This window comes from Dunckerocampus dactyliophorus, chromosome 14 (genome assembly GCF_027744805.1).
Source record: "Dunckerocampus dactyliophorus isolate RoL2022-P2 chromosome 14, RoL_Ddac_1.1, whole genome shotgun sequence".
NCBI lineage: Eukaryota > Metazoa > Chordata > Actinopteri > Syngnathiformes > Syngnathidae > Dunckerocampus > Dunckerocampus dactyliophorus.
This window is the reverse complement of record NC_072832.1, coordinates 1225870-1287112: the sequence shown is the minus strand read 5'-3', so window position 1 is coordinate 1287112 and position 61243 is coordinate 1225870. Positions and strand designations below refer to the sequence as shown.

The window sequence follows — 61243 nt, the reverse complement described above, 5'->3', positions numbered from 1 at the left end:
ACACTCTTGGCTGCTCAAAGGTCTGCAGCCAAGGAAGGCTCGGCGTGTGTGTGTGTGTGTGTGTGTGTGTGTGTGTGTGCGTGAGTGTGCAATGAAACGCAAGCTGAGGTGTCAAAGAGACAGACGGCAACAAGCACAAGCGTCCGTGTCCGTCATCCAAAGCGTTTAGTCTTTGTTTTCACCCCTCTGTTGACGCGCCCCATATGTCGGTCACGTGACCGTCGGGGGCCGAGCGAATTGTGTACTTGTCGTCTGTGACACCCCGCCAGGATGTTGTGCGTCCATTCCGCTGACGAATAGGCTGTCACGCTTAGTTACACCTCTGGTTGTCCAGCAGTCTCACATACTGTACCCAGCGTACAGTCACCCAGCAAGATTCCATTACAAGTCTCTCATGAGCTCCATCAAATATTCCTTCAATAATTCAGCAACATTATTAGCGACCAGTGGATGTTTGCTTGCCAAGAGCCTTAAATTATTTTCAAGGGTTTTTATTTAAAAGCGTTACATTATTGATTGGGGTACACAAGTGAAAGCAGGGATGGGCGCTTATTAGATGTGAGCTTTATGTTTTATTCAAGCAAAAAGAAAGAGCGTGGCAAACCTACTTGAAGCCCGTTTTGTTAGTTAGCACACAAGCAAGACAAAGCTGGCGTTCTCGTGTTATCAGCTTCGCTAATTGTTGCAAGCCATTGATTAAAGCTTCATTCCACGGCATGCAGGTCAGGCTGCATGGCTGATGAAGTTTCTGATTGCACCCTACATGGATGCACCCCCATGCTGACGTCAATCTTCTTCTTCTTCTTTTCCTCTAGATGAGCCCTTGGAGCCCTTCGTCAAATGTGTGCAGACTAAAGTGCTGCAAACAAGGGGAGCCTCTTCATAAGGTGATAAAAGTCTTAGGGCCACTTTGAAAAATACAATCTGAGATTTTGAGAATAAATTTACAAGAATAAAGTTTAAAGTCAACTTTTTTCTCATACATTTTTTAGAAAAAAGTCATGTTACGAGAATAAAGTCGTAAATTTGCAAGAAAAAAAGTCTTAATATTATGAGAATAAAGTGTTAAATTCACCAGAATGAAGTCCTAAATTTAGGAGAAAAAACCCTCGTAATTTCCGAGGATAAAGTGGTAATACTACGTGTCATACGTGTCAGAGGGAAAACAGAGCACAGCTCTTCAAGAAGGAAGGAAACTTTCCTCTTGCTTCAGGCAAGCTTTTATTTATAACGTGGCAGCAAAACACAGCAGTTGAGCACAAACAGCTTAGCATGACTAGCTAGCCCTTCTCACTCACACCTTTCTTACCCCGCCTCCTCCACATGCCCAAGGCCAACGGTCACGTAAGTCCACCCTGTTCACGTCTCAGGCAATGCCTGTAACACAGCTTTTTTGGTTCTCATGAATTTACGACTTTATTCTTGTAAATGCGTGACATTTTTACGAGTATTTAGTCGTAAATGTAATCATTATCATTATCATTATCATTTATTGTCAGCACCTTGTTGAGTCTCCACATGGGCAAAGCGGTGCAACATCAACAGCTTGTGTGTTATGAGCTGGTTAAGGTACTTTTCACGCACCCTGGACATTTCATTTGGCACACCTGCGCCCGTTACCAAGAGCTGCCTTCACAGCGAAAACAATCAGGGCTGTGAAAGTTCACGCTTCAACAGAAGTGTCCTTTAAAGGCACTGTTTCTGATTCTGTTTGAGCCTCGGCCCACACTGTAGTTTGAGGAAACACAGCTGTGGATGTGGATGTACCGTGTGTACACGGTATCGAATCGTATCAAACGTTCTTTTTAAAAAAAAATATCGTTTTTGAATCGTCTCTTAACCCGTGTATCGAGATGCGTATCCAATCATTTACCACAAAGAGATTTACATCCCTCCATATTATAGATAACAACTTCTATTTGCAGTTATGAGTTAACCATGGTCAAAGTGTGATTAATTGTGATTAAATGTTTTAATCGATTGACAGCCCTAAATATAAAATGTCATTATTGTTCCGGGCACGCCCAGCCGGGAGAAGGCCCCGGGGAACGCCTTGGGGTCCTCCCGGTGGAACTGGAAGAGGTGGCCGGGAACAATTGTCTTAGGCTGCGTTCACAGGCTGCATGCTTTGTGGTTCAACAGAAAGGACAAAAAGATACTTGGTGCACACTTGGTGTGGTTTGCGCTAGTATTTTTGTCATGGAGCCAAAGGCTGCGGAGTAAATAGGCCTGTCATGAGAACACTTTTTGCTGCAATACAATGAAGACTCTTGCATTGTTTTCAACATTTTCTTCAGTAAAAATAGCTGAATTTTCAGATTTCCTGATCAAACACCAGGAGGAAACCTAAGGCGAGGCCACTGTTGAGTGTGGCTTTTCGGCTCAGTGCACACCGAGTTGGACCATGGCACCTGTTTGTCAGCAAGAATAAAGAATAATGTCGTAAATTTACGAGAACAGAGTAGTACATTTACGAGAATAAAGTAGTAAATTGACATGAAAAAAGTTGTAATATTACGAGAATAAAGTCGTAACTTTAGGAGAACAAAGTGGTAACATTACGTGTGAGAGAGAAAATAGAGCATAGCTCTTCAGGAAGGAAGCTTTCCTCTTGCTTCAGGTAAGCTTTTATTTAGAACGTGGCAGCAAAACACCACAGTTGAGCACAAACACATTAACCCCGCCCCCTCCACTTGCTCAAGGCAACGGCCACATGCTGTAAGTCCCCCCCTGCCCGAAATCTCAGATTATATTTATTCTCCTGAATTTACCACTTTATTCTTGTAATATTACGACTTTTTTTCTTGTACATTTATGACTTTAATCTTGTAAATTTACGACTTTATTCTCGAAATCTCTGATTTTTTTTCAATGTGGGCCTAATACTCCAGCGTAGAATACAAATGGTTTTCGTTTTATTAAAAAAAATGAAATAAATGGGTCTAAAAAATATATGACAACATTTTGAATGTGTTATCCTTTTAATGAGCAACCTGTATTAACAAAGGAGTCAGTGCCTCACCAGCCATGAACCTCACTGCATGACTGCATAGAGTGTTTATGTCATTTTTGCTGTCGTTTTAACACTGGCCCGTGTCTGAGGTCCATCTAACGTTCAAATTTGAGCTCAAGTGAACGGAACCACACCAAGGTTCACTTGCAAGCAGGACGAGCCCGATCTCTCAAGTGCACGCTAGGGTCCGGATGGTCGCCTCCGCACGTGACCAAATGAGCTGTACTGGCACAACAAAGGCACCCGGGTTCCTTTTAAGCGAACCAAACACGACAAGTGTTGAATGCACCCGCGAACAGACGATATATTTACATTTTAAACTGCTGGGTCTCAATTTGGCTAAAAAGAAAATGAGATTTTCTGTTTGTTCACAAGCGAGGAAGAGACAGCAAGCGTAAGGACCTAAACACGGTGAATTATGAGGCTGTGGAATAAATAGATTATGGAAACGCTGCAGGAAACAAATGACGTGAGGGAAAGAGCGCAGGCAGCGGCAAAATAAAAAGAGAGAAATTCTGCTGATCCTCAACAAATCTGTAAAGAATAATGAGACGGGCGCTCCACAGGGGTGCTATAAGGACAGGAGGATAGATGTGCACGATGCAGTCACTCAGCGTGATGAGCAGGGGCCCCCACCTCTACGGGCCTGGCTCGGTGGAGGGGCCTTTCCCTCTCCACTGAAGGATAATCAACCTAAACGACAGAAGTGGAGGATCTAAAGCGGCGCTCCCGAGCCCCGGTCATGCTCCGCGGCTCCGCGGCACAAAAGAAGCCAGAGGAAAGTTGACTACTGAGGGAAAGTATTTAATGATGTAGAAATAGCAGCAAAAATGCACAACATCGGTGCGCCGGTAGGCCCGCATTTCAAACAAGAATGTTAGAAAAACACATGACTTAAATACACAGCAGCACCTGCTTTGTGACGGCGTGCGAGTTCAGTATCTTTTTTTCTTTTGTTTTGTGTCTTTTCTTGCTTTTTACCAAAGCTGGTGGCTACAATTCTGCTGTATGATTGTTAGCGAGATGCCGCACCGCTGTAAATAGCCCTTCTACTCGTGGAAAGATGGTACAAAAACAAGAAAGGCATGGTGGTAGAAGACCACAATGAAAACCACGTGGCATCTTTCATGTACCGTTCTTCTTGGTAACGTTAAAACCCCTCCCCCCACTGAAAATGTACTATCAAATTGGTGACCCTTTGTAACGCAAACGACTGCACGCTTAGAAACGTGAATCATTTGCAATTACGGTGGAACCTCGGTTAGCATCATTCATTCGTTCCAGAGGATGAACCGAAACGGACGTGAATCCAGTTTTCCCATAAGAAATCATGTAAACCCAATCCATCCCTTCCAGAAAGCCACAAATATTAACACAAAACATGTTTTTGTAGTTTTACGTGCAAAAAACATTTGGAAATGCGTATAAAAACATTTTGTTTGGTTTTCTCTTAACATTGCGACTTTATGCTCATAAAATTACAGCCGTTTTTTTTGTCCCATTTCTGCTGTTATTTCCACTTTCTTCTGGAAAATGTTCTTCTTGTAATTCTGACTTTATTCCTGTAATAACTTGATTTTATTCTCGTAACATTGTAACTTTTTTTGCAACCTAAATTTCCAAAAATGACAGTGTTTTTTTACTTAGTGTTTTTCCTTTCATATTTCAACTGTATGCTTCTAAAATTATGCTATTTTTCTCCCTCATAATGACATTATTATATTAAATTACAACTTTTTCTTCTTAACTTCTTGTAAAATGACTGCTGATTTTTAACTGTTTTGTGCTACGGGCCAATAAAAAAACCTGCACTTTGGACACCCCTGGTCTAAATTATGTCTTAGTCTGTAATTATGTCTACTCTATTGGGTAATACAGGTGTAAAGATGACTATGGGGTGTCTAGAGGGCTCTAATAATGTTAAAAAACGTATTTAGAAGGCCGTAAACAGGTTTTAACTACAAAATATTCTATTTACAAATAAGTAATCCTACTTCACTTATCACGGTTGGGTCTGGAACCAATTAACTTAGTCCTAGAAAGTTGCGCGTGTAACACTTAGATGTCAACTTCCGTCAGTCGATTTACACGGCAACCTTCATGTACGATCCCAAGTTCTGGATTGTAGGAACAATTTCACCCGTCGGGTGGCTGCTCCTCGAAAATCGCGTCTGCTTTCCTGCCACCGACAGAAAAACTACTTCAGTACAATTAGTGCAGTCTTCTGGTCTTTTGTACTCACCGTCGCCTCCCGAGGAGGAAAGTGGTACTACAGCAACATCTTCAATTGTGAATAAAGTTTTCATTCTTATAGTAGTTGTTAATAATTAATCGTTTTAATGATTTTATTATTGTACTTCTTTTCTTGTTTTATTGTTTAAAATACAATTTTCACATATTTTATTTGATTCTATCCACTGTTTTTCAGGTTAGCTTAGACCTCAATATACTTCTGGGTTTAAAATAAATAAATTACTCAAATTAATTAGTAATTTATTTAAATTGTCTATTTATTAAATAAAATAATTAAATGTATTGTATTCTTTACGCAATGATATGAAATACACTACTTTTTCAAATGTACCAGATTAGGCGATTTTGCGAAGTATTGGAGTGGTATCGGCGATGATACCAGCCTGAATTTTACTCGGTATCGGATCGGAAACTAAATCAGTGGTATGGCACATCACGAGCATCGGCGTCCTAACCAGAAACAATCCTCACAACAGCAACAAACTTTTCTGCAGAACCAAGCACATACTTGAGATTTCAACATGTTTATGTCATCCAGAAAATAACCTTTGAAAAAATGGAGGGGGCTCTCTCATCCCTGTTTCCACCGTAAAATGTCATTATGTTTGCTATAAATATGCAGATCACAATATAAAATATTAGCAGTGGCTATATTTACAGGCTGTATTTTCTGCAGGCTGTTTTTATGGCAGGCTAGTCGCACAAGTTGGCTGTAAAAACTTGCAATGACTACTTTTACAACCCTATCATGCACTCCATCGGTCAGTCTGAGTCCCTACAGCCCCTTTCTCAAGCTTCAGGTACAAAAGGTCTGCAGAAAATACATCACAGTGCGGTAGATATGGCCACTGAGCAAAACACACATTCTCAACTCGGTGTACTTTCCATTATGGGGAGAAGAAAACATTTCGGCTAAGGCGATGGTGGCTTGTTGCACAGGGAAATGAATGAAAAAGAAGTTACAGAAGGATGTAAGAGAAAGGGCGGGGGGTGAGGGGGGTTGTCAAGGCTGGCAGGCGGCGAGCGCTCCGCTGAGCAGGAAGTTGACGGATAAAAGAGGCAGACGACAGCGCAAACATCGTTACGAGAAGAACACTTGCTGCTGCTGTTGCTGCCATGTTTACTGTAGTCCCTTTTAAATAGTCACAATTGTGCTTTGTGCCGGAGGTGGTGTCCATTCACACGTTACACCTTCGCAAATGAAAGGCCTTCCGGGGGGGCGCCTCCTCTTGTTGCCAAGCAGTATGCTCTAAAGGGGGGGGGAAAGAGCAAGAGGGAACAGCATTAGGAGTTTATATTGAAGACGTATGGTGCATCTCATGAAGCGCAGTGGAAACTAGAAGGCTGCGCTTGTCTGTAAGCCGCAGAGGTCCACGTTGTGACGTGGGATATTTACAGAGAAAGACACACTACAAACCTTGCAATGCTACCTACGCTCGGTGTTCCCAGCGTCACTGAGACCTGAAACGTTTTTTTTCCCATTGGAGTTCAACAGCCGCCGCTGTCCAAGCAGAATCTACACTTGCTCAAACTTACTTAAGATTTGTCAGATCAAAACATGATGGTTGCATGAGCTTTACAACGTGGTATTAGCATCCACTTCACTACTTCCTGAATCTGCACTTGAAGCATCATGGGATCTGTAGTTCTTTTAGCCATAAATTAGCCACTTTATTGTTTAAGCCGCAGTGTGTGAAAAAAAATAGAGGATTGTAGTCCGGAATTTATGGTAAATGCTTAAAAAACATTAAACTGTCAAAAGGAACTGATCATCCATCATTTTTTGGATGGGAAATTTGATTCTAAATCTAACTCTAATTGGATTATGTTCGATCTTCGAGGTTCCACTGTGTGTGCATTAAATAAACGAGTCATCATGCCAAAAGATGTCCTCTAAAGCTCACCTAGATTTGCAGGTGTCAGTTCATCCTCTCCAGCTAAAACTCCAGAAAAAGGTTTGGCAGAGTTAAAAATATATACGTATTTATTTTTCCCGCTATCTCCCTGCTGGTTTAACAGTCTCAGCTCAGAACCCCAACAATGTCGGTTCTCCACCAGCCATCCATCCTCTCGGCTTGATTCCTCCCCCGGAATATTCTTTCATCCATTTTGAGACGAGCAAGGGTATTACTGTGCCCCAATAAAAGGCCCCCTTTTTCCCCCAAAGCATTCATATTCTGTTCAAAGGAACCAGAGTTTCCAGCGGGCGTGCTTCTTAGAGTCTGACTTGGATTTGCGCTTGGGTGTGGATGTGAACACTTCGTTGGAGTAAGGCAGGAAGGGACACTGTGGGCTGTCCATGGGGCAAAGTCTCTTCATGAGGGGCTGCAGCTTGTCCTCCTGCAGCTTGAAGTCCAGCTCCACACTGCAACAAGAGAACACCACGTAAAGAAATTGTATCCACATTGTGCCGGATGAGTAAATAGTTGCATCCAGACGGGAATGATGTAAACACAAGGCACACCCACGTGTGGCGCTGCAAACAGACACACAGACGGAACCATGTGACACACCAAACTGGGGACCTTGGAATTGTCCTCACTTTTCCCCCTTACACGGAACCCCTGTCCAATAGCACTCATTATACATACATTGAAAAAAGTCTAATTAATCCGTATAATTAATCCAAATCGGAAGATCATTCAGTCCTGGATGATCGGTATCAGAATCGGCAGCATAAAACCCTGATCGGAGCATCCCTAGCTGAAACCATAAAATACTTTGCCGTTTTGACCTGAAGACACGTCTATGTGGACGGCCCCATAGACAAACAACTACTTACACTCACATTCACACCTGCGGACTATTTCGACCCTCCAATTAGCATTCATGCTTTTGGGATGCCAGAGGAAGCCGGAGTACCCGGAGAAAAGCCGAGCAAGCAGGTGGAGAACAAGCTAACGCCACACAAAGATGTTCCAGCGGAGATTTCAACACAAATTTTCCGACTGTGAGGCAGACCCTGCCCTAGGAAAAAACTTCCAAAGCTCATTTGCGTGGTCACTTGTTGCTAGGCAGATTTTGTGGGATATAATAATTTTGCATCAAAGACAATTGTCTTGCGAGGGTCTACCGTGCCTTTCGGTAGGCTCCAACTCTCCCATCAACATGAGGACAAATGACAGAAATGACAATTGTCACCTGACACACAACATGCTATTTTCCTTTGGACACTGTCTCACACACCAAAGAAAGGACAGGGAAAGCCGGCACAATCACAGCAACAAAGCAATAGAATCATTCCAAAAGCAGTCAAGTTAACTGAAATGAATCTCTACTCTATTTGAAATTTTCAAAAAAACACTACGGGCAAACCACAACCCCAGTTTTTGTCAAAATGTTCTCACAAAAAAATGTTCCTCGGTTTTTGTACACCGTCTTGGTTTTTGCACAATATCGCACTTACCCAACGGTGAACAGTCTGGATTGAGCAGACTGGTTCGCTAAAGAAGAAGAACACGACATCGCCACGACATGGGAAGTTGAGCTACATCCAGACTCCTCCGGGCACGATTACAGTCAAACCTCGGTTTTTGAATGGCCCGGTTAATGTGCGATTCCGTTTTGGATTGAGTTTTCAGATTCGGAAAAATGCTTCAGTTTTCAGTTTACAATATTGCGCGTTACAAATTGACCCGTTCTCCCTGATTCCGTAAAACCAAGTGCCCAAACAAAGCACTTTGTTGACATCATTTTTATGGAGTAAATTGTCATGTTGCCGTCTGCCACCTGTCCTGCCTCGACCTCTCGTCTTTTTCTGGTGGCCATTCTTGGTGTTCCGGGGGCAGAGCCACATCCCAATCCTTCATTAGCCTTGCATGCATCACTGTGGAGCCTTTCCAACCCTTCCTGGTTGTTCTGCCTGTAGTTAATCCCAGCATCGTCCTGACTTCTCCAACCCCTGTTTTGGTGGTGAGTAGTTTTTTGTTCACGATTTAAATTTCTGTGTGTGTTACGTGGCCCTGCCCTCCTTTTTGATGTACTTTTTGAAAAGTTTTTGCTTTCACATGAAAGTTGTGACTGCCAGCAATAGGAAGCAAATAAAAAAGATCTACTGAGTTTGATCCCGCCAGGCTGTACGGGAAGTCCACCTCAACGATACGTTCCATCCAGTTGTCATTTAGAATGACTTTGCATTTTTAGAAAGTCATAAACAGCTTTTCTATGCTCTAACTACGATAATATTCCGTTTATTAATGTTGAATCCTGCTTTGCAGAAATTCACTCATCGAGGTTGGGTCTGGAGCCAATTAACCGCGATAAACGAGGGGCGACTAAACGTATACAGTATTTTCAGTCAGACTGTTGAAACGTCCAAGATTGACGGCACTGGCGAAGACGATGTCTTGAAAGCCTGAAGGAACAATACAATACGCTCAGGTGTGTGTCAGGTGTGCTAATAACATACTAGCTACTTGCTGTGTTGTATTTTTGGTTTGGTTTTGCGTTATTTCCGATGGGAAAAATTGCCCTGGTTTTCTTGGTATTGATTTTTGATGCCGAAAACCCAGGTTCCACTGTACACCAGAGTGAAAAGTAATATTTTTCCATCACAGCACCATCTCCTGGACGGGATGTGGCAGTGCCCTAGTAGTCCCTAATGTGAAATGGCCGCAGTAATAGATTATCCAATTGACAGTAAGGCGGTTAACGTTCTGTTTTGCAGTCTTAATAGGATGTCACTCAGGATGTGAATCCCTTCCAACATGCCCAGACTTTATGAGTTGTCTTTTGTGTGGGTGTCACATGCATCACTTTGGTTTTTTTTGGCTTGTTCTTTTATGTTAATAAGTCACTGATGCAGATGGAGTCTGGGAGGGAAGCAGTGACACACACACACACACACACACACACACACACACAAAAACCCAGCAGCACAAATCTCTTGTGACAACACAATCCACAAAATTCCTGCAGTCAAGGCTCCCTCTCATCATTTGGCATGCATGCAGTCAAAGGGCTTCCCCCTGCTTAGATTATATTTCTATTTTAAAAAGAGCTCCCGTGTGTGGGTCGCTCCCGACATCAGACCTCCACATCCGGCGGTGTAATCCCAGGCTGGTCGTCATGTGATTTCTTTTCTTTTTTTTGTAGCGGCTCCGGACTTGAACTCTCTGGCCGATTAAATCTCCCTGGCCGAGAGAAGTGTGTGGCTTAATTCCATCCAAATGAAAGCAGGCAGAGGCCAAGCAGACCGTGATTAACTGCCTGTACACCAGCATGGAATAAATCCACCATTACAGCCCGTTTTCGTTTGCCGTATTGCTATCGATTGGCTGTGTTCTATTAATGTATTTATTCCACGGGTGCGCATTACGTTCGGAGGCTGTCATAGCAGGGGATACCAACTAATGACTCAGCTGCAGTTTGCCTGCTAGCATGACGGCCCTCAGCAAAAAACATTCCCGCTTTCCAGTTCATCCGTTGTCTTGAAAGCGTCTGATGACGACATTGAAAAGACTTCATTCAAAGTCAAGAGGATTGAATAAGAGAAGCGGCATCTGATGCATCAAGGTCAAGCTTGTCGGCAGGCAGATGTATGCTCAGGCTTTACACTGGGCCCGATAACTGCTAAGTGCTGTGATGGGCAGCGCAATTAGCTCGCTGACGGATATACGCGACACTCACAGTGGCATAATGAATTCTGGGAACTGTCCTCAGCTCGGTGATAAGTGTCAGTTAGGAGCAGAACTCTATTAGAATGCTTATGGAGTGGAGTGTCTGTGCGGCTGGCTCAGTATGCTTACCGTGTACTCGCGCTCAAGATAAGGGCGGTTAACTTGATTAGATTGGCGTTTAGTTACAAGTGTTGGAGTTTGTTGGGGTGCCAGGCAGACTGCTTAGTATAAAATACCTCTTGTGGCCACCATCTGTTGGCTAATGCGAAAGAAAATGGGGGAAAAATTGAAAATAGTTGGAATAAATGGAACATGCAACTCGTTCCAAATTACAACCAAAAAATATAAGAACACCACCACTGGCTAGCATATGCTACCAATAGTGGTTTAAAAGAACAGATTGTACCCAAAAAGTCTATATTTTTCAAAATTACCAATTAAACTGTAGGTTGTACATTTTCCTTTGACCCAAATAAAATAACGGCTGTCACTCACGGCTTCAGGTTGTGCAGGGGCGTCAAACGGCAGCTGGCTATGTGGAGATGTTGCAGAGGGTATCCCTCGTGATTGAACGCCCTCGTCTGTGTGGTAATGCCTGCCTGACAAAAGACTTCTTCCAGAAAAATAAGCTCACTCTTTTGGGCCATCCTGCGTGTTCCCCTCATCTAAATCCAATTGAGAACATTTGGGAATGGATGGGAAGGGAAGTTTACACAAATGGACATCGGTTCCAGACAGTGGATGCCCGCCGTGAAGCCGTCTTCACCACCCGGAGCAACCTTCCCACCAGCCTCCTGGGAACACTGGCATCAAGCACGCCCAAAGCCATTTTTCACCTCATTAACAAGAATGGCGCAGCTACTCATTACTGAGTCCCTTTTTAAAAACCTTTTATTTCTATTTTAGGGAGTTTGGGTTTTTTTTGAGTTATGTTCTTAAACTTGTGGTCAGCTGGAGCCTATTTCACTTGAATGCTTCTGTCTCACTCCCATTTCTTCTTTTCGCATTTGGGAGCTCTACTTAGAACCTTAAGATCCAACACTGCAAAATGTACATTCTTGCTTCCATGATGGTATTTCTGTTACTTTTTGTCGCTACACGCCTCAGGGTATTTTACCTTTAGCGGTGCCGCTGTGCGTATGCAAAAACATAGCCTAGTGCCTCAAATGCAAGCTAACATACGAAGGAAGGTTGATTTGAGACCTTTACTTGAGGTTCTTTGTGGTGGGACTCCATGCCATCAAAAGCAACAAGGATGAAGAAATTCCATCTAAATTGGACGTACCTTCCACAAACAGGACACAAATCTTGGTGAGAGTCTTTTGCTTTGTTTGTCTTTGTATGCAGTTGTGTCTTTTGCGAGTAAAAAGGCTGCAAATAAGCATCGGAGCGCCACCAAATATCCCCAGCAATTATTATGCAATTAATTACTTGGCTGATCACGGTACTTACTGGATGCTGTGGACAAATGCCCAGGCAGGCGGCTGGAGACAACAGTGTTTACTGCAGGTGGTTTGGGGGGGTGGCAGGTGTTTGAGCAAACAATGGTGCTGACTGCTGTACTGTATATCTGAGATCACCTCACACAGCAGCGGGAGATGGAGAAGCTTTTCCAGGACTCGGAAAGGGAGATTAATCACCTGTTTAGCTATGCGGCGAAGTGTTTGTTTGTACTGCAATTGTTTTTCCTGGGAGTGTCTTTTCTTTTTCGCCGCTCCTCGTATTCCGTTTGTTCAACAGCGTTCATCATGAAGTCATATCTCCACCTTTTGATTTCCCCTTTGGTCATTTCACACTTGAAACCCCTCCACTTGACAGGATGAGTGGCTCAGCCCCAACAGCGTCGTGGTAACGAGTAGATGAAATCACCAGAGAGTGGTGGCTATTTCTCCACTTGACAGGTAGAAGTGAAAAAGAAACTTCCCACAGGTTATGTAAATGCTATGCAGAAACGCTCCTTTTGTCATGTAAATGGGAGCCGTTGGCATCTATTACATGGCTCTCTGCTTCACAAACACACAGGAAAAAGCCAATCTCATTAATGAGAACAAACCAGGATGCACAAATCTCGACAATTGTTCACCAGAAGCGCCGTCTCAGCGTGGAACACCGAGGCTAATGAGCTCCTTGCGTCTCATCATATTGCACCCTGGCTGTATTTCTTTAAACGTCACTGTTTTTCAAAGTTATTGTCTTCCCCCGTTTGGAAATTCTACACGGTGCTCTTTGATGCAAATGATTCTTTTTCGGTGTGTGTGTGTTCAACAAAGCACGCAAGGATACGATACCTGGACTGATGTAATCAAGCATGTTGCTGTGGACTCAGCGGCAGGCCACTCGTTTGTGGTACCTGCATGCTCTGCTCCCTCCTTTATCGCGGCTCATTGGTTCCAAACCCGACCACAAGAAGTGAAGTTTTGCAAAGTAGGATTCCTTATTGATAAAAAATAATACATTTACACCCATATTACCAAATACTAGGGGTGCTCCCATCGATCGGCCACCAATCAGTATTGGCCGATTTCCGTGGAAAAAGCACGTCATCGGCATATTTCGGTACTTGCTTTTTAACGCCAATCACCTTCGCCGATCAGCTCCGTCCCCATTGCAGCGTCCGGCCTATAGCGACCGTCCCCCCGCCCACTTTCCCTTCACGAAGCCAAAGCAAGCATGGCTGCCATGTGGGACTTCCTGTCACTGTGAGAGTGATAGAAGTTTTGCACCCTGCAAAAAATGCCATAAAAAATATCTTTCCGGGGTGGCGCCTTAAAAAGCTTTAGTTTGGTGCGGCATTTGGGGAGCGGGCACTTGGGTGGGGGTGGTGAGCTTTCGCGGCTGACGATGTGATCATCGGTCGGGCCGAAACGCGAGACACGCGGTGGTGTGTGCGTGGCAGTCGGAGGTCTGAGGCGGATTCGTCGGACTGGATGGCCGGTTGTTGTTGGCGCTGGAGGACACCGGGTTTACCGACTGCTTGGGGTCCTGCTGGAGCGCCATCAAGCTGCTCGTGCATCCAAAGTCCCCTTAAAGAAGGCGCCTGATCCTCTAAGTCTCACCAGTCATTTTAAACATTTACGTCAAATATGTTTTTGTCTAAATTTTATGGTTCCCCTTTCGTATCGAACAGCCCAGGGGGCACCAACGTGAGTGCCCCACGACCACATGAGGCATCTGCAAGCCTGCTTTTCATTCAGGTTTTCAGTTAATAACGTGTGAAGACCAGAAAGGAATGCATTGTGAAATAGAACATGAGTGGTGGATACCAGCCTTTTGTTCCTGTTCTGGTAAAACCAGCATGTTTGCTTTGTTTGGCTCGAAAAAAGCTATGAAAAATGTTGCAAAAACGAGCAGCTCTTGGCCATTTTCACTTTGTACAAGGAGCTCTCACAACTATGTGATCGGTATCGGTATCGGTCAATTTCACTCATGGATGATCGGTATCGGCAGCATAAAACCCTGATGGGAGCACCCCTAGCCAATCCATTATATATAATCAGAGAAAATAAGCCATTTAATATAAAAATAAGACTCATACTCGTGTGTGATTCAGTAAATGCGTGGACAGGAAATGATGTCGAGGTTGATCTTTAGCTGGAGGACTGCCACAACAGCAGCTCGTGTTATTACTATGGTTATGATGATTATTATTAGTTATTATGTTATTATTGGGCCTTTTGTGAGATCATACGTGAATAAAAATGAAAAACGTAATGTACTCGAACGCCACATGTGAACAGACACTGTGCAGGTCGCAGCTAAGTGCAGCAGAAAGGTGACAGCAGGAAGTAGTTGATTGTTGTGTGCGTGTTAGACGAACAAAGTAAGTAAGTTTGATGATGACGACGTGCATTGAAAGTGTTTCATCTTGCAGACTTTTCAAGATGACTGATATTGTGTGCTAAAAGAGAGCTGGTCTTACGTGGTTTCAAGACACAATCGGGTGGTGCATGTCGTACCTGGGCCCGCAGTGGGGGCTCAAGCGGCCCAATCCACCTTACACCACAATTATACAAACCATCAGTAATACCCAAAAAGGCAACGTGACAATGCTTGCATTACAGAACTGGGGATGAAAACATGAGAAAAACCCAGTCAACACTTGATCCTCAAATACATCGTCTCTAAGGAACTCCTAACCTCTACACTACAACATCATCTGGAGCAGTTCAACATCGATATTTATCTGATAACATGCAAAACTTCATACATTACATCACACTCGCCACTCCTCTGGTTTCCCAGGCTGACTTGTATGGAAAATTCACTCACTTATTTTGCTCATATAACGCACACGGAACGATGAACAACACCATGCGTGTCTCCTTTCTTCATGTCGGAATTAAGCACCGCCCTGTGATCATGTGAGGACGCGTTCAAGGGCATTGGTAACTGAGTGTTATGCCTAGGCTTTCAGACATTAACCAATCAGAGGCCGGAAAACGCTGACGCGATCGTACGCCTGCTAGTTGGCCATGTGAGGTGAGTCTCAAATCAGATGGAAAACACTGCTAAGCTCCTGATTCTGCAGGCCCCGGGCAGATTGCGTTTACATGGCAACACATCGAGGCTGAAATCTGATTGGACAAAAAAATATCCATCATCCGCACGGACACGCACACGTACATGTACGCACATACACACGTACACGTACACACATACACGTACACACGTACACGTACACACATACACGTACACACGTACACGTACACACGTACACGTACACACGTACACGTACACACATACACGTACACACGTACACGTACACACGTACACGTACGCACGTACATGTACACACATACACGTACGCATGTACACTTACACACATACACGTACGCACGTACACGTACACACGTACAAGTACACACATACACGTACACACATACACATACACACGTACACGTACGCACGTACACGTACACACATACACGTACACACGTACACACGTACACGTACGCACGTACATGTACACGTACACACATACACGTACACACATACACGTACATGTACACGTACACACATACACGTACACACATACACGTACGCACGTACACGTACACACGTACACGTACACACGTACACGTACGCACATACACGTACACACATACACGTACACACATACACGTACACACATACACATACACAAGTACACGTACGCACGTACATGTACACTTACACACATACACGTACGCACGTACACGTACACACATACACGTACACACGTACACGTACGCACGTACACGTACACACGTACACGTACGCACGTACATGTACACGTACACACATATACGTACACACATACACGTACATGTACACTTACACACATACACGTACGCACGTACACGTACACACATACACGTACACACACGTACACGTACACACGTACATGTACACGTACACACATACACGTACGCACGTACACGTACACACATACACGTACACACGTACACGTACATATATACACGTACACACATACACGTACACACGTACACGTACACACGTACACGTACACATATACACGTACACACATACACGTACACACGTACACGTACACACGTACACGTACACACGTACACGTACGCACGTACATGTACACGTACACACATACACGTACATGTACACGTACACACATACACGTACACACATACACGTACGCACGTACACGTACACACGTACACGTACGCACATACACGTACACACATACACGTACACACATACACGTACACACATACACATACACAAGTACACGTACGCACGTACATGTACACTTACACACATACACGTACGCACGTACACGTACACACATACACGTACACACGTACACGTACGCACGTACACGTACACACGTACACGTACGCACGTACATGTACACGTACACACATATACGTACACACATACACGTACATGTACACTTACACACATACACGTACGCACGTACACGTACACACATACACGTACACACACGTACACGTACGCACGTACATGTACACGTACACACATACACGTACGCACGTACACGTACACACATACACGTACACACATACACGTACGCACGTACATGTACACGTACACACATACACGTACGCACGTACACGTACACACATACACGTACACACGTACACGTACACATATACACGTACACACATACACGTACACACGTACACGTACACACGTACACGTACGCACGTACATGTACACGTACACACATACACGTACGCACGTACACGTACACACGTACACGTACACACATACACGTACACACATACACGTACACACGTACACGTACGCACGTACACGTACACACGTACACGTACGCACGTACATGTACACGTACACACATATACGTACACACATACACGTACATGTACACTTACACACATACACGTACGCACGTACACGTACACACATACACGTACACACACGTACACGTACACACGTACATGTACACGTACACACATACACGTACGCACGTACACGTACACACATACACGTACACACATACACGTACGCACGTACACGTACACACATACACGTACACACGTACACGTACATATATACACGTACACACATACACGTACACACGTACACGTACACACGTACACGTACACATATACACGTACACACATACACGTACACACGTACACGTACACACGTACACGTACACACGTACACGTACACATATACACGTACACACATACACGTACATGTACACGTACACACATACACGTACACACATACACGTACGCACGTACACGTACACACGTACACGTACGCACATACACGTACACACATACACGTACACACATACACGTACGCACGTACATGTACACTTACACACATACACGTACGCACGTACATGTACACTTACACACATACACGTACGCACATACACGTACACACATACACATACACAAGTACACGTACGCACGTACATGTACACTTACACACATACACGTACGCACGTACACGTACACACATACACGTACACACGTACACGTAGGCACGTACACGTACACACGTACACGTACGCACGTACATGTACACGTACACACATATACGTACACACATACACGTACATGTACACTTACACACATACACGTACGCACGTACACGTACACACATACACGTACACACACATACACGTACGCACGTACATGTACACGTACACACATACACGTACGCACGTACACGTACACACATACACGTACACACATACACGTACGCACGTACATGTACACGTACACACATACACGTACGCACGTACACGTACACACATACACGTACACACGTACACGTACACATATACACGTACACACATACACGTACACACGTACACGTACACACGTACACGTACGCACGTACATGTACACGTACACACATACACGTACGCACGTACACGTACACACGTACACGTACACACATACACGTACACACATACACGTACACACGTACACGTACGCACGTACATGTACACGTACACGCATACACGTACGCACGTACACGTACACACGTACACGTACACACATACACGTACACACATACACGTGCACACGTACACGTACACACATACACGTGCACACGTACACGTACACACATACACGTGCACACGTACACGTACACACATACACGTGCACACGTACACGTACTGAGCAGCGCAACCAAGACGCACGTGACAAAGGAAGATAACAGACTCTTGGGAATAAATGAATACAATTTCATGGAACAAATACTGGAATTGAAATTGTAAATGTGGCGTCAGCGTCACCCTGACGACGCACCACCCTAATCATCATCATCATCAATTCCACACAAGCAACAGAGGCAAACAATTCATTCCTGATGACCGCGTGCACTTCCACGTGACTGGAAACCACCATCGCCATACCAAACATCGTTCAACTCATCTATCTGGCGGGGTCTATCAGAAGTGTCCAAATGCCCCCCATCCCTGCACAATAATTAGAGAAAATCCCTTCATAACCTTGAGATATCCAACAACTAATCTCTTCTGCAAGAATTAGGAACCTTGGCTGGATGCAGTCTCAACAACTCTCCAGCTTCCAATAAAACTCTTTCTTGGGTTATGCAGCAGAAAGCACTTTCTCCTCTCCCCACTGTATTGACAGAGGCAGCACACAAATACCACAACTGTCTCAATATCAGTCGAGGGAAGGTGAAAAATGTCGATGAAATGACCTTTTCTTTCATTTATTTCCTGGCTCTTGCTCCAAATTACAGCACAGCATCATTTTCCTGATTCATCATCCACGTGTTGTCCCCTCTTTTATTTTGCCATCTACAGCATGCGCCCTATTTTGGATTTTTTTGCAGTGATTTATGACCGTCTGATGCATGCAGGAAGGAAGGAGGGGCGGGGGTTGTCAGGCAGGCGAGAGCTCAAGTCTGGATAAGACCCAGTGACTCAGATTGAGCACCTTAGCTCAGCAGCTGCTGGGATCCTGATTGTATCGGACATACGCTCTAGAAGTTGTAGTGCTCTGAAATTACCGGGATACGTCTCAGGGGATTCTAATCTTTGTTATGGCAGCAACATGCGGTTCTTGTCCAACTTTCAGCAATAATTGATTTTTTTTTTTCTTTTTCGCAGGCGCGACCTGCTGTTGTGGAAGTGTGTCAGTCACACGGTGTTCTCTTCGCCAGCTGCGGCCCAACCAGTGGCTTAACTCACCGTTAATGAGCTTTTAAAACACTCGGATGCAGGAAACACGTTGAAGAAAAGATGAAAGAGTAACCCTGGGGTGATGGTATGGTTTATTTGGAATATATTTAGCAAAGTTACATTCAGGAACATCATGTTTGAAAAGGAGCAGGAAGTTTATTTAATCCATGGCTCAACAAATATTGATAATCTGTTCACAGAAACAAAGAATAAACAATGTGTAATAATAAATGGGTAGCTTATTCAACTAGAAAAGCACTTGGGGAGTGCAGACCTCCGCCAAGCGCCATAGTTCGCCCCATATTGTGATTTACACCATACACTTTAGTCCTACATTTATTTTATCTACATATTTAGATTGCTAAAGTTAGCATGCCTGCAGTGCTAACATGCTAACGTTAGCATGCTAACACCTAGCATGATAGTGCTAGTGTTTATATGCGTCTACCCGTGAAAATTGCTAATAATGCCAGTATGCTAACATTAGCATGCTAACACCAGCTTGATAGCGTAATGTACCAGAAAGGCTAAATGTCCTGAACGAGTTGAGAATTTTGACTTTGGAAGGGTCAGTTAGAACTCTTTAGATCAAAGGCATTTTGCATTCCAAAAAATGGGAATGTCAAGAAAAGTGGCAATTCTTGGTATGTGGGAAAATGGCATGGAATGTCCTTGTTAGTTAGTTGAATGCTTTGATGTCGGAACGGAATGGGTTGAGAAATGTGCAAGTAGCTCGAACTCTTCAGATCAAAGGCATTTTGCTTTCTGGAAAAAAAAGTGCTAATAACATGAATGTCCTGACTTTGTTGAGTGAGTTGATGTTGGAATGCGGTGAATCGCTTGAGAAATGTGGAAGTAGTACATAGTTTTATGAAAAAGTGTGAATTTTTGGAACATTTTTAATTTTTTTTCCAATATAAATATAGACAGCCGGAATGCCCTGAACGTGCTGAGCAGTTTGATGTTGGAATGGCTTCAATCGGTTGGGAAATGTGGAAGTAGCAGTTCTTTCAGATCCCATTGCCGACAATTCCTGAAAATTTCATCCAGAATTTATCAAGTTATTTTGAAGACAGTCCTTGTGGTCGATTTCCGCTGGTCTTGTCAACAGTCAAGTCTTCCGAGGTCAAAGTCACATTCAATGGTTGAAGGGAATTTACATGACTTCTGATGGAAAAAAGGGACTTGGTTAGAATACGTTTCGCTGTGAGTCAAACCTTCTGGAACGGATGAACGGTGCTGACCAAGGTTCCACGGCAGTGAATAAATCAATAAAAAGAAACTAGATGAAGCGATTGTGTGTGAATGCTGAAGCTGAACTGAAATGTAGAATCCATGTTGAGATCCATTCACTGGCTGAGAATCGAACCAGCAGCCATCAGGCTGGGAGACGATCGCTCAGCGGCCGAGGCCATACCTCCGTGACCTCCGTGCTCAGAATAAGCAGAATGTTACCCTTAACATTAACTGTAAAATGAATTTCCACCAATCGAGGGCGACATTGAAATTGTCCGTTCATTTTCAGTGGGAAAAATGTCACAGGAAATATTGAATTATGGGAAATATGGAAAGTATTAGAAAAGTCCGGATGGGTAGCCTACATGTCCTGAATGAGCTGAACATTTTGATGGTGTCCGAGACATGTGGGAGTAAAACAGCGGAATATGAAATGTTGGATTGTAAAAATGGAGAATGGTTGCTGAAATGTTGAAACATCTTCAGGAATTACACGAGGATCGAACCAGCAACCGTCATGTTGGGATCTACCGTGCCAGCCATGCCACCTGTTGAATAAGTGGAATGTTACAGTCATGGAAAATGTAAAATGATTTTTCACCAATAGGGGGCCCCATTTCATTTGTCCGTTTGTTTTTAGCAGACTGGAAACAACAGGAGAATGATTGCTGAAGAGTAAAAATATGTTGAACGATTACACGAGGATCGAACCACAACCATCATGTTGGGAGACGACCAATCGACCACGTGAGCCGTGCCAACCTGCAGAGTAAGTAATGCCAAATGTACAGTGACCTTTTCACCTGTAGGGGGCACCATTTCATTTGTACATTCGTTTAAAAACAAAAATTTGAAATGTTGAAAAGCAAAAATGCAGGCTGAATGTTGCAATGTGTAAGGAGGTTGAAGGATGACAGCGAGCTCAAGGATCGAACCAACAACCATCGGGTTGGGGCACCCAAAGCCCAAACAAACGAGTGTCTATTGATCGCTGTGCTTCAGTTTGGGTCCATCACCATCACTTAGCCTTGAAGGGTTTGTGCTGAAGGATACTAGAACGTGTTGAGAAGAATTCAAATCGCCTCATCGTGTTTTGGCAGAGGTGGCGAGCACTGCGGCAGATGGCATCGGCGTGCCAGCTTTGTTCGCCAGCTGAAATCGGCAACTATTTAATGACACGAGCCGCATATGAAAAGATCATCTCCCACTTTACTAGCATTTGGCTAATGCCGCGCCGCTTCATTGCGTTTTTATCGCCGTGCGGCATCTTGCGGTTTAGTGGAAGTCGCCGCCATTTGTTCACTTGGTCAATTAAGTCGCTTTGGAGTTTGCACTCTTCGCTTCTCCTCATTAGAAATCTTACCCAGCGCTCTAGTAACACAGGAATGCAGGCTGCAGCGGCACAGTCGAAAGCTGGACCTCATATCACCCAAATGGCTTATATGGACTTTTATTGATGGTTTATAAAGAGTCTTCCCAAGCCAAATTAATTAGGGCCTACAGAAGTCACGCTTGCACAAACAGCAGCAATGGCACAGATTGGAAGGCTAACAAATTAGCATTCTGGGGGTTTGTCAGGTTTGTGCATTTGTTTATTGTTTGAAGCATAACCGTACACAACAAACACATTGAACCTGCGGCATCGATCACGCCAGACCAGCGCTCCTCCACTGGCGGCCCGCGGGCCAAATCCAGCCCCCCAAAACATGACCCAAATCATGTAAATTACGTCGATGGCGAGTTACCGGTTGATCGCGAAGGTAGTTTGGGTGGATCGCATAAACGTCACTTTGTAGATTTCATATGATGTCAGTCAGCTGACATTAAGCTCCCCTCCTGATTGGCTCTTGCTCCCCCACGGCCATGGTGAACAGACGTCTCAAACTACACACAGAGATGCAACTTCCATCTTCTGATTATGGATAAACTAACTGAGTGGTAGGATGCCTATATCTATCTATATCTATCTACTGTATATCTATCTCCATCTATCTATATCTATATCCATCTATATCTATCTATATCTATATCTATCTACTGTATATCTATCTACATCTATCTATATCTATCTATATCTATCTACTGTATATCTATCTCCATCTATCTATATCTATATCCATCTATATCTATCTATATCTATATCCATCTATATCTATCTATATCTATCTATATCTATCTATATCTATCTACTGTATATCTATCTCCATCTATCTATATCTATATCCATCTATATCTATCTATATCTATATCCATCTATATCTATCTATATCTATCTATATCTATCTATATCTATCTATATATATCTACTGTATATCTATCTACATCTATCTATATCTATATCCATCTATATCTATATCTATATCTATCTACTGTATATCTATCTACATCTATCTATATCTATATCCATCTATATCTATATCTATCTACTGTATATCTATCTATATCTATATCCATCTATATCTATCTATATGTATATCTATCTATATCTATCTATATCTATCTATATCTATATCCATCTACAGTATATCTATCTATATCTATATCCATCTATATCTATCTATATCTATCTATATCTATATCTATCTATAGCTATATCTATCTATATCTATCTATATCTATATCCATCTATATCCATCTACAGTATATCTATCTATCTCTATATCCATCTATATCTATCTATATCTATCTATATCTATATCTATCTATATCTATATCCATCTATATCTATCTATATCTATCTATATCTATATCTATCTATATCTATCTATATCTATATCCATCTATATCTATCTATATCTATCTATATCTATATCTATCTATATCTATCTATATCTATATCCATCTATATCTATCTATATCTATCTATATCTATATCTATCTATATCTATCTATATCTATCTACTGTATATCTATCTACATCTATCTATATCTATATCCATCTATATCTATATCTATATCTATCTACTGTATATCTATCTATATCTATATCCATCTATATCTATCTATATCTATATCTATCTATATCTATCTACTGTATATCTATCTACATCTATCTATATCTATATCCATCTATATCTATATCTATATCTATCTACTGTATATCTATCTATATCTATATCCATCTATATCTATCTATATCTATATCCATCTATATCTATATCTATCTGTATCTATCTATATCTATATCTATATCTATCTACTGTATATCTATCTATATCTATATCTATCTACATCTATCTATATCTATATCCATCTATATCTATCTATATCTATATCCATCTATATCTATATCTATATCTATCTACTGTATATCTATCTATATCTATATCTATCTATATCTATCTATATCTATATCTATCTACTGTATATCTATCTATATCTATATCCATCTATATCTATCTATATCTATATCTATCTATATCTAGAACATAAGTTCACGTTCACCTGTAGCAGCTATTTGTGTAGAAAAAGAGTGAATAGTTATAGGGCTTTGCGTGGCGTCAGGAACTCTACTATAGAAACGCGTGTTTTTCTACTCTTCCCTTTCTTAAACTAGTATTTCATGATGAAATGCAAAATGTGGCCGTTGCTGAAAGCTTTTTAAGATGTGGCCTTGACTTGGGCTGCATTGCCTTTTGCATCATCCTTTTCACTTCTTGTACATGGGTGATGTTTGCTAGCAAATGCTAAGTGACGTGATACATGAAGTGTGTGTCTAAGGAACGCTACGTAGCTGTTTGAAGTGACATATTACTTACTTATGTACACAAGTATTGAGGAATGATGTGTCATTACCTTTATTGCATATTGACTTGGTCATTCTAAAAGCAGCTCGCAGGCTGAAAAAGTGTGAGCCCCCCCTGATGTCTAAGTAAAGAAGTGCTCCTCCATGCAGTACTTCCTCTGGTCTGCAGGGGGCAACAGTGAGGCGGACGCATGACAATGAAGGAGCGGTAGAAGAAGATGGCTTGCATTTATACATATGGCACTATCAACGGTAAAAATAAAACAAAAGAGATAAAGAAAGAAACAGACACAGAAAATTGGACTTTGAACAGCAAGCGGACTTGAATATTTGCATTTACCACGGTGGGGAAGCGGATGTGTTTACAGTAATTTCTCGCCACTTTGTGCTTTGAATTTTGCGCCTTTACTCTGCCGCAGCGTTCCAAAAATATATGAATAAATCATGCTGTTTTGTGGTTGAATACAGCCTAATAGTCCAAAAATATGCATATTTTACATATTTTTTGGGGCTAAATGAAGCTTTTTCAAGCATAAAAGTGCTAACTGCAGCAAAATCCAAATATAAGACATTCAAAAGATGCATTCAAAGACATGATGATATGTGGCATTCTACACTGGTCACTGGGGGTCAGCAATGTTACTGTAATGCTTGGTGAGACACAACAGCCAAGACTTGATCACCGAAATATAACCCGCGGAGGCACTTTCAGATGAAACATCACAACCTTGACGCAGTCCATCCCCCCCATGTCCCCTGATTATTGGCGGGTGGGGCTGGTCTGAATTTTTACATTTGCAAAGCTGTGGACTTAAAGAAAAACGTGAATCTTGTCCATCATCCACAATCCTTAGCGAGACATGAACACACGTTCTTTTCTTTTCTGTGCGTTGTAAATACTGAAAACCTGCTAGCAGGACGCAGCTAATAATGAGGTGATGGGATTCACCTATTCTGCCGACAAAGCCCTCTAAAAACCAAGCATGTATTGTGGATTTATATACATGCTGTGACCATGTAATCACAGACACATGATAACATGATAATGTGTAAGACGCCACGGACGCCTCCGGCAAACCTTTTGCACATTTCGAATGCCGCGGCGCTGGCGTTTCAGGTGGCTGATAAGGTTTTTTGTCTGCTCGATGTTTTTTTTCCCCTCATCTTGGAGCATTTTGGCACAACTATAACAGACGATGTCTTCCTCGGAAAGTGAAATGTTTGTTCACAAGTGAGCTCAGGGGAAGTTGCGACAGGCCGTTAACGTCACAGGCAGGAGAAAAAAGAAGTGCTTGATTTGCTCACCAGAACAGTCTCACCTCATTGGAGCGTTTTTTAAAATTATGTTATGGGATTTATCAGTATGATGTCATCATTTCCTTGCTTCTGTTTGAATTTGTGATTGTATTTATGACTATACTAGCTGTTAGGCTCAAATGTGAATATACAAAATAAGAATAACAGGTCTTAAGTCTTTAACGTTCTGAAAATATTTCCCCCAGAACAGTTGAATATTCCTTCTGTCGACTGACTATATTGGATCCAAAAGGCTTTTTCAGGCGCTGGCTGTTCCATTTTAGCACAAATGTAGAAGATGTGGCACCTCTTCAGCCTCTCTTTCCTTATCTTGCTGCAGAAAATTACATTTTAAAGATGGAGAGCCTCTTGTTTCATAGCACAATGCATCATACTGATGGTTGTTTCTAATATTTTGGGGACCTCACTCTGCTACGAGAGGGGAAAATATGACAAAGATCTCTCATCACAAGGTGGTACCACTGCAAACTGCAACCCCAATAATCAAGTAGCGTCATTAATAGCACTCTGACAGCGTTAATTGAACATACTATTTGTCAGTGCGGGCATTAGCACATGATAAACATCCCCCACAATGAGATATGAAGTGCTAAATATTCATCTCTGTAGTTGTAATGTAATCTTTTTTTTTTCTCCTTCCTCTTTTGTGTTCCAAAAAACCCTCAATCTAGGTCAGCGAGAAACACTTGCATTCAGTGGGGAGAGAGGAAATATCTTATTAAAATGTACGAGATGAAGAGGAGAATCTTGCGACAACCTCTTTCTATGTTAAAACATGCTAACAGGTGGGTATGCAATCATGTAGCACAAGGCCGGACGTGTGATTTCCCGAGCTACTAACCTCTTTCGTTGCTTTTGCTTGAAAGCATTTCTCCAAACATGCGTGACGTACAAACACAACATAAAAGCAACGTATTCTCCCAACAATCGATGCTCATATAGCTTCCCAAAAGAAGTCACAGCAACGCTGACTCCAATTTCTTTGGTATTTTGCAAAGACAAACAGCACATGTTTGCACATGAGAACTGATGAACTGATCACTCACGTATTACAGACTAGTCACACTCACGTTCACATTCACACCTCTGCACAATTCAGTCTCCGGTGAGCCTAAGAAGCATGTTTTTGGACTGTGGGGGGGCACTGGAGTACCAGGAATAGACACACACAAGCACAAGGAGAATTCCGAACTCCACACAGAAAGGTCGGAAACTCGGGATGCTCCGATCAGGGCTTTATGCTGCCGATACCGATCATCCATGAGTGAAATCGGCCGATACAGATACCGATCAGATAGATTAAGTGTAAATGTTTAAATGTGCTGTTGTCTAAATCGGGTCACCGACGTTTTTTCTCGAGAGAGCTACTTCTACAAAATGAAAATGGCCAAGACTACTCATTTTTGCAACATTTATTTTCACAGCCGATTTCAAGGCAAACAGAGCCAACATGCTTGTTGTATCCACCACTCACAGTGCATCTCTTTCTAGTCTTCTCACAATATTAACAGAAAACCTGAATGAAAAGCAGGCTTGCAGACGCCTCATGTGGTCACGTTGGTGACCCCTGGGCTATATGACATGAAAGGGGAACCATCAAGTTTTGACAAAAACATATTTGACTTACTTTTTCAAAATCACTGGTGAAACTTAAAGGACGCCTTCTTTAAAGGGATGGTTCGGATTTTTTGACATGAAGTTGTATGACATCCCCATCAGCAGTGTTGTACACCAACAAGCCCCCCCACTTATCCTCACTAAGGTCGCGGGTATGCTGACTTCACCAGTCACATAAAGACAGACAAGCATGCACGCTCACATTCACACCTATGGACAATGTAGAGTCTCCAATGAAGCTAACATGCATGTTTTTGGAATGTGGGAGGAAAATGCAATACCTGGAGAAAACCCACGCAATGGGGTTTCGAACCCAGATCTTGACTGTGTGGCTCCGAACTATCCCTTTAAGGAGAATTTGGATACGAGAGCACACAGCACACGGACCCGGATTCCTCCACCGCCGACGATGGACAACCAGTCCGACGAAACCAGACACTTTTTGGGCCGTCCGCCTTAAACCTCCGACTGCCACATACGCACGGCTACATTATCCGCCGCCGGACTGATGATCACCCTGCCAAATGCCCGCCCCTCAAATTCCGCACCAAACTAAAGGTTTTTAACGTCCACCCCGGCGAGGCATTTTTCGTGCAGGGTGCCAAACTTCATGACTCTCACAACGACAGGTAATTCCACACGGCAGACATGTTTGCTCTGGCTTCGTGAAGAGAAAGCGGGGGAGAGACGGTCTCCATTGGCTGGATGCTGCAAAGGGGGCGGAGCTGATCGGCGTTATAAAGCAAGTATCGGAGTGCTTTGACATTTGTAAAAGCAAGGAACAAACACTTGTCAAGGACTGTCCATGTGACAGGAGTGCACTGATGTTTTTAAAGGGGACCCTTTATGCTTTTCCTCTTTTCTGACCAATACATTTTCTTACAATGTTGTATTCTCGTGTTAAGCGACGCCAACGTGCGTTTGGAAGTGAGACCTGAAAGCAGTTTTGGACAGCTTTTAACACCGAGTTCCAATGATGTCAATGCAACCCAGACTTCTATATATGGGCATGCCCAGCACCCCCGCTCCGCTTCACTCTGTTAGCACACCGACAACGGCTCCCAGGAAATGTTTGTTTTGTGAACATGGGCAATACCAAGCTGGACCAGCCGCCAAGCCCTGTTGCTGAAGCCCGACGTCTTTCCAACGTTACTTGGCCGTGTTGAAGAGTCAGAAGAGCAAGCTGTGAGTAGCAACTTATCAGTGTCCTAACTGGGGTTATTTTGTGTAAGTCATTGGACAAAAGGGGTTCAGGAGACCTTGGGAGTGTGACCTGGATGGGGGTGGGGGGTGGAGTAAATTACACTGACCGTTTGGCCGGGAGCCAGGAAACACTGCAGGAAGAGGTTCAGAGTCTGGAAGATCTAGAAAGCTTTCTGTGCAGGTTATCATGTGCAGCTGCTCTAGAGTGGCAGTCAGAAGGCTTAGCAAATAACACGAAAAATAATTGAATTCATTGGACGAGATGACCAGTCTTTCTCAGTGGTGGAAGACACCGGGCTCACAGAGGGCTCTCTCACTTTCTGGAGCTCCACCAATGTACTCTCACGTCCAAAGTCTCCTTGCAGAAGGCCTCTCATCATCTGTAAGCCTCACCAGTGATACAAGTTCTCCTCAAAAAGTAAGTCAAATATGTTTTTGTCTAAATGAAGGTGATTTTATGGTTCTTTTTTTCATATCTTATCAAAGGTCTTGGACAGGGCTATATTGAATAGAATGGAGAAGTTTATGATGACATCTGACAGTTTGGCTTCAAATCCAAGCTTGGCACAGGTATGTGCATTTTTGCCTTAAAGGACATTATGGATCTGTACGACAGGCGCAATACTACCATTTTTGTGTGCTTTATTGACACCTCAAAAGCTTTTGACCATATTTTACAATAGAGGCGTCCCAAAATATTTAGTACGAATTTTTGGTCTGCTCAGCACTCTCAGTCTGTTAAATGGGGAATCTCTGTATCATCTCCCGTTTATGTTGGCAACAGCGTGCGACAAGGCAGCATTTTGTCTCCCTGTCTTCTTAACATGCATATAGACGATCTATCTCAGCTGCTGAATGAATGCAGGACTGCCTGGCTTATATTACCATAAACCACCTGATGTATGCTGACCATCTAGCCATTTTCTGTCCATGCAGTGTTGGTCCACAGCAGGTGTCAAGGGTTTGTTCACAGTATGGCCTGGAATTTGATATTACTGTAAATACAATTCAAAAAAGAGCAACATCATGATTGTCAGGAGTAAAGAGGACATGAAACTAACTTTGCCTGGCTTCTCTCTGGTGGACAACATCCTCAAAGTCTAGGATGAGGTGAAATACTTGAGCCATTACATATCTGCTGACCTGACAGATGATAGAGACATTCATAGACAATGTTGTATGCAATATGCACAAGCTAACATTCTTGTTCGTAAGTTCTCTCTGTGCTCAGTATCTGTTAAACAGCACTTTTTCAAGCATATTGTACTCCTATGTATACTGCCCACCTGTGGCAGCGTTGTGGAAAAAGCAGCACACATAAACTTCAGGTGGCATACAACGATGGCATGAGGATGCTGCTTAAGCTTGCCGCTGGACTAGTGCCAGTCAAATGTTTGTTCAGGCTGCTGTACCAGCCTGTGCTGCTGTGTTATGGAACCTCATGTCCAGATGTATGTGCAGGCTAACATGCTCTGTAACCAACCTTGTACAAAGCTCGGTCAGGTTCTTTTCTAGTTGGTGGAAACACTGGCGCCTTAACCTACACAGCAAGCAAGGGATCGCCTTCCTTTACTGTGTCTTGTTGGTGATGCGTTTGTTGTATGTTCTATGGACCATGTATGTGTCAGAAATAACGATGATGGTGATGCTATCATATACAGCCAGTAGCGGGGGTGCAGCCAGGAGTTCCATAAAAGTCCCATAATAAAATCACGTTGTCCCCCCATTAATTAATTACTAATTGTATCAGTAATTACTTTTTTTTGGGGCCCCCTGGCAGTCAAGGGATCTTGGAATTGTCCTGACTTTTCCCTTTTATATGGGACCCCTGGTCAATAGCACTCATCATGAATACATTAAAAAATGCATAATTCATGTGATCGGTATCGGAATCAGCAGCATAAAACCCTGATCGGAGCATCCCAAATTAAAAGCACAAAATAATACAAACCCACCATCCACCATAAGAGCCTGAACTTTGTTTTTCAGACAGGAGATTATAACGTGGCTGTTTGACGTGTGTCGTAACAGGCAGGGTGCTTGCATGACATTACTTGAGGTTGTGCACCGAACGAATGTGCACATTAGCACCCAATAACGCCATCACACCTCACCTTGATGCATTCCCACATAGTATCAGCATTTGGGACCAAATACGAGGTGAAAGAAAAGCAGGAAAAATACAGTCGCGTAGTCTACCTGTGCAGCGTGGGACAATGTTAGCACAGGCACATGACTATGGTGCATTCAAGGCCGTTGGATGAAGTGGGATGGGTCGCCACTTGCAACGAAAAAACAAATATGCAAAAACTATGGGATTTCTAACTGTATATTATTTTTGGAATAAAATAATGGCCGCTGTGGTTGGGACCCCTGCTCTACGTGGCAGGAGTGCACTGATGTTTTTAAGGAAAAAAAAAAAACCCACTAGTAAAAGATTCTCCATGTGACAGAAATGCTTTGCTATTTTTAAAAAGCACATACTATGAAGCGAAAGTGGAAAAAAAAACGTCTGTGAAAACACGAGTCAAAGATCTTCTTTCTGACAGGAGCACTCTGGTGGTTTTAGAAACCTGTTGCAAACCTGAAAGTTGCGCCCAACTTTGAGTTTGACGTCATTCACGGAGCGGATTTGGCCCGCCAGTTGAACAGCATCCACAGGAAGCAGCGTTAAAGCACAACAGAAAGCTCTCCAGCCGCATGCCTTGCACACTGAACTGACTCAGGAGCAAATGCAGCATTAAATGCAGAATTAATGACGCACACCTGCAGCGTAGCAACCCACCTGTAAATGATGCATGCGCTGTTTCGACAAGTGTCGCAATTCGCCGTGTCTTGTCCTGTTCGGTAGGTGAGCCTGTATGATAAAAAAAAAGAGAGCAAGAGAGAGAGAAAGATGAAGGAAAGATGTGAGCATTAACAACCGTGGGCTATCGGCTAGCAGCCACATTTGTTTGGGTTGTTTTGGTACCACGAGTTGTTTATTCCCATCTGTCTGCAGTCTGCTCACATTCCCTTAATCAAGTGTCTCCTTGATCAGATTACCTGTTCTGTGGCACTGTCGGAGTAGCGAAATGCAGCATGCATCACGTGTAATGAGGAGTAAATATATCCTTACATTTTGTGCATTACTGTGCATCCATGTTGAGCTCTGATGCAATTCAATGCACCTGGTTTGAGAGTGCCCCCGGGGAGCATGACAGTCTCCAAGACAGTTAGTTGTATGGTGCAGCGTCGGCGTACCTAAAGAATCCGTGATCGCCTGCTTTATGAACTTGTCCCTTTCCTCCCGCCCACTTACAGTGTCGCAGCTTTGCAGGAGCAGGTTGCGTCGTGATGGTGACGACGGGAGGGGTCGCGTCTCAGCCCCACGTGTAATTGGCTGCAGTCACAGTAGCCCCTCACTCTGACGGATGATATGTGGAGGGGCCGGACCCCGGCGCTTCACCGCAGCGACCAAGCAAGAGGTGACCTCAACGGAGGAGCGGGAGCAGGCCGAGCGCGGCTGCTGATGGGAGCTCAAGGTCGGAGGGTTCATCCACCCTGCCCTGCTCTCATGGAGACAGTGCCTTGTTATCTGCTGGGTGGAACTGCTGGGGATTCGCTCGGATGACCAAAGCTCATGAACCTATATTTATAATTGCCACGTGTAAATATCACAGTTCTATTTCAGGGTGGAATATGCACCACTGGTGTTAAACCAGACAGTGACGGAGAGAACGCGACAGAGAGAGATAGAGGTGGGGGGGGCAGAAGCTTCTCCTCTCAAAGTCATTTCTCTAAGCTGACTGCTGGCATAAATCCAACACTGTGTTGTTTGCCCACGTCAGCCGTCCAGGGAGATGTCCTGCCCTCTCGTCTGCTTCACTGTCCACACCCCCCCCGCTGCCCCGCCGGCCTGAATGCTGCACACTATTTAACCTGCATGCCTGCAGAGGTAACGTGGGGGAGATCACAGTAGCTGATGCTGATACATCACTTGCATGTAAATAATCAGCCATCCATTTTCTGTTCCGCTTGTCCTTACTAGGGTCACGGGTGAGCTGGAGAGGGGCGGGGTACACTGTGGACTGGTCACCAGGCATTGTTATCTATTTACCGATTATCGTGACAGGCCCAGATAAAGAACAACTTCCTTTAAGCAAATTGAGGTACCTTTGACCATCTCTTGTGCGACTCACAACATTGCATTTTTATATTTCATCCTTTTTTCCATCACTTGTGTCCGGCCACAGCGCGGGGTCGTGCATGACAACTTCTGCTGGTGTTTGTTGACAAGTTAGTCACTTGGTTGCTGTTGGATGCTTGGCTGATGCTTGGCTGATCTGGCCCTGCCTCATCCAGACTCTACCTCCAGCGGACACAGATGAGTTGTGTTTGAGACCTCCAGTCTCCAATTAGGCTAACATTCATGTTTTATAAATATATGAAACGAGGGGGAGCTCTTTAAAACCTACTGTGAAGTCCAAAAAGTCAAAAACAAACTGGTCTACCGCTAATTTGTTTGCATTTTAAAACAATCTTTCCCATAGGAAATGTAATTGGAAGAAACTGACATGTTTTTTTTTTGGAACTAAAAGCTTGCATTTGGAAGTAAACCACTTTGGAGCTGTGCCAAAAATATTTCTCATTTTGTTCCATCCACCAGGTGTAACTCTGCAGGACTGCCATATGGAAAAGAGTACATTTATGAATGTAATATAGAACTTCACTATTTGTATTAAGAGGCATCAGTCATGGCTTCATGAAAATAGAACTAGCTATGCGTCTGCATACATTTGGGAAAGAGAATAATTAGTTTAGATTCACTTTCTGGCCTTTCATAAACATAAAGCAGCGTGGCACAGTGAGCCTCACCTCAGACGACGTCTTACAGCTGAGGAGTCCAATTCTGCCCCGTTTTTCTTTCTCCTGGAGCATATTTTTTTGACATTTTCTGCTCACCCCAGACTGTGTTTACTCTCTCACCGTAAGAACTGAAGTTAGCTGAGCAGGTTTGAAAAATATGTTTATCTTTATATTTTTCTCAAGCTGCTGCGCCTCCCTTGAAGTCTTCTGGCACCTCCCAGGGGAGGCCCGCCTGCCTTCATACTTTGAAACCTCCTGGCACTATGCACACGGCCGCCCCTCCCTACACGCAGAACATGCGCAAGGGGGCGCATGTGCTAAGGATGGAGGAGTAATCTGGCATTGCATTCGTGGTGTAATGGTACAGCTACTGCCTTTTAAGGCAGATGGAGCGGCCTCCATCCCAGCCCCCAACAGGGTTTTTTTTCTCTATTAATTTGTTACTTTGCACAAAAAATACTTTATTAAACTTTAACTATTAACTTTATATCACTCCAAAACATGCGTCCAAATCCAAATTCACAAAAGTCCAAATAACTTTTAGTCGGTCCTAAAGATGTGGTGAACACAGCTGCCCGCAGGGGCCCCCCAATGTGATCTTTTTCATGGAGCCCAGACTTCCCTACAGTCATTTTGTAATGAGGTGGTTGATTGGGGGTGAGAGTGAGCCCCAATTTGGCCAGGGGCGGCCCTGACTGTGCATTTCATGTTTATGACACCACACAATTCATTCAACCATTTTTGAGATCTTATGAGCTGAGGGTTCAAACCTTCCTGACTCCTAGTGGGACCACGCAGCGCCCTTTCACAATGCATGGAAGGTAGAAGAAGAAGTGCCTTTTCTTAATCCTTGGTGACAACAGAAAGGTTGGAAAGTTCACGATGGAAAGTGAGGCTCTCTGCCCTCTCTTTAATAACCCTGATGGAGGAGCACAGCAAAGGAAGCTGCAGCGTGTGGAGATGAAAGGCACGGCGTTATGAGGCTGCACTAATTGGGCCTTTAACAACCAAGAGAACCAAAAGAGAGCCGTGAGAGCGGGCCCGGCTTGTGCACTGAATATGGAATAGGCTTAAATACAATTTACCTTGTGTTGCTATAGGTTTTACAGATGGACCGTAATGATTCTTGCAATTGCTCCTGTAGTAACACCCTCATGGAATATATAGCTTGAGTACTTTATGAGGCTTGCTAACATTTAAAAAGGTACATCTTTTAATGAAACAAGGTGATAATGTTGCAGAGAGGATGATTGCACATACATTTGCTCTTACATTACAGTTAGAGTGACAGTGGTTACACGTACTGGAGAGGATAGCGGATACACCCCATTAGACCTTGAAGGCTTTTCTTGATGGAAAGGATGTTTTTACTCAACATCTTCTACTTGTTGATCTGAATGGCCCCTAATGGATGGAAGACATCATCCAGTCATCCAATTACCTGCTAAAGTGCATTCCCCAACTACTTGTATTCATCTGTCATGCCAGTTTAGGATAGCGCACTCCTCCCTTAAAGGGGAACTGAGGCCTTTCCATCCAAGTTTAATTCATGTTCATTGACTGGTGCAAATTGCCAAAATCAAACAGAATTATACATCGAACAGGAGATGCAACAAAGCACAGCACATTGGCTTCCATAATCGGACCGGAACACTGGAAGTATTTGTGCACTACCTGCCTTCTAAAGTAGTACCAGCTAGGGATGTCCCGATCCGAACTTCATGATCGAGATCGGCTGCTGATCTGCTGTATTTTGAAGATCGGCTCAAATAGGCGAGATCGGGCCAATCCGGTTGCCGTATAATGTTTGTAACTCTGGGTCACACACCAACATGGCAGGTGCGTTAAGGCGCCACAAAGCTGGTTGCCACTCGAATCCTGCCACCCGGAAGAAGAAGAAAACACAACACCACCATGCAGACATGTCCGAGGTGAAGTTACTTTCACGTTGGACATTGGGCTCTGTAGCTTTAGTTCCCCTGCACTGTGCCCGGACTGCTGTGTCATGGTGCGGGGAGCTCGCACGGGAAGTGCCGCTGTAACCGCTGGTTTTTTATACTAGGTACCGCCAATAAGTCCTACCCTAAAAGCATTTTGCATGCCCATTTTTTCCAATTTTATCTTTTATTGGATGGACTTTTATTGGATTAGGGACCTAACTCACAGACATTTGCTACAGAAGCCAAACAATATTGTTGGTCATGTTGTGCAATACAAAAGTAAATTCAGCAATACTTTGCTTGCATTATTTTTAATGCTTTGAAGATCTATTTTAATAACCATATTCAATTCCACAAATTCAACATGCTAATTCAACAAAAGCGTATTATTATTCTTTAAAAAATAGAAAGGATCGGTACCAGATCGGATCGGCAAGACTATAAAGAAAAAAATCGGATTGGATTGGAAGCCAAAAAATGTGGATTGGGACATCCCTAGTATCAGCAGGGCCGCCCCTCCCTACAGGCAAAACACAAGCTATGAGTAGGGCCCTACAGGCCAATTGGGGTGCCATTTTGTGCAAGGGGCGCATTCTTAAATGAGCAAAAGATGTCCATCACCGCTGTGAGGCATAGCGAACCAGGTCAGCCGAGAAAAGAAACGAGTAATCTGACATCCCTGGTGGTGTAATGGTACAGCTGCTGCCTTTTAATGCAGGAGGCTCCATCTCAGTCCTGGGGCCCCATCTGTAAAAATGTATGTGGAATTCTGACTGAAAGTCTGCGTACGCCAGAAACCCCAAAATATCCGTACGGACAAAAATATTCAGAGTCATAAAAAGTGGCGTACGCACACATTCACATAATTTGTGGTTCTTACGCAACTCCGCCTCAAGTCACGCTTTTTCCACACCTCCACTTCACCACAGGAGGTCAATGCAAAGTGACTCATGAATGTGGCGTCCATACTGTATTTAAAGGGCCCTGATTGCATTGTTTTCATGACCGCTGTCATTCAGCATCACGGCTGGCGGGAAGACGACGAGGACGAAGAAGCGGACTTTCACAGAAATGGAGGTGGATATACTGGAAAAAATATCACATTTGGAAGACACAGCAGTGGCATAACAAATGAAACCAAGACTGAGTGACAGCATGTCCGCCGTAATTGGTGTGAATGGAGCAGGGCGAACCGAGGCAAACTAAAATAAAAAACATTTAAAAAAGTGGTTCCGCACGCGGGCCTGACACTGTCCACACAAATAAAGGTGGTGGTTAGACAAACCAATGTTGCTATTGAAGACATACATGACATTTGCAGCAAAGAACTGTCTTATTTGTTGGACAAAATTGTCCAAAGAAAAGCAAGAAATGAAGCACTGAGGACATATTAGCTGCGTCTTGGAAACTTAAACCCAATACACAGTAATTATTTAATTGACAATATTCATCAAACACCTCATATTCTCATGATTCTAAAATAAAATGATAAAATATTCAAGCACTGCGTTGTGTTTTCCATGTATCTTTTAGTCCAGATACTACCTGGTGCGTAATAAGACAAATGACAGCCGTCGGTGTCATGTCAAATAACAGCACTTTCCACAAATGTTTGTAAGTCAGTAACAGCGTGATGTATTCATGCAGTGATGGCTAAATCCTTATGGGCTTCCGTTGCATGTTTACTTCTAACAAATGACTTCACTTCACCACTTAACATGTGCGTCGCCTTGTTGCCATATGTGAGCTACAGCGGTGCCGTCCCGGTGCTCACATTCTCACGCCAGGTTGTGGTTTTACAGATCGCATACTTTGCGTGGAGAACGGCATATGCAACGTTTGGGCCCTGTTTTGTACGCAAGCTTTATAGATGAGACCCCTGGACTATTTTTAACACAGCGGCAACATCGCCTATGTAAATGGTGCACGGCGGGATGCAAGGACGATTACGGCTCTGATGCGACGCTATAAATGAGGTTAAAGTTTGTGTTTGAAAGCCACTCACCCCTCTCTCTGTGCTTCACCTTTCTCGAGCTCCTGAATAACTCCAAGTAGGACCTTGATGGTCTCCTGGCTGGAGTTGATGAGAGTCTCCATCGCCTGCAGCTGTGCTTTGATATCCTTGTCTTCAGATAAAGGAATTATATGCTGGCCGGTCCCCACCCCTGGTGTTCCGGTCTTCCCCGCAGGTAAGCCCTCGCCCATCCCAAGCGTTTGCTGGAGTTTGGATGACGCCGACGCGTGCCTCGTCCGACAGTGTCCTTGCGACTGCGCCGAACATTTGCCACTGTGGGGAAGTGTCTGGGACTGCTGCTCGCTCAAATGCGGTGGTCCCTTCTTTCTTTTACAAGCCTTGGAGGGGCTTCCGAAAGACTCCACTTGTGTCAAAGAATTCCATGCGACAGGGCCCCTGCCCTTCGCAAACTCCGAGTTAGCCAGCAGACTCTTGGAGGAAGCACCAGTGTCCATATCGTCTCGGGGTAATCCTTTATGTTTGGTCCTTGTTCCGCAATCCCGGTGCTCCGGTTCACTTTTGGAAGCGGGGTTGTTCAGACGTGACTCATGTGAGAAATGGGAGTCTGAACAGGAGGGTCCATCCACACAGTTGGAATCACAAATCAAATCCTCTGCATCGCTGCTGTCATCTGTGTGGTGAAGCAAAACCTTAGTCTGCCCCACAATCTTACCCTTGCACTTAGAGGACACCCCGATGGGTTGTCCGTCTTCCCCGACCGCTTTTATATCACTCAAAAAGCCATTGTTTTGTCCTCTGTAGTCTTCCACCAAAGCGGCGTGCTTAAACGTGTGTCCCTTTTTCCTCTCAAAGGGAAAAGTCTTGTATCGTTTAGTCAGGTCTGGTGACGTCTGCACACCAGTGCTCCTGGTCACATTTGGAATGGAGCGTCTGGCAGGCATGGTCATGTACTGCCGGTGTGTCACTTTACAGGAAATGGATCTGGAGTGTTTCCCTCTGTGCTCCTTCTGCGCGTCGCAGATATCCTTAAAACGCACCTGCAGGGCCTTGTTTTTCTTCTTCACCTGCTGCCCGGAGTGTGCATCGAGGTTGTGTGCAAGGTCCGTGTCGGAATCTGATTCATCGGTGTCTGACACGACGATGCTTTTGGCGTCGTCTTTACTCACCATAGTTCCTAAAAAGGAAGACAAACAATCAAATGAGTATGTTTCTGCATTACAATGGAAGAAAAAGACAATTTGTTCTGTGGGTACAAGTGTAGCTGAATCCAGCACTTTGCTCAAAGTTTGTGTACGCGACACACACAAAGGCCTCAAAATCAGGTCTAAGTACGCCATAGTCTTGCGCTTTTCTACCTTCAAGGTCCTCAAAGCGCATTGACACTGTTAGCACATGTACCCACAGGAGCAACTGGGGGCTCAGTAAGTAGCAGTCCAGGGATAGAGCATCAACAATGAAGAAGCTAAAAACACTCTGATAAAAAAACACGCAATGAAAGAAATGCATGTAAAAGTAGTTCACAGCAATTAGTGATGAATGCCAAAAAATAAGAACATTCACATAACATGACCTCAACAGCTCACATCTGTGGCTAAAAAGAAGAAAACGCTATAATATGTTACTCTCTCAATGAATGCTTGAGGAAGGTGGAATTAAGGAGGTTTGAAGAAAAAGTTTATCTTGGAGATGTGAGGCGGAGGGTTTCAGGGTTTTAACGACTACACTGGCTTCTAATAACACCTGAATACGGGCTGCGGAATACAAGACTTAGCCTTCTGCTTACTCATACCTGCGGTTTCCTGCATTGTTTCTCTTCCAGTGCAGTATTACTTCACCTGCTAAGGTGGGAGGGACTATCTGGAATTGTTGGTTGGCCTTGGTGGAGGTCTGAGCTCTTGAGGGGATCTCATTGTTCACATTTATGTGGTCTCTTTGCTTCCAAGCAGTTTAATTGCTCCCCAGCTTAGATCTGCTTCAGATGTTTTTTTCTTTCTTTCATATAAATGCGGCAGTGTTGCAATGATAAACCACACTGTGTTTCCATTCAGTGGCTCTTTAGGCCTCAATTCAAAGAGGCGGTGGTGTCTTCGCTCTTCTCTTTGGAGCTGCCCATACCTCACGTTAACATGATGTTCATCTGCTGAGTAACACTCCAACTCATGACGGTTTGACTTCATGTCATTTATGTCTTATTAACTGCAGCACGTCTACTGTCTTCTCTGCTGTGCTACACTTGCTTATGCTACACTTGCATGGTCACCTCTTATATACAACATTTCATTAGACCAGGGGTGTCAAAAGTGTGGGGCAAGAAAACTTTAAAAAAAACAGCAAAAAATGAAGAATCTGCAGTAATTTTACATGAATAAAGTCAAAATATGAAGAGAAAAATGTTGCAATATGACGAGTAAAAGTTGTAATTTAACGAGAATAAGGAGATAATATTATGAGGAAAAATAACGTCTTTTTAGGAGCATAAAGTTGAAATATTAAACAATGAACATGTTGTATATTTTTCTGAAGTCAAAGTGAGAAACAAAAAAATACAATTGAAATTTTTAGTGAGTTAGGTTGCAGAAAAATGTTGCGAGAGTAAAGTCAAACTTTTATGGGAATAAATTAATAATATTATGGGACGAAAATGTACAAGGAGGAAGTTGAAATAGAAACCAAAAACAGCAGAAATGGAAGAAACAGTTGTACTTTTAACAGAATAAAGTCAATACATTGAGAAAAAAGTTGTATTCTAACGAAAAAAAGAGGTTAGAATAAACACGTACCATTATGAGGGAAAATATCATTTTAGTAGCATAAAGTTGAAAGATGTTATTTTTTTTATTTTAATATTATGAGAAAAAAATAGGTTAGGTAAAAACGTATTATAATATAGGAATATTATGGGAATAAGGTCAATATTATGAGAAGAAAATTTACAGAAAGTTCTAATATTTGGAAAACTACAAAAAAACAAAAGCAAAAGTGAGTGGAAAAAGAGCAAAGCCTGAAGTTTATGATAATAATACGCTTTCTCCCCCATGTCACAAAGCGGAGATGCATTGTTGTATTTGAAATACAGCATAAATACGTAACTTCTCAAAGTGGCCCTTGCATCCTTTCATTTTCAGGATGCAAAAGGTTTGGACACCCCTGCAGGTCACCAAATGGTATGTTCCTAAGACATGTTTGGGCTTACATGACAATCTCAGTGTCTTAGCAAAGTCATGCAATATTTTTACTTCGGGGGAAAGACCATACTGCAGCTGAGGCCTCACATCTATGCTTGTGCACCAGGGCCCACCTGCGCACTGTGGAGTTCCCCAGGGTGACATTGCTGTCATCATGTAGACATCCAGTCTCAGCAATATTGAGCAAAGTGATCGACTGAGATGCCAAATATAAACTCTTGCACTGGGCTATCACCAATCCGTGTAGTCTGACATTAAACTTGAACTGGCCGCAGGCCACTTTCTGAACTTTTTTAATAAGGCGTGCGTCACTTCAGCGCAAAACTTGAAAGCAAATGCACATACACTAGTTTGTACAAATATGCAGAATTTCTTCACGTCATCTTTCAGAATCAAGTCACGTCTTTGCGTTGTGTTATTGTGCTGAATGTTCTGATTGCACAAATAATCTCAAATTGAAACAAAGCATTGTGTGTTTAGCTAAGGTTGTCATACGCGCACGGTGAAAGGATGAATTCAAAGGGAGTGAATGTCCGAGCGGATCACATTTAGTAGGACGGCGTCAAACAAAAAAGCAGCTTGCTCATCATTTACATGTAAGACAAGACGCCAAGCCATGATTACACCAGGATGGATTTCATTTATGGCCATGCAAATGCAAGTCATTCGCAAGAAGCTTCTCAGACAGCAATCAAGTTGAATCATTGGGAGACGATGTAAATCTGCCAACAGTGACTACAGTGTATTCTCCGCGGCTATTTTTCACATACAATTGTTAGAAACATAGCAGAACCAGTGATAGGTGCTAAAGTTTGGAATTGTAAGGCCTTCATGGATGATTAGAAGATCAATCACACACTGAAAGAAGTGTTACAAAACAACAGAGGAAAACATTTCCACATTCGGCGCACGCAGCTGACACCGTCGTCTACGACGTCCTGATTCCTTAGGCAGGTTCTGCAACGCAAGGACAAAGACATCCACTGACATCCAACTACCACAGCATCACCACAGCACAGTGAGACACCACAACATGACCCAGCGGCCATACACAACAGTGTGCGGGCAAGGACGCCCCCCAGAGGGATCCCAGAAAGAGCACTGTATAAGTTGACTATGAGGCCCAGTATCTTCTGAAGACAAGCGTGTGGTTTTAGTACGTATTTAATCTGGCTCTGAAACTATCCAGCTAATGCGTAAGCACATCACACAATTTAAGTACATTTTCAACATGTTAATGTAAATATCATGAACCAATAAAATAAGTCGCAATTGTCATCGTTTAATCGCTTGTTGTGTAAACACGTCTTGGCACTACACGTTGCAGTGTAAAACGTATAGTAAATAACAAAATACTCTAAGATAGCATTCTTTAGTGAAACCATTGTACTCACGTGAAAAGGGATGTACATTTAGAAGATCTTCAGCAGCTTACCAGAAAAATCTTTCATCGCTGTCCTCGTCCTCCTCCTGGGAACTCAAACAACTAAAGTTGTCCTCTTGAGCATCAGAACCGAGCAGCCCCAAAAATTCCCTCGCCACACATGGCGCTAGTCTCTCTCCCTCTTTCACTGTTGCTCCCAGCGCCACCGCGAGTCTAAATCAGCCGAAACCCGCCAATGACAGTGGACCTCCCGACACCGCTCCACGCTGCCACGCTCCACCGGCAGACCTGAGCAAAAGCCGCTAGATCGGTCGCCTTCAACCCGAAAGCCGCATCACATGCACCTCTCCACGCCTCCTGACTGCTCCAAACCACACAGGGTGCCACGAGACCAGACTGTGGTCAGGGTGCGAAGCACGAGAAAAAAGTGCCTGCTAATACACCAGAAATGACCGTAGTCCCATTTTTTATAAGCTTTTTTTGCTGATATTGGATCAGGACACCCCTAAAGGATACCACCAGTTTTTAGGACATCCCAAAGAAAATGCTTTACATTCTTGTACTGTGTCATTGCCCTGACAAAAGTGATCAAAAGACGACTATTGATGATGTTCCTTTTGGTTTATACGTGCAAAAGCGTGTATTTGTGTATCCCTCCTGAATAAGAGCACTTGAGCGTGAGTGCAGATTCCTTGGGACCGATGCCACGTGTTTCACCTTGCAGACTGTCCGCTGCCACCTAACCTCGATTCAAACTGTTAATGCATTTAGAGAGAACGATGTTTCATCTTGTGTGAAACCCAGCGCGGCCTGAAGTCACCGCAATGAATTGAGGCCCCGATGAGGATAAAACCGCAGCGTCGCTCATCCTCATTATGCACCAACAATATAGTCTGCTCTATCTCATGAATTTACACTTTGAAAACGGGAGCAGCTGAATGTTGTCGTGGGGTGGGTGGGGGGTTTGGTATTGGTTCAAAAGCACTGCCTGACATGCAAGTTGATTTCAGTATAAGTTGCCTGTCGGAACCAATCTCATGGATAGAACATTCTGCTTTGAGCTCGATACCACATGGGATCCTACTATTTCACTGGCAAAAAAAAAAAATGCCAATCTCACAGCACTTAAGGGGTAATCACTTTGGCACAACGTCCCCTCCGAGCACACAAAGTGTCTCATGTAGTCATAAAAATCATGTGAAGCAGCCAAGCGGTGATCGCACAAAAGGAATTGGAAAAAGATCTCCTCCCTAAAGACTTAATGAAGGATACATCCTGATAGCTGGACAAGAATCTCCTTGTCGGCCTTCCAAACCTTGCTCCTCCTTCCTCCTCAGAGCAAGCTGTATCTCTGCTAATGACCCGTGGTCCTTCCCTGATTTGGCCTGGACTATGCAAAGGATTATGAGTAATGCATTGACTCTAAAATTGCAAAAGTAATCCTCTGAAATCTCCTTATGTGCGCTGGCAGACCACGTTGTCTGTTGCAATTGCCCTCCGCTTCTTTGTGCCAAAATACTGAATGTAGCAGGGTTAAAAATATACACCTTCAGCTATAGTGCACTGGGTGATTCATCGTGACCTCTATGTTGCGTAAACTCTTCAAAAGGAAAAAAAGGGATGCCAATTGGATAGAGGAGGGGGGGTTACAGCTGTTTTCCAAACTATGGGAGGTTCAGAACTTTGCTGACTCATGATTTCAGCACTGTCCCGAGCATAGAAAGAAAGAAAGAAGCAGCTTAGCTTGTGTGGCCGTATATCCTTGTCATCCTATGTGGATGTTTACATAGGATGACCCCGTCTCGCCTTTCTTATTCATGTTTAAGTCATGCTATTACAGTGAAATGTCGTCACTAGGGCTACCCTACGCCACACAAGGTTGTGTCCTACCCTCTCCCCTACCCCCCACTCCAGTTCCCGTGCAGTGTAGTCATTTTGCATGCAGCGAGTGTTTTCTTGCATACATTTCAGAGTGTGACATTGCACCAACGATGCCTTCACAAGTGCACTGTAAAGGACAAGCTGTAAGCGTCCATAAGGTGCTGTTGCAGCTTCCCACCATGTAGTCTAAGATTTCTGTGCTCTCACACACACGGACACACACTTATTCCAGGTGGTGTGCAGAGTTAGTGGCGTCTATTCAGTATGCATGCAGGCTACGCTTGTGAAAGTTTGCTCCATCACATTGTTTTGGAAGATTTATCACCAAGCAGTGCCAGAGACAATATCCTTGGAAAGAAGTAGAGGTCAGAGAGGGTGAGTAAGAAATTAAACCCACTATGGAATTAAATGCACTCTCCTAATATTGTGGACGTCTTTTAAAATGTTGACGTTCTTCACACCCACGCTGTGCATCACCCTGATGAATCCGCCGAGCAACACGGGGCTGGGCTACGAGCACACCAGCCAACCTGATGATGGAGTGTGATGCGTATCTGGATTTATGTAACAAGTGCAAAAGAAAATGCTGAGCCAGTCAAGTGCGTTTGGCACCTTGAAGCCCCGACACCCCCTCCCCCTTTCCTGTGTTTGCCATCATTTCAGGTAAGGATGTGACGTGCTCGGAAAAGAGAGGGGAGAGAAGGCAAATAAAAGCGCAGCTTTGTATGTACTGATGCGGTACCCTTGAGGTTCCCAGATCACGCCTAATCAGGCATAATAACTCCCAAACCACCCCGCTCGTGTCGGCCTTGAGGACCACATAACTCACTCCGTATAAATGTGTCACAAAGCACTTAAATGCGGAGGTCCTCCCTCACAAATGGCAGTCCGTACTGGTCAATTAATAGCTGCCGCTAATGAACACTCATCAGTATTCCTGGCCTCCCACAGGTACAGCATACTTGATGATCAGTGTTATTACATGGAATTAAATGGTGCATGTGTGCTTTGGAATACATTGTCATTAGAGGGCTGAGAAAGCTTGCACTGGATGCAGAAATGCCCCCTCCCTCATGTATGAGTCCACAAACACACAAGCAGAGACAGCATTTTATGATCATTCATGCATCCACATAAGTTCTTCTTGAAGCGTACAACTCAAGGAGGATTCGCAACTACCTACCTTGAGACGCAGATCACAGGTGAAAAGGACAAGGGAGCGCCGATCCCCTGTGTTCCAGGTGTCCATCCGTGCGTTCGAGGTCGTGTCCAGCTCTCACAGGCTGCGGGAGGACCGAGAGACAGGCAGCCGGTGCAGTCACAGCTGGAATAGTTGTGGCAAATCCGGCAAAAGATTTTAGATGATGGGATCGCGCAAAGCAGACAGACATTGCCTCTTGATAGCTTTTATGCTCTTCCCTTCATACAGCGCTCTCTCCAGCAACACTGACACTCACTCAACTCACCGGGAATAGGTACTCACAGCGGAGATCTCCATCTCGCGGTGCTGCTGCTGCTGCTGCTGCTGCAATCCATGTGCATTCATGATTGAGTGGAAGTGTGTATGTGCAAAGGAGGACGGCAGGGAGAGGGTGGGCTGGTGGGTGTGTGCATGTGGCACGGGGGGAGGCAGAATGAGGAGGAGGAGTGCAGGGAGAGAGGCGGGCAGCACAAAAGCTGGTGGGGAGAGTCCAGTCGGCGGTCCGCATCACTGGTGAAGACCCCCTTAACTTGTCCTCCACAGGCCAGCTGTTTTGACACTGAGCTGTTATGTAATCCAAAAGGGCTTCAGAAGACAGCAGTGAGAAGAGGAGAGGGGATAAAGAGAAGGGGAGGGGGCGCAAAATCATAATGCATTGTGCTTTTAATTGGATGGCTCCCGCTCACCCACTTCCAACCCGCCACCGCCGCCCGTCTATGCATCTGACACATTGTTTATGAGAGGTATTGAAAAGGGTGCTGAATCGAGCTCTGGCGCCGCACAAAGTGGTGGCGGGGAGGGGGGGGCCGGGGCCGAAAAGAGGAAAAGGGATCCAGCACAGCAGCAGTCTTAATGAGACTCGGCGACGAGTGGGGGAATTAAATCATGTAATGTGAGAAAGTAATAGAGACAGCGAGTCCGGGAGAAAGAGAAAGGCACTGGTGCTCTGGTAACTGGGCAGTGTTGATTTAGCAGGCACCTTTATGTCTGTTAGGAGCCTGCAAATGCATTCCTTTGCTCTGTGACATCAAGGTGGATACAATCCTGTCAATAGACGCAGCGAGTAAACACATCTGCATCAATTATAAATAGATAACAGGGGTCACCCTAGCATTTTTTGAAGCTGTGGTGGTGGGCTGCATGGGAGGGCGGACTGCCACCGCTGTGTCATGCCGCTGCTGTGTCAGAATTTTTTGGAATGACAAATAGCAATTTTTATGGCATTTACTTATTTATTTATTTACTTATTTATTTATGTTTTTCAACAACCAGCAGGACATGAACCGAAAACATTGCAGTACTGTTAATTTAATGGCAAAGCTGCTGAGAGCACTTAAAGTGAAAGACTAAAATGTTGAGCCTCCTTTTGTTACCTGACCTATTTAGGCAAATTGTACTACGTGACTAGTAAAAGTAGTAAAACTACAAGATTTTCTAATATTTCACACAAACCTAAACTGAATTTGATGCCTGCTTCAGAGTAATATGAATGCTTGGGAAATGAACTGTTCAATGATATATATATATATATATATATATATATATATATATATATATATATATATAATATAAACAGTATCAATTCAGAGTCCAGTGTTATGATGACAACTACTTTGACAAAAACAAAGTAGAGGTGATCTCTTTGTGTTGTACATGACTACCAACATTTCAATTGCACTTTATTTACAAAGCACATCTGCACTCAGCGTGCTCCTTTGCCATTAAATACAGGTGTCATGTTTGAATAGAACACAAATAAAATACCAAGAGGTGAAGCAAATGTTCTACAGTGAGCTACTCAACATCAGCTGGTGAGCTACTGCTAGCCTACGAGCTACCTGTGATAGCATCGCTGTCTAAACCTGTACACACTACGTGTTTCAGGTGCACAACTTTGACACACAACTAGTGTTTTGAGGCCAAGCCATAAGTATTATAATGATAACAAGAGAGCAAGATTGTTAAGTAACACCTTAAAAAAGTAAGTTGTGATGATGATCGATGATTCGTGTATCCCATGAACGTAATAGCCACTTGTAGCTCAAAAGCGAGTGAGCTAGATGCTGCCAGCCAGGCATGTAAACAAACTGTGACTCCACACCTGTCACCTACACCCATCTTGCATAAATGCAAGATGGCTCAATGCACCTGATAGGACTCGGTTACTTTAAGCCTTAAAGCAACCTTAATAGCAACGCTTTGCACTCACACAGTGCTCCTATCATGTCCCTTACAAAGAAAATATCAGGCTGCCAGAAGAGAAAAGACAGAGAGGAGAGGAAATGAAAGCTAAAAGTGGACAGTCAAATGCTTACCAAGTTTACAGTGGAACCTCGGTTAGCGTCCGCCCCGGTTAGCCTGTTTTGCAGTGAAAGTTGTTTTGCGTACATTTTCTGAGTAGCATACAATAAATGCTTTCTGCATGTAAAGCTATAATTGTAAAACTATAAAAATGTGTTTTGTGCTAACATTGTTGGCTTTCTGAAAGGGATTCATTAGATTTACATGATTTCTTATGGGACAAATTGATTTGGTTAACGTCTGTTTTGGTTAGAGTCGACCCTTCTGGAACGAATTAATGACGCTAACCAAGGTTCCAATTGTATTTTCAAAGAAAGGTAAGTTCAGTCCAGATGTTAGAGCACATTATGACTGATGAAAAACCATGATTTGAAATGATACCTCCTAAGTTTCATGAAAACTGGGCATGAGGGGGTATGTTCAGGAGGCTTATGTGTTAGGGGCTCCTCAGAGAATATATTACAGCTGAAAATTGTATTTCCTAGTGCATATTTTGTGGAGTTGTCTAATCACCCCAAACTCTGTTTACTTGCTTATTGTAGGAACTAAAAACTAATATAATACTACTAATTTGGCCTTTGACATAACAGACGTTGGCTTGGCAGGCTTGAAAAATGTGTTTTTCTTTCTATTTCCTCATGCTGCTTCGCATCCCCTGAAGTCTTGTGGTGCCCACCAACGGAGCCTTGCCTCACATTTCGAAAACGCTTCTTTTATTTCTTTCTAATTTGACGTACTTGGGTGCTAACGTCAAGTTATGTTTCTGCAAATGGTGTTTTTATTTAACATTGCCGCGTTCCCCATGCATGCTACCATCGCCCCCAACTGACGCTGCTAACACTTCAGTAACTCAGCTACAGAAAAGGGAGCCTCCTGAGATGGGTGATGGTGCTGGGTTAGCTATGTGTTTTATACAGAAGCCAATGTAGTGGGAGACTGCTGGATCCTGCAGTCTGATCATTCGTTGCATGATGATATGAATACAAAACACGTGCTGGACATCGACATAAAAACGTCAGAAACACTTCCATCCAGGTGGCGTCCTGTCTCTGATACAGCCTGAGGTATGATGCAACTTGTCATATCATAAACGACTTGCATCTCGATTTGGACTTTGACATCGGTGACTCGGGAATTGATTCTGATGACTTGAAAATACTGTACACAAGTATTGAGGAATGATGTGTCATTATCTTTATTGCCATATTGAATTGAAATATGAATCATTGGTGAATGATATCAACTACTTTGATTACCTGTAAACATTGAAGCTGAATGTGAAATACTAATCATTCTTATTTAGCATAGTAGTTTAAAGGTTTACCAGTTACATTTGTATACTGTATGTATGTTATATGTTTTATAGTAAGAGATAGATCATGTCAACTTAGAACTTGCATGCTGAAAAAGCGCGTGCACCCCCGATATCCATGTACAATGTCCATAAATACTCAAATACTTCATAAAGACAGTGAATATATATTTTCTATATTTATAGTAGGAAGTTTTAAAAGTAGCTCGCCAGCTGAAAAAGTGTGAGCATCCCTGATGTAGAGTCTCGAAAATGTCAAGCCTATGACTTCAGACTTGACTCGACCTGCCTTGTCTTGACTTGGACTCACGCGTCCTTACTTTAGACCTGACTGGAGCCTTTCAAAACACTGACTTTCTCCCACCCCTGGTTATAGTTCCAATACTACCTCAGAGCTTGGTTGCAGTGATCCAACACCAACTAAACACTAACTAAATCATGTTTTCCCTAATGAGCGTGGCAGCAGAAGTGACAACTGGACACCTCATTGACCGTTTTGCTAAATCCCATTTCTTCCACCATTATTATTGACTCGCCACAGGCTAGAGTAGGAGCAACCTCATATATGCAAAAGGACCCCCCAAGCCCAGTACCGGCTGATGACTGTCAGTTTAACCATTCATTATGCGTGGAGAGCTGGAGCCTCGAGGCCCTTGCAAATTGCAGACTTCACGCTCCGGTGAAACAGAGGAATGTGCATTTGAATGAAGACGTTGCATAAAAGATCGAAGGAGAGTTGCGGAAGTTCCGACTCAAACGCTATTCTATTTCGGAGCTCATTCTCCACGCTGTTCTCTGGGGAACGCCTTGGTCTCAAAGGTGAATCGTTCTCTCACATTTGCAAAACATCCCAAGGTGGAGTTGGAATGTTTCTATTAGCATATGAAATAGAAAAGCAGTGAACATACATTTTTATCTCAACTGTTTGTCTGTGTTTTCCTACTGTATGCTGCAAGCTCAAGGGGATGAGGACAAGGATGATCAGTGAAAATCGCAAACTTCAATAAACAAAGGCTGCTTCCTCTTCCAACTTGTAGCTTGTATCTGACACCGTGGATTAGATACATGGCGCTTGTAGACAGGCTTAGAAAGGATCATTACAGAGTACGTATGGGGAGCTTGTTACTGGTATTTCCCAGCTGACCTGGGAACGCCTCGGGATCTGCCGGGAGGAGCTGGATGAAGTAACCGGGGAGAGGGAAGTCTGGACTTCCCTGCTTAGGTTGCTGCCCCCGCGATCCGACCTCGGATAAGCGTAAGAAGATGGATGGATGGATGGATTTCAGAGCGCCCTACAGTGCTGCTAACATTCGCATCTCCTAAAACTGCGTCCTGTTGACTTTGTCATTTTTCCATGACATTATATTCAATTATAAAAGTCTTGCTGCAGGTTAAATCATAGCCTTAAAGCCATAAAATGTGTCCTATTAGGGTCTTTTGGCCAAACGGCTGTGCCAGGTTTACCCCAATGACTAGTCATTAAAATCAGCACAATCAATCACTTTTAATGGCAGTGGAAAATTGGCTTTTAAACTCTCAAAGCTCTTTGCTAATTTGTCATAATGTAATACAGCAACGATAGTTAAGCATGAGACAAATAATGAAGTAATACTGTATAACGTTGTTTAGTTAACGTGTTAACGTTGTTGGTTAGTCGCTCCCCATATCACAATTTGTCCCGTGAACAGCCTGCTCTCCATCTACCTAAAGTCTGAAGAGTTTCTGCTGTAATTGGTGGTCTGATAATCATGTTTGCTTATGCGCTGTCTACACAGTCCTCACGAGGCCACGTTCAAACCCACCTAATCTGGCTGGCACATTCTGAGCCGCGGGCTTTCTTTGATCAGCAAACAAATGACAGGAAATGATGAAGCTTTCATGTTTAATACTTCTTTTTGATTCAATTTGGGCAATGAGCTTTACTGCAGCCAAAGAGAGTGGTTTGGTGTTTTTGTGCCTTGAAAGAAAAGAATGAGTGACTATTAGTTTACAAGATCTCACACAGTTGCCATCGTAGTACTATTTTCTGCTATGTTTGTTTTAATACCAGCAAAGTTATACAACGACTGAAAGGGCTGAGATTTATTAAATGTGATTTTGATGTGATAATCACAACATTCCTCCGTCTTTCTCTCAAGAGGAAAACATGTGAGCTCAAACAAGAAACCCCCATGGAGGTTGGTGGAAAAAGCCAGAGGTCTACTGTGCCTTGGGGGACAACCGTGTCCGAATGAAACAAAGCTCATTAGGGTGCTTGACTGAGGGAAAAATAGTACATCTTTCAACAAGAACAAGCGTACAAAAGCAGGCAAGAAAGAGTGCAATGCTGCAATAATGATTGTACTTCAAATCTAAGAACATAGAGAAGAACAAACTCAATATAAATGCACATCATCATTGCAACAAATCTAAAACAACAGCACAATCATGGAATCACAATTAATACTGTCTGAAAAACATCAAATGTTGATGATAATGTAGCTCAGGATGTACAAAACGTGCCTCGTATGTTGTTAGCCCTACCAAACACGAAACGGGCTAACCCTTCAGGCCAACTCTGCGGTCGACCTGACCCTCAAAGAGAAAGAGCACTCTTTTGAGGACAAAAATGTACACATTCTGGACAGAAGATAGATGGTTTGAAAGAGGAGGGGGGGAAGCCATCTACAATCATGGAAAAAATGATGAGAGCACCCTGATTTCTTCACTGTATTGATGCATTGTAATGCCTGGTACAACTAAAGGTACATTTGTTTGGACAAATATGATGATGATACCAAATATATTATACTGTATATCATAAGAGTTCCATTTAAGAGCTGATATCTAGCAACTTCTATTTTCTTTCCATTCTCAAAATCTCTTAAGTTCTTGCATGAATAGCTGTAGCATTGACAGTCACTTGACACCACAAAAGAGTGAAACCATTCCTGTCTGGACATGCTTCCACCTTTTGAGGATAAACACGCTGGATTTTGCACCAAGTTCTCAGACTAGCGCTGTCCTATCTAGTCTGACTGGTGTGTGTCCCACCTAGTCTTTGAGCATGAACGGATGAAGCCTGCTCGGATGAGAGGTGAAATGTCTTCCAGTCCAGCTGCGATGGATTCAATGCCCTGAGAATACAACGACTTGGATGAATGAGAACATTCACAGGCGTGTTAGCGTATTGTATCGTCCTTTCTGGCTTTCAAGATATACGTAGTCTTAGCCACAGTCGTCATTCTTGAAGTTTCGGCAGTCTCAATGAAAATATATGTTATGAATAGAATACAGTGGAACCTTGGATAGCGTCTGAATCAGTTCCAGAGGTTCAACTCAAACCGAAACATACGCTAACTGAATCAACATTTCCTATAAGTCATGTAAATATTTTTGGGTGTCTGGGATGGCTTATTGGATTTATATTATTGTCTGTTGGAAAAATTGCCTCAGTTTTGGTACGTTAATTCGTTCCACAAGGTCAGATGATAACCAAAATTATTGAATTAATTACAGTGGAACCTTGGTTAGCGTCTCTCCCCGTTAGCGTGTTTATCGGTTAACGTCAAAAATGTATGTCACAATTTTTCCTCCGTTCTCATGTATTCTCCGGTTAGCCTACAATTTATTTATTTATTTTTTATAACAAAACGTCCCCCCTTGTTAGCATCCTGATAGTTAGCCAAACAAAATGGCAACCGGTACCGGAAGTTACGGCCTATGATGTCATCAGTGGTTGACTCTCAAACAACACAAAACAAATCGTTTTACAATGATAGTTTTACATGCATAAAACAATTCTAAATGCAAATACATTACGAATGCGAGGGCTTAATGAACAGCCCCCCTTCCCTCCACCTCAACACACACCCTCACAACTGTTAACAAATGCTTTTTTCCAACTACAGAAAGGTGCTCCAAATATTTCATGAGCTCCCCTGACATTGCATTTGACTTCAATCCACAGTGACACAATTAAAACTCTTTTTTAAGTGATTGTGTTTATTACTTTTGCCGAGCTGCTGGAAAGGTGAATTTCTCTAAGTGATAAATAAAGTATCAATCTATCAATAAGTATCAATCGTCAGTCTATAGCCATCAAGTAAGGTTTGATTATTTGATCATATACTTTGCGTTGCATAATGTGGTGTCCATAAAGAGATGCTGTAGCTCCATGCCTTTATCTTTGACTTGTTTCTCCTCATCTTCTTTCTAAACTGGCTTTAACTTTGTCTTTTACATGTTTTGTTGACACAAATTAACGGCACTTTTATCATCATCTCCCACCTCAGCCAACCAGCAGCCAAGGCTAAACCAAATCCTATCGACTCCCCTTCCCCTGTTTTTTATTTCACGTTCGTAGTGAAATACATGTTTGAGACGCTTGGTCTCCCATGTAATTAATAGAACATCATGTTTTATTTTTGAGCCATTACTGTTGGAATTATCATATTTTACTTTGGAATTAACCTGAGGCCCAGCGGCACCCCCCCTTGCTACTCCTTTGGTTTGATCCACATCAAGTGGTGGATGTTTGATCACATTTGAGCAGCATGGGGGTGTGAACATCATGCCTGTAGAGGGTGTCCATCTGCCACACGTATGCGCTGACTTGAGGATATGATGAGGATATGAGTGCTGAGCATTAGTAAAAAGGATCGTTTTTCTTTCCCCCCTCGCAGCACCCCCTAGAGAATACCGCCATGGGCAATTGCCCATGTGGTCCATAGCCAGAGCCGCCACTGGTGGGACCTTCTGGAACAAAATAACACTACCACTGTACGACTGCAACAACACATCCTAAGCAGGGTAAAACTAACCTTTTTCACGACGGTTCCAACCCAGCTCACGTTCAACAGTCTGACGATTGGTGTTTGCATCTGACCTTTTTTAACCAATGAACCTTGCTATCTGGGCTAAATTAGCACCCACGATACTTCCTATCAGTTCTGGCCCTACTATGGAGGAAGTGGGGGAGAGAAGGATGTTGGCTAAGCTGACATCCATCATGGACAACACCTCTCACCCGCTACATGACACTGTGGGTTCCCTTAGCAGCTCCTTCAGCAGCAGACTGTTATACCCACGGTGTAAGAAGGAGAGGTTCCGCAGGTCCTTCATACCGACCGCTGTCAGGCTCTACAACACCTGCACCACCTGAACCATGTTGTAGTCACTATGTATTCTTTACTTGCGTATCTTGCTTGCTGCTGTAACAAGTGAATTTCCCCGCTGTGGGATAAATAAAGTACAAATACAAATAGATCTTAAACAGTCAATCTTAATTCATCCCGTCAAACATTACCTACGGTTTAGTGATATTTATTTTATCAAGCGATTCTTACCGTCAAGTGTTTTTTTTATCATTGATAAAAACAAAAATACACCAAAGGTCAGGAATACTGAAGGCTTTGGTGACTATACGCTCTTCTGTACTTTAGCATCCTTGTGTTTGTAGCATAATGAGCACTTTGCAATAAAAAATACAATTAATTAATACATCTATCCAGGAAAATCTGACTAAATACTGTAGATTAACACGATTGGCAGTTGGGCAGAGCAGACTTTGATTGTTTGTAAAGATTACACTTTTTGTAATCATTACAGTGTAAATAAAGCCAATCTCCGAGCGCAGCCCGCTTATTAAAACTTTTTATCTGGCGGGGATCATGGCAGAGCTCCAGTTAAGCCGGCTGTTTCTTCCTAAAAGCAGCAGCAAGCTGACAGTTTGTTTGAGTTGCAGCCTACGTTGCCATGATGAATCAGATCAGACACCAATTTATTAAGTCTATCAAAAGGAGGATGTCTGAGAGGACAGGGCAGAATGATCCGTTAGAGACGCCGAGTTAAAGAAGGTAGCTTAAATAATGTCACCTTGTCTCGACTAATATAAGAAGTCTTCTCCTGGTGACTGGACAAATGCAGACTGTGTCGTTTTCTCACGCATGAACGTGTCATGTCTGCTCATCCTAGTAAAACCAGCGTTATTTCGATCATCCATTTTTCCATTTGAGCTCATGTGAGGTAACTGCATCAGGCTGCGGTGTAGCGCAGCAGATGAATGACTTAATGCTGCTGGAATTTACAGGCGGTGGAACCATGACACAGCATCTTTGACATATAGGACTTGAATCTGTCTTAGTTGGTGTTTCAGTGTCATGGTGGAGATCGAGTTAAGGCATTTAACTATAGGCCTTCGAGGCTGCGTTTACTCTTGTGGCTTGATACCAAAAAGAGACACTTGCTGCGCACTTTGGTGCGGTTCCTTGAGTGTTCACATTGGTTTGTTTTATTATGAAACCAAAGCCTTTCCTGACGTATTACAGGACTCAAATATTCCAAACCAAACGCTGTCTGCTGGGTTGAATGTGTAGGTTATATTCTGCTATATTTATCAGCTTAGATTTTTCAAAAAGCTTCAAAAATATACTTTTTAAGTGTGCTACACACACACACACACACACACACACACACCTGTTTGACTTTTTTTCATTTTCCCAAAAATGTAGATCGAACTCCAAATTGTATCACTTTTGGGGCAATCCACAATTAATTATAAGCAAAAATCCTTTTCTGCATGAAATATTAAAAATGCATCTTGGGAGGCATTGACAACCTCCCACGCATCATTCGTTACAACTTGGGACCTTTCCTTTGGTCTACCGCGTCACGCAAAGGAGCGGCTTGGCTCAGGTGGTAGAGCAGGTCGTCCGGTAACTGGAGAGTCGGTGGTTTAAATCCTGCTTCCTCCAGTCATTGCTGTTGTGTCATTGCGAGACACACTTCACCCACTTTGCCCCCAGGGTTGCCCTCATTGACATTTGATGATCTGGTCCAAGGGCACTGTATGGTGGTTGCCCACTGCATCCTTCCCTGTACATTGTTTATGTGATGAATAAAGTTGAATGATTATACCTTCAAACTTGTCTATAGCGGCCACTAGAGGAAGTCTGCAAAAGTGGCCGCTATAGACAGGTGGCCTCTATAGACAGGTTGGCGTCCAGTTTGAAGGTTGACCAGTAGAGGGCACTGCGGACTAAAAAGTTGTACAGCACTACTAGGCTTGTTATTATCATGGTTCATGGTTTTAATCCTGAACATGCATATGAGTCAAACAGTAGCACATCACATAGTACAATTCACAATTTTGGATGTCCAAAAAGGAGTAGGAAGAAGCAAAGCTTATTTAATCCTACCCCTCATCAGTTTCACATCAGTTGCAATACATTTATTCACCTCTTGTTCTTCCAAGTGTACTTTGTAGGTCTACATGACAATGTAGTGCAATCATAGCCAAGGTTTTTACTTACTAAAAGGAAGCTAGAGGCTTAATAATAACTGATAGAATATATCCACGACCCACAGAACAAAGCTGTGCTAGTAATGTCTTACGCTTGTTTTTAATATTTTACTTTTTATACGGCAGAGTGTCATTACAGCTTTAGTTCATCAGGAAGTGACGGGAAGTGACGGTGGGCGTCCCGAGCAGGAGAGCTAGGCTCAGTGCTAGCTGTGAGTTTGGAGAGAGTTGGGAAGTGTGTTTATGTTGGCGTGGATGTAAAGTCCTGCAGTGTTCTCCGCTGTTAATAAAGCCATTAAAGTGCATCGGCGACGTGAGTCTCTCCTTCCCCACAACAAGCGGCATTACAGTATTGACCAGTGCACACCAGGAAATAAACGCTGTCATTTCTTACAGGCATTGGCTGGACAGCTATGTAGTGGGGCTTGTTTAACCTTTGCCTTGTGGGCAAGCAGGAAGGAGAGACGATGCTGAGAGATGTGTGTGTGTTCTGAGCTGCTGTCTGGTGGCCGCGTTCAAGAAATAAAGTTGGCAGAAGCAACAGGAGAAGTTTCCTTCTTTGCTTCGGAGCTGAATAACACTGACAAGTTAACAGACTAGTAGCGAACGGAAAAGAAGACGGCTTTGTTTGTGTCGAATACAGAAGATGAGGACTTTGATGGATTTGTGGATGAGGATTGATGAAAAATAACGTGAGTACATTCTAAAATACTTCAATTAAGTACAACCCAACTCAGTTTTGCTCCCGCTGCCGCATGCATGCTAGCGTATGTTTTTTTTTTTATTGTAGCGTCGCTGGGAGCACGTCCTGTTCCCAGCCTACTTTGCGGTAATGTTTTGGTGCAAATGCTCTTTAAGTTACATGTTTGACAGGAAATAGCAAGCTCAAAAGAAGACGGCTTTTTTATGTGGAACAACTGACAGTTTGTGTGGATCTTGTGAATGATTGTGACTGAGCTAGGACTCAGTAATTAAAGTCTACACACGACGGCTTCATTGATTGAAAAACCAAACTTTTTCTTCTACTTGAGTTGGTAATTTGGCCGCTATATGCAGTCAGATATTGACCAAGGGAGACAAAATGGGTGGCCGCTGGCCGCGTTGGACAGGTGACTGCTATACACAGGGTCTATAACATGTAAATTTGCTGCGGGGGATTTTCAGTGGCTGCTATAGGCAGGTGGCCGTTCTATAAAGGTGGCCGCTAAGACAGGTTTGACATTTGGTATTTGCAGTATATATTATTCTTTTATAAAAAGAATATCTCCATGGTTACATTAATGAAGATTTTACACATGATGACCTGCGGTCAGTCAGGCATAAAAATGTGACCTGCAACAGGTACATGGCCACATTCACATGCACGTCACAGACTGTTTACATTATTACGCTATTTACAGTCAGCGATTCACGCACATGAACAGAAGATGCCGCACAGACTAGAGAAGCACATTATGCGTGATTATATGAGCTGCATCTGGGCCTGGATGCACTTCCATTACCACCTCTGTGTGACTGACTCTCTTTTCTTCATCTGTCAATCCTCTCTCCCAGCTGTCTTCATTGCCAGCATCTTCCGCCTCAGTGGGATTGTCCTCGATCCGTACCAGACGGAAGGAACATGGATAACGTTTGAACATGATACCGGCGTGGTAGAAGACCCCATCTCAGAGGACCAGCACCATTCACTGCGGTTTCATGTGAATCACAGCGGCAGAAGATTGTATTGACGACTTAAAGCAAGCCACTTCAACAGCACTCAGCAAATAATATGTCTGCATTCATGCACCCTTGAGATGAAGCTGCTGCTTGGCATTACTGAAGGAAGCTGCCCGAGTTGTCAGGAGCCATTGTGGAAGTGCTTACTCATGCGTGGGTTTTTACACACACACACACACACACACACACACACACACACACACGCACACACACACACACCGTGTGCTCTTGTCCACCCACTGCTGATCTCTCCACTGACTGGACACACACACTTGCTGTTTCTGAGCAGAATTCCCATTGACTGCTTGATAGCATCTCCCGCTTGGTTTGTCATAGCGGTGCTCTTGGTTTGTCTAGCAAACACACACGCACACACACACACAGGATGACATGCAGTTAAAAATGTAATTTATTTAGTGCAACACCCCAAAAGTGGTAGAATTTGAAGTTCAACCAACATTTGAAATGATTTAAACTTCACAAGCGTTTTGTGATGCTATCACAGACACACCACAAATGGAACAAAATGCACAGTAGGAAAAGCAACCTGTGATGCAGTACAATGAAATAAAATGTAGCAATTGCATTCACAAATTGATTTTGACTGATTTACCATTTAACACTTATTCATTCCCACAGTCACTCGTTCATCGTAGTTAATAGGTTCCAGACCCAACCGTGATAAGTGAATTACTGCAAAATCAAACGCAGTCATATCGTTACAGCACAGAAAACCTGTTTACGACCTTCTAAATCCAGTTTTTAACATTATTAGAACACCCCTATAGTCACCTTTACACTCGCTTAACCCAATATAGTAGACATAATAAGAGAAAATAAGACAAATAAGACACTATAGGCTCACACAGACATATACCCTTATCATTTGATACCCTTACTACAGGCTTATACAGTAATAATACTTGTATATTATAAAACACACACACACACACACACACACACATTCTTACACGCAACCACTAACTGTGAAAATACTGCAATTTGTTTGATGATGATGCTACATTAGATACACATAACCAGGCTTTTGTCTTGGAATGCGTCCTCAGTTGTCTCTCATCGCCGTTCGAACATCACTCCCTCACTCTATCACGGTTTTTCAAAAATGTATTCATTAATGAACGACCGCTGTGTCGTGGTTGACTATGGACTATCATTAATCAAAAAATATTGAAAAACAAGTTATCTGTAGTATTCTGGCCACTAGGCGTCAGTAATGTTAGTGACATTAGGTTAGATTACCTTCAGACTGCATGTTAGTCAGCCATGGCCTGTCTGACATGTTCTCCTCCCGTTCCCTGTGGAAGTGGTACGGTTTTGGCTTCTTACTTTGTCCTTCCCCACTCCATTTGAAACACTCTCTTAAGTTTAGAATGAGTAAATTGGAGAGCCCAACTAGTTTGCTTGGTAGCTTGCTATGCTAGCGGCAGCAGTCTCTTGTGTCCCTGCAGTGATCCTGTAGTCTGCACATAATAGAATAATAGGAGTGTAAATGTGACTATAGCAGTTTTATTTCATGTTTTAATAATGGTAAAAATCGTATTTAGAAAGTCATAAACAGCTTTTCTAAGCTCTAATTAGAAAAATATTCCACTTATTAATATTGAATTCTACTTTGCGGAAATTCACGTATCGCGGTCGGGCCTGGAACCAATTAACATCAATAAACGAGGGTCGGCTTTATTGGTATTTTTGTTCATTCAGCTGTTTTTGTGATTGAAAATGCTTACTTGAGGCCAAAAACACATACAATGTGCTTTAAATATGCATAGTTTTGACTAATGATACCAGCGAGGAACAGCAATATGTTGTTTTTAATGAATATATTTGAAAAAACCATGATATAAAAACCACGATAAATATGTATATACAGTACCTTGCATCAACAAACAGATTGTGACTTTGGAGGCTCTACAGCAGGCGTGTTTTACCTTTTCCAGTGATGGCCGCATACAGAAGAATCAAAGCATCCTGGGCGTCCACTTTGATATTTGTCTGCTAGGTGAAAACCAATCCAATGTCGGCTGATATGTGCTCAGCTATTTGAAGAAAACATTGACAACTTAGCTTAATATTGTAGTTGACAAAGCAAACAGCTATGAGAGCAATATACAATAACATTTCTTTGCATATCTATTTTATTTATAGAATATGCCGAGGGCCAATTAAAACAGAGGTACAGGCCCCGGGGCTGCACTTTGGACACCCTTGCTCCACAGTATTTGTTTCCATTCAAGGTACAAGCTGTAAGGTGAGCTTCAGATCTATCACGCACCAGATGGCGTTAATTACAGCTGTAAGTCACAGGTCCAAGGCACATGAGTTGTTCTGCGATATGAGGCTACTGTGTATTGTTTGCCAGCTTGTTGTCATGATTGATTTGAGTCTCATACAATATATTTGCACAATTCATCAAGGAAATAGAGGAATAGAGATGTTAAAAAAATACTATTAAGATATTTGTGTGTATGGGAAATCAATTTGGCAGAATGTGTGTGTATTTTGTGTTTTTATTTTCTGACACAAATTGACATCCACATCCACAATTAAAGCACACTTGACAAAGCTTGCGTGCACGTTTACTGTAGTGATCTAATGATACGACATTTAGGACTTTAGGCATCATCGATGTAATACTGTGTGGTTTTTAACAAGATAATTTACAATGGCTGTACACGCCGCTTCCCAGGGCATTCTTTAAAATAAATGCCTATTCTTTTCAATTAAATACCGTCTGTTGAGACGAGGAGGTGGATCATATAGTGCATGCAGATGAAGATAGATTTCTGCCTACAAGAAATGCTCTTACTTAGAGGACTACCGTGCAGGGGACCATGGTTGCTTAGGAACAATGACAAGAGTGGAGAAATGTCTCACCGCCAAGGCCATTCAAATTGTGTTCAGTCATATGCAAAACAAAAAAAAAGCATACTGTAAACTTCTGATCAAAATTTTAAGACCAGTTGAAAATTGCAAGAATTTACATTTTGCTCTGTTGGATGTTAAGGAGGTTAATGGTAGAGCTTGAAAATGCACCAAAAAAAAGCAATTTATTGCAAAGAAGCATTAAAGTGAAATAGCTTCCTCAGCAGCTGATCAAAAAGACCATAGCTAAAAATAAAACACAAACAAAAGACAAATTAAATGTTGATAAAAGGAGTCACTAATGAGTAGCTGTGCCACTCTTGTTCATCAGCTGAAAAATGGGTTTGGGCATGCTTGATGCCAGTGATGCCAGCATGCTTGTTGCCAATGTTGCTCCAGGTGGTGAAGATGGCTTCACGGAGGAACTGATGTCCATTTGTGTAAACTTCCCTTGCCTTCCATCCCCAAATGTCAGTTGGATTTGGATGAGGGGAACACGCAGGATGGTCCAAAGAGTGATCTTATTCCTCTGGAACAAGTCCTTTGTCAGGCGGGCATTGTGAAGTGCAGCGTTGTCCTGTTGAAAAAGCCAGTCATCACCACACAGACGAGGGCCTTCAGTCATGAGGGACGCCCCCTGCAACATCTCCACA

At 43.1% G+C, this 61243-nt stretch overlaps 1 protein-coding gene across 4 annotated transcripts; it reads right to left on the bottom strand.

The window, feature by feature from the left end:
- Positions 1-2689: 2689 nt before the first annotated feature.
- insyn2ab (inhibitory synaptic factor 2Ab) lies at positions 2690-45623 on the bottom strand. 4 transcript variants are annotated; one of them, XM_054799142.1, is made up of 6 exons: positions 45359-45623; positions 45076-45216; positions 37473-38616; positions 31465-31536; positions 7171-7631; positions 2690-6515 (listed from the first exon to the last, which is right to left on the bottom strand). In XM_054799142.1, exons 3-5 carry the CDS (start codon positions 38609-38611, stop codon positions 7448-7450), a joined length of 1395 nt encoding a protein of 464 aa, XP_054655117.1. In that variant the 5' UTR covers positions 38612-38616; positions 45076-45216; positions 45359-45623; the 3' UTR covers positions 2690-6515; positions 7171-7447. The 4 variants fall into 4 exon arrangements, with proteins under 4 accessions (XP_054655117.1, XP_054655116.1, XP_054655114.1 ...); XM_054799141.1 differs by lacking the exons at positions 2690-6515; positions 7171-7631 and adding an exon at positions 18478-21345; XM_054799139.1 differs by lacking the exons at positions 2690-6515; positions 7171-7631 and adding an exon at positions 24084-31396.
- Positions 45624-61243: the final 15620 nt, after the last annotated feature.

Coding starts and splice junctions, on each gene's coding strand:
- insyn2ab (XM_054799139.1), bottom strand. CDS start 38,611: ATGGTGAGTAAAGACGACGCCAAAAGCATCGTCGTGTCAGACACCGAT. Junction 31,537..37,472: donor GGTGAAGCACAGAGAGAGGG/GTGAGTGGCTTT, acceptor TTTATCATACAG/GCTCACCTACCGAACAGGAC. Junction 31,397..31,464: donor AGCGCATGCATCATTTACAG/GTGGGTTGCTAC, acceptor CTCCTGAGTCAG/TTCAGTGTGCAAGGCATGCG.